The sequence below is a fragment of the Hydra vulgaris genome, chromosome 08, assembly GCF_038396675.1.
Source record: "Hydra vulgaris chromosome 08, alternate assembly HydraT2T_AEP".
Classification (NCBI taxonomy): domain Eukaryota; kingdom Metazoa; phylum Cnidaria; class Hydrozoa; order Anthoathecata; family Hydridae; genus Hydra; species Hydra vulgaris.
The window spans coordinates 22,337,696-22,409,784 of NC_088927.1; the positions used below are offsets into that span (position 1 = coordinate 22,337,696).

The 72,089-nt window shown below is 27.9% G+C and overlaps 1 protein-coding gene across 1 annotated transcript; it reads left to right on the forward strand.

The window, feature by feature from the left end:
* The first annotated feature begins 13,010 nt into the window (after nt 1-13,010).
* Nucleotides 13,011-44,216, forward strand: LOC136084229 (uncharacterized). Its single transcript, XM_065804325.1, has 3 exons — nt 13,011-15,221; nt 43,995-44,018; nt 44,177-44,216. The coding sequence occupies exons 1-3, from the start codon at nt 14,419-14,421 to the stop codon at nt 44,199-44,201; spliced, it is 852 nt and encodes a 283-aa protein (XP_065660397.1). The 5' UTR covers nt 13,011-14,418; the 3' UTR covers nt 44,202-44,216.
* Nucleotides 44,217-72,089: the final 27,873 nt, after the last annotated feature.

A 72,089-nucleotide genomic window follows, 5' to 3' on the forward strand; every position in this document is an offset into this window, starting at 1 on the left:
TTTTTCAGATTTTATAGCAATTTTAATGAGAACAACGAAGTCTTTTTTGTTAGGATCTCTAGTGGCTTTTTTTATTGAAGCTAATGCCAATGCTTCAGCAGAATGTTTAGCCAATTTGTCAACCTTAAACAAGATATTATTTAATATTTAAGCTTTTAAACTATTTTTTAAACTGGGTTGAATTTAATTGATTTATTATTACCTTAGATCTGCTTCTATCACCTAAATCTTCCCAGTTCTTGCGTTTTCTACCTGAACCTGCTGAAAAGTTTTTTTCGTCAACAGTAAGATCTTTGTTCAACCAAGTTCACTCGTGCTCTAAAAGTCTAGAGAAGATTCTTGAGTGTTTCCGCATCTTTGATTCGAATTTACATTTAAATGTTATTAGAGTTTTCTTTAGACTTATCATTTCAGGTTTGTCAATACTTTTATAGTATAGACCCTCCAGTCTACAAAATTCACGTAGAAGAGCTTCGAGTAAATTATCATGATTAATTCCTAACTCTTAAATTATAGGAACTAAATGCATTCTTTTCATGCTTAATGTAAGCAATGAACTATTATTAATTATTTTATATGCAGGTTTTAATTTTGAAACGCGCACTACGCCATCAAATATTGCATATTTTGGTTTTTGAGGTTTAATAATTAGCACAATCTGCTTGAGCATGAGTTTTTTTACTAATAGGAACTAAATGTATTATTTATGTAATGAATGTTAGCAATGAACTATTGTTTGCTACTTTATACGCAAGTTTTAATTAAAAACGGAAAAAAAAATACAAAAAAAAATGAAGTATTTAAAGGTCTTATTTTAATTGGGGTAAGTTGGGGCAAGTTAGGGCAAATAATCTTTATTTTTTCTGCTTTCATATATACCTATTAATGGGAAAATATTAAAATTACCATGGCGCCTAGTGGAATCTTTTAGTTTTTGAACTAAACCAAGGACGTAAAATAAGACGTAAAACCAAGAACGTAAAATATCTTATTTTACGTCCTTGGTGAAATTTAGCGTTGCGTAATTTATGGACGATCCCTTATTTAAAAGTTTTGATTAGGGATCAGCTAAAAAGTATATAAAGCCAAAAAATTATGGAGTATAATACTATTTTGATGGTTATCTAAATTCTATTGTTGTTGCGCACTCGGTTTAGAATGTTTAACGTGGTCGCTTTAAAACAGCTGTAAAACTCTAAATTTCTTTATTGTATCAATATTAAATAACTTTAACTTTTAATTATTTTTATAAGTATTTAATTTAGTAAAATGGTTTAATTTGAGTATAAAAAAAAAATTTTCAATTGTGTTCTTTTATAAATCATACTTTTTAAATTCCCTTATTGTTGTAAAAAAGTTAAGGTCCCCACGTGGAAAGTTCAAATCATCAGCTTGCTTTATTTTTTAATTTTTGTTATTTAAAATGCAAAACAAAACAACTTTACATTTTCATAGATTTTATATTCTATATATAAACATGTTGTATACTCATTTTCCTTGCACAAACTCAACTTAGTTTGAAAAAAACTTGAAATTTAAAACTAAAATAAAAATCACAATCATGACACATACCCAACAAATATCCCCCCATTTTTTAATGTTTTTAGAATTTTTGGCTTTTTTGAAAAAAAAATTTTTTGTTAAAGTGTATAATATCGTTAGATATGTTTGAATATAATCTTTATAATACTTCACAAGTATTTTGTATTTTAAAAATATAAAGAAATTAAAAAAAAATGCTCGCCATTAGTTGGACTCAAACCAATATTTTATTGTTCAGAAGCGCATTAACCACTCGGTCATACTGCACGTTGACGATTGAAATTTTAAAACTATATAAAAAATTTTTTCAATAAAAATTAATGCTGTAGATCAAAAAAAGGGAGAGGTTGACGCAATGCAATTTTCAAGCGAAAGTAAAACTGTAAAACTTGATATATGTTTTAGTATGTTTTAACATTAAATAATTTTAAGTTTACGTACGTTAGATATTTGCATACACTTTTGTTCATGTTTTCTTATAAAACAAAGCCGCTGCAATTCTTTCTCGCCATTAACTCGGTTGCAATGGCTGCCAAGAGTTCTGCGAAGGCTCGAAAGGGCACTACTACTACTACTACTACTACTACTACTACTACTACTACTACTACTACTACTACTACTACTACTACTACTACTACTACTACTACTACTACTACTACTACTACTACTACTACTACTACTACTACTACTACTACTACTACTACTACTGCTACTACTATTACTCCTACTACTACTGGCATTAAGTTCAATTTAAACGAAAAAATTTTAAACAAATATAATAATTTAAATATAAGTCCAACAAGTAATTAAATAAAGAAGTATCTGTTTATCTTTTTAATGCCAGAAGCCTTTGCTAATAAACTTCATGAATTTAATTTACATACAACGCATACGCATATTAAAGCTGGGTTGACAGAGGTAGTCAACCCAGCTTTAATATGCATATTGGAAACCTTTTTTAACAATAAACTAACCAATGACATTGTTTGTCCAAATGGCTATTCAGTTTAAAAAGTAAAGACCGTTTAAAAATTGTAGGAGGAGTCGCTATTTGTCTAAATGATATTAAGTCCGAACAAGTTGCGATTACTTAAAACAATAATGATATTGGTATTATTTGCGTTAAATTATTTTTTGGAGCCCACTAACTTTGTTTAATTACATGCTACCGTCCACCTTCTTATTCCAAAATTGATTTTGACTATCTTGTGTATATGATATCAATTATAAATGATTCGTACTCCTCAGTTTCTCAATTTATTATTGTGGGTAAATTTAACTTACCAAAAATTGACTGGCTAAACTACATTTCACCAAACAAAAAGTGTCATAGCTTATTTTTAACTCTAGTCAATAGTCTTGGTATGCATTAATTTTTTTACGAACCAACACGCGAATCCAATATTTTAGACCTTGTTCTTTCTAATAAAATTTCTCTTTAAGTAAAATTTCTGTTGAGTGCCCTTTTAGTACCAGCGACCATACTCAGTCCATTTTTCATTAAACCTTAATGATAAATCAGTACGAAAAGAAATCGGAATATTTTTATGATTTCATCAATGCTGATGTAGATAACCTTCTAATTTACTTTTCAAATATTAATTGGGACTACGAATTTTCTTATGTTATCAATATTGACGAATATTGGAACATTTTCTCTAATCATCTTTGGATTGGGATGGACTGTTTTGTTCCGGTAAGAAAAATACGTCATAGTAAAAAGAGACATTCTTACCCTAGATATATCAAGAAAATGTTAAGTCGTAAATTATTTTTATGGAAAAGATATTCCGTTACTAAAAACATTTAACATAAACAAGCTTACATCACATAACCTATCAAATGTAAACAAACCTTGTTTGCTTACCTTAAAAGAATCGAACTCAATTTAGTTGATGACAATAAACTCAGTAAGCTCATTAACTATGTTAATAATAAACTAAATATTCATTAAAGAAGCTACCCTATAAAGAACAAAAACAATCGTTTCAAGTTAACTTCTAGCAACAAAGAAACTGCTCAAGTTTTTAATAAACACTTTGGAAGTATATTTACGAAAAATAACAGCTATTCGCCAAATGTTACTAGTTTTATTAACAACTCGATAAACATAGAAGACGTTACTTTTTCTGTTGAGACGGTTTATTCAACTTAAATTGGTCTCAAACCCGGTACATCTTATGGTCCTGACAAAATACCGAACATTCTTCTGAAAAAGCTAACTCTTGTTTTATGTATTCCGCTTTCGTTTATATTTGATGCCAGCTTTAAGTTAAATAGTCTACCAATTTTTAAAAAAGGAGCGACATCCTTATAATACCTAAATAATTATTGACCAATTTCATTCACATGCACTTGTTGTCGTGCAATGGAAAGAATTTCTAACTCGGATATTATTAATAACTTAACTCTCCATAACTTAATAGCCAATAATCAACATAGTTTCCTCAAGAAACCCTCTACATGTACTAATCTCTTAGAATCTGTTCATGATTGGAGTATTGTACCAGACAAAAATCTAACAATAGATGTTGAATATATCAACTTTCAAAAGGCATTTGATTCTGTATCTCATCCTAAATTATGAGCCAAACTTGCTCTATTAACATAAGAGGTAATGTTAAAAATTAGATTTCTGCATTTCTTAACAATAGGAGTTAACAAGTTAAGGTTGGAATTTCATTATCAAGCCGAAGTCACATCGTTAGCGGAGTTCCTCACGGTTGCGTGTTAGGCCCAACATTATTTTTATTATATATCAATGATTTAAACGCTACTGTTAACAATCTTGATTGCTCTTTAAAGCTTTATACTGATGATATCAAGTTATACAGTTCATTTTGCAATGCGTACCATAACTACCACTTGGTTAATGCTCTTGATAACGTAGTACTTTGGTCAGAAACATGGCAACTACCTATTTATACCAGTAAGTGTTTTGTTCATAGTGTTAAACCTGCTTCATTGAGAAAATTCGTTAACTTTAACTATAAGTTAGGAGACCATATTTTAGCTTTTATTCCAAATGATCTTAGTGTGACTCTAGACTCTCAACTGAAATATAAAAAGGATATTTCAAACGTTGTACATGCAGCTAGTACCAGAGCATAACTTATTTTAAAATGCTTCTCACGATCCTAGTTAGGGCTTCTCAAACGGGATCCCGTTTTTCCGGGATCCCGGTAGTAAAATTGCATCCCGCAATCCCGGGATTTCGACCCAAATTTCCTGGGATTTTCGCTTAATTAAAAAACATAATATAGATGGCAATAAATTTTCGTTTAGGTTTATATATTAGCTAGATAGAATTAATTGATTTATTGGCCTTGATTTATTGATTTAATCGAAGTTTCAGGATCAGAAAGCAAATTGTAAGCAAATTGTTAAATTTTTTATAACAAATTTTTTATAATGCAGTATTTAATTCATTTTCCATTGCTATAATGTAAAATATCAAATTAGATAACCCTATCATGGCAAGTGAAAGTGGATTAAAAGCTTGGAAATATTTTACACGCGAAAAAAAAACAGAATCAGCTATTTGCAATAAATGCAAAGCAAAAATAATGTGTAAAGGATTCTCTACAAGTGGACTTCTTCGTCATTTAAAAAATATTCTCAAAGAAATTGAAATTGAAGTTAATAAGAAAAGACCACATGAAGAAAACACAGCTTTTAAATTAGGAAATGTCCAACGTAAAATCACTTCGTTTGTAAAAGAGAAATCTATTGAAGAAATTGTTTCAAAGATGGTTGCTGTCGATGGATTTACTATTAATAGCATTACAAAATCCGAATTTATAAGAAAAACTTTATCTGAAAAAGGTATGATATTACCTAAAAACCCTTCACATGTTATGAGTATGGTAAAAAGCCAATACCATTTAGCAAAACAAGTTGTGATTAAGGAAATGACTATGCTAATTTCAGATGGCGCAAGATTCTCTATTTCGATGGACGAATACACTTCGTTAAAAAACCGTCGCTATATGAATATAAATGTGCATTCCTTAACTAAGTTTTGGAACCTGGGCATGATTAGAATATTCGGTGCACTTCCTGCGGAAAAAATAGTTGATATGGTTGAAACTAAATTATCGGAATTTAATTTATCTACAAAGAACCATATAATTTCTAGTGTAACTGACGGTGCATCAGTTATGAAAAAATTTGGAAGATTAAGCGGTATTGAGCACCAATTATGTTATGCACATGGTCTGCATTTATCAGTTTGTGATGTTCTCTACAAAAAAGCTAGAATTTTAGATGCATCAGATAGTGAGCACAACGAATTTGATAGTCAAAATCTGGAAGAAGACAATAATAGTAAAGATGATGAGAGTGAGAACGAGAATGAAGAGATCGACAGCGAGTATGTAACTTTATTTGATTGTCAATCAAGTCAATACGGCGATTTATTTAATTTAAGAAACGTAGAATTCAATGATGAGCTACAAGATAATGTTAGTATTGCTCAAATAATTCAGAAAGTCCGAAAAATGGTGCGAATGTTTCGTAAATCATCACTTAAAAATGAAATTCTCCAAAATTACGTTAGAATTGAGTACAATAAAGAACTTAAGTTGATACTGGATGTAAAAACAAGGTGGAACAGCCTTCTTGCAATGCTCGAACGATTTATTGCCTTAAAAACTTGTATATTGAAAGCCTTAATGGACTTAAAATTGCGAACTCTTAATATTGACAACATTTCGGAGCAAGAATATTTACTAATTAACGTTGTAATAACGGCGTTGCAACCACTAAAAATTGGCATTAAAAGACTTGGCCGAAGAAACGCCACACTACTTGAAGCAGAGGGTGTATTATTATTCATACTGGGTGACTTGAGCAAGAATAAAAATAGTTTTTCTTCTAAAATGCTTCAATCTGTGCGACAGAGAGTAGTCGAACGACGGAATAAAAATTTAGTTGGTTTAGTAAAATATTTAAATAATTCGAAAAATTATCAATATCCATCGGAAATAGATTCGGTAATGACATTGCCTTCTAAATCTGCATTATATTCTACAGCTAAGAAATTATTTGCTAAACTTTTTATTTCGGATTCGGATACTGGCGCAAGAAGTACTTCTGCTGATATCGAAGAAATAGTTAATAGTAGTGATGATAAGGCTGGTGGTTTAATGTTGGAAGAGCCAATTCACTTAACTAGGTCTTCTAACCTCCAACAGAAATTGGATGATGCAATTTTGAATATAACGCGAATCGAGAGTGCAGAATACATTTCCTATGATGTTAAAAACATCATAAAAGAAATCAATATTTTCGAAATTACCGGAAAGCGCACCAGTAATTTGGACAAATTATTTAATGCTTTGATGACCATCCCATCGATTTCAGTTGAATCTGAAAGAGCTTTTTCTGCTGCTGGTCTATTTGTCACAAAAATGCGGTCATCATTAAGTGATAACTCTATTAATTATTTGTGCTTTTTAAAAAACTTTTTTAAAAATAATTAATTATAATAACTTTCATGAAGTTTGTTTTTATTTTGTTTATTTTATTTTCATAATTATTTTGTATTTTTTGTTTATGATCTTGAATTAAAACTGATTTTTGTGTTATTTTTATATTTATAAGATAATTTTTTCTTTTAATTTGTGCTTATAAAAAATTGCCGGGATCCCGGGATCCCGGGAATACAAAATTTTTTATCCCGGAATCCCGGGATTTGAAAATTGCGGGAAATGAGAAGCCCTAATCCTAGTATCTTAGTAAAAGCCTTCAATACATATATTAGGCCTATATTAGAATATTTAAAGGTAGTTGAGAACGTGCAAAAACGTTTCACAAAAAAGAATCCAGCACTTGACCAATTTAACCTACGATAACCGACTTTATTTGCTTGATTTGGAGTCGCTTGAGTTAAGGCGAGTAAAACATTATTTATTGACTTGCAACAAAATTCTGCATAACTTGGTCTTAATTGATAAATCTATGTTTTTTTTATTGACAACAAAATCAACACGCGAGGACATAAATATAAAATGCACAAACAACATCGTTGACTAGATATTCGCAAATTTAGTTTCTCTTACCGAGTTGTTAACATTTGGAATCAGTTGCCTTTTGATGTTGTTAATGCCGATAATATCAACATCTTTAAGAGTAAAATTAACTCAATCAATTTTGAAAAGTTATGTCGGCGTTGACTACATATCTTATTGTTTAGTTGTATATAAATTATTTATTCAATATTGTACGCTGTTATATAATTTATTTATTATGGGGTACGCTATTAGTGTCCATCAATATGGACCTGCGTGTCCGTTAGAACATGTATTATTTGTTCTAATAAATACAATTTAATCTAATCTAACTCAAATGCAAAGCACGTTTTGATAAAATGGTCAAAGATTTTGATTACATCATCGGTGCCGTAACTCATTGGATACGCGCGTACCTACAAGAATACATGTTTCTTACCAATTTAATTATTAAATTAATACAGATATGATGGGTTTTGTACCCTTAACTAAAAGAAACCTTGGCTATACAGTATTAAGGCTGTATGACCAAGATTTCATTAATTTATTGCCGTTTAACTAATAATACATTTTACAACATGGTTTTATTCTTGATAATGTGTATGAAATTGATTTATTTATTAAAAATACAAATAACCAATAAAAGTTATTTAGTTTTTTAAATTTTTTTAAGAAACTATGCTAGGGGAGAACCTTAATGAATGGGACAATTATTGAATGGGATAAAATCAAATTTGCTTAGAAGCATCAACGGTTGGCTATCCAAACTTCTGTGGTAAGAAGTGTTTGACACAACCATTCAACAGACCAAATCTTTATTTCTATTATGGTCTAAACATAATGGCATTGGGTGTTATTGTGTTTTGAAGAACAATGAGCAATTTTTAAAAACAATTTTCTGTGTCTGATTTTGCAGCGATTACTAAAGTTATGGAAAATGAAACTCCATTTTTAAACACCCAAATATCTCTACTTTTTAAATTTGTAAAGCATTTGCGGTTAGGTATTACTGTTTTTAGCATGTCCTGTCATTTGTGGATATAGGATTTCCAAACGGCCTGAGGCGAAAAAAGCAGAAAAATATATTTCGGCAACTTAGTTATGGTCACACATAACTTTATTTTTAAATACGTTTAAATTTAATGTTAGAATGTGGTTCTAAACAAGTGTGACCAATGCTTTAGCTACAATTCAATATTATGTTCAGAGTTAAGGGAGAACTAAATGTCTATTAAAATCTTTTCTTTAGTATTCTTTAAAGTTGTGTCGATCAATAGTTTATTAAATGAAATTAATTTTAAATATTTAATTAGATATGTTGATGTATGATATTTATAATATGTATAAATATGTATAAATGTTTAATTAGATATGTTGTTGATAACAGTGTATTAAAAAGATGGCGAATATTATATATATATATATATATATATATATATATATATATATACATATATATATATATATATATATATATATATTTATATATATATATATATATATATATATATTTATATATATATATATATATATATATATATATATATATATATATATATATATATATATATATATATATATATATATATATATACATACTTATAATTTCTGTTTGGTAGTTATTTATTGTATTTATATACATTTATGTATATCTACTCACACACACACACACACACGCACACACACACACACGCACACACATACACACACACACACACGCACACACACACACATACCGTCAACCGGGGTGACTTCGGACAGCGGGGTGTCTTTGAACTGAGCATAACTTATTATTCTTTTTCAGTTTCTTTTAGCGATGGTGCGAAGCTAAAAGAAACTGAAACTAAACTAAACTTTAAAGTGTTGTGTAGAACAAGCTCTAAAGGAGATATAAAATAAGCTATAGAGGATCACAGTAAAGGCATGAGTATTCGAAAAGCTGCTGATAAGCATAAAGTCAAAAAATCAACATTGCATGATCACATTAGAAAACCCACTTTAAAGAAGGTTGCAGGCCAGAAAATTATAAGCAAAGCAGATGAGGTACTCATTGCTCAAATGCTAGAAGCTGTTGCTGATTAGGGTTTTCCTATCGGAAGATTAGAAGTCAAAATGATGGCTTTTGATTTCCTCAAAAATTGTCGTGGGTAAAACAGTAGCAATTTGCAGATACCTGGAAATGACTGGTTAAATTCATTTATGAAACAAAGCAATATTTCTGGCAGAAATGCTTATAACATTAAACGATCGAGATTAAAGTTAGGAGTAGAAATAATGAATTATCATTGTAGTTTTATCATTAATTATATGTGTATTTGAAATAGTTTACCAGTAGTTGTTTTTTTTTGTTTATTTGTTATTTGAAATAAAAAAAATTTAATCAAGTAGCTTTTTTACATAGTTATACATTCATTTTAAAATCCTTGATGTTGAAATTTCAACTTTAAAAATCCCAAGCTTCAAGTGTCCGGAGTCACCCCATTTCCTGATTTTGATTTTTTGATTTTGAGACCGTTTATTTACGCTAATATCATATTGGGAAGCTGAAAGCCAAAATTTCTTCATGTTCTTTATAATTACAGTGGTACGATCCACAAAAATATTTCCATTTTGTATTGATTTTAATGAAACAGTTTAATATTTTCTTCGAAAATCGTCCGAAGTCACCCCGGTTGACGGTATGTATTTATATCATATACTATATGTATGTATATGTATCATACATATACATACATGTATATGTGTGTGTATATCTGTGTGTATTTTAATTATATATTTAATGTTTGTATTTAAATATTTGCATATTGCATATATTTGGTTTTTTGTGAAGTTTTAAATTTTATTTTAGATGAAACCAAACACAAAATTGATATGTAAAAACTCTTTAGATGTTGAAGATGCAGTCAAAAGTGTTCTTAAGGGTATGCCCATACGAGATGCTGAAATATATAGTTTATCAAAATCTGCATTTGGTAGAGCTGTTAAAATGGCAAGATGTCAAAAGCTGCCAGACTATAAACACATTGTAAACATTAGAAATAGAAAAATATTTCATGCGTCCGAGGAAAGTGCTATTGCAGATTATTTGCATACATCTTCAAATATGTGCTATGGTTTAACTAAATTACAAACTAGGCAGTTAACCTACAAGTACGGAATTGCATTAAATTCTAACAGTATTCCAGAGTCATGGCACCAAAATAAAATGGCTGGAAAGCAATGGTTGAAAAGTTTTTTGATACGACATACAAAATTATCACTACATTAGCCAGAAAAAGTTAGTCTTGCTCGTGCAACTGCATTTAATGAACATACGATGTAAATGTTTTTTGATAACTTGTTAGAAGTTCAATTAAAACATAAATTCAAACCAGAATGTATTTTTAATGCAGATGAGACAGGATTATTAGCAGTAACAGATCCTCCAAAAATTATTTTAACTCGTGAAACTAAGAGGGTATCACAAGCTGTTTCAGCAGAAAGAGGTTCATTGGTGACAATGTTAGCTTTTGTGAATGCTATGGGTAATACAGTTCCACCTGTCTTTATATTTCCAAGAGTAAACTACAAGGATTTTATGATAAGTGGAGCCCCAACAGGAAGCTTAGGGCTGTGTAGCAAAAGTGGTTGGATGACAAGTGAGAACTTTTTAGTTGCAATGAAGCACTTTGTTTCCCATGTTAAGCCATCTGTGGATCATCCAGTGCTGTTATTAATGGACAACCATGAAAGCTACATTTCATTTGAAACAATAAAATTTGCAAAAGAAAACTTTTTGATTTTATTAACATTTCCACCACACTGCAGTCATAAATTGCAGCCTTTGGATGTTTCGGTGTTTGGTCCTTTTAAATCTTATTTTAGATTGGCTCAGAATGAGTGGTTGGCCTCCAATCCAGGGAGAATTATGAACATATATAATTTACCTCAGCTAGCATGCAGAGCATATAATATGTCATTCATAATAAAAAATGCTTGCAGTGGATTTTCTAAATGTGGGATCTATTCACTTAATAGACAAATATTTGGGGAAAGTGATTTCATATCATCTAGTGTTAGTGACAGACCTCTTCCTGTCGAGCAACCAGAAAATAAACAACCAGATAATCAACAATCATATGAAAAAAATAAACAAGTTGATTCTTCAGAATCATCAGTCAAAATAGTTAGTCCAGAAACCATTCATCTGTACCCTAAAGCACCCCCAAGAAAAGATTCTAAAAGAAAAAGACAGCAGGGTAAAAGTACTATATTAACTAAAACTCCAGAAAAGACAGTAGATAAGAGGAAAATTTTTGAAACTGGTAAAATTAACACACAAAATCAAAAAAGAAAAATTGACCTCAATAGAGTGAAAGAAACAGAAAGCTCTGATGCAGATTTTTTAATTGTGTCATCTGTAAAAAATGCACCCGTAAACCATAAACAACAAAATACTTGCAAATTATGCAAATGCAACTGGAACAATTTCTTTGGGCCTGCTTGGATTCAGTGTTTTACTTGTCAATGGTGGATATGTGGTAATTGTAATAATAACACCAAGAAGCGTTATTATGAATGCGAACTATGTGAAGTTGACTGTTAATATCTTCTACACTTTCTTTGATTTATTGGTTTTTATTTCATGTACTTTGCAACAAGCAATAATTGTTGATTTTTGTAATTTGATTAAACGTAAATAAAATGAATTTTTTAAATATCTAATAAGATGCTTTGTTATTGAGTTTTTTGAAAGTAAACTAGATACTTTATATGGTATAAAGTTGTTTATTTATTTCTAATTTATAATTCAGCATAGGGATGCTGTAGGCAATGACACATTTGGAAACGTGTCATTACTGCGAATTATATCCAAGCATTTAAACAACGCTTTTTGTTTTACTAAAAACAATTATTCATGTTTTTAATTTATTTTTAATATACATATATTTTTTAATAAAATTATTTTAGGTTTGTCAATATATGCAGACATTCTGCCATATTTATAGCTTTTTCGGGTTCCCTAATCGTAGAAACTACCCTTACTGCTTGACTGCCTTGAAACTTACTTAGGACCTCTTTTCTTTTATTAAATTTTTAGATTTGTCCCATTCAATAATTTTTTTTTGTCCCATTCAATGAGTAGTTCTTAATGAATGGGACAAATGCCATGGTCCAATAAAACTCTTTTTTTACCAATACCCATATGCGGAATCAATTTTTTTGTTTTTGTTTATCATAGTACGAGAGTTAATAGTTATCAAAATATTTTCAAAGTAATTTTTAAACAAATTTATCAACCTCAAAAAATGCAGTTTTACGAAACTGTCCCTTTCATTAAGGTTCTCCCCTATATACTAAAAGGTAATGTTGGTAAAAAAAATAGTTATACTACTTTTTTATTTTTCATTAATATTACATTTCAATAAGTTATATTATTATTACATTTCAATATATTTTGCTATTTTTCTCAGGTCAACTGAAGATAAAAATTGTCCTTATAGCTCAGTATCTTTGGTATTAAATGACAGTTAGCATGCTTACTGACGTCAATTTTTTCTTAATAAAACGTGTTCTTATGAGCAATAGAAGTTTATTAAGTATCAAAAAAAAAAAAGTCTCTAAGTCTAGTTTTTTACTGACAGATAAAAAACTACAAAAACCAATTCAGTATAAGTTATTTTTCCTACTGTTTCTAAGAACACTTCAGATATAAATAAGTCTGGTAATTGTAATAAAACAGTTAATGCTGAAGTAAATATCTCAAAAGACTCCAACATCAGTGATAAAAACACTTTTGAATCTAATTTTCTACTGAAAGAAGACAATGTTGTTGACATTAGCTTATTAAACATCGTTAAAGTTAACATCTTGTTCAAAGTATGATGTTTCATCATACCATCTACATGATGAAAAATTAAAATCAGGAACAAATGATAATCAACTGTTATCTCTAACTAGGTCTCTAAATCTCTAATCAGGTCAGGTTATTCTGCTACTGTTGAAATATAACCAAGTACAACCTACTTTATGTCCTGCTGTCTAGTAGGATACGCTTTTTTAGGCAAAGGCTAGGAGAAGCCAACTCTGATTTGAGACACCACCTGCCTTGGGGCTCTTGGTTGAGAAAAGGATGTTTAACGCATACGGCTACTGTCTTGTAGAAGGCCTCCAAAGCAAAGACTTAAGGGGTAAACAGATTCTACCTGTTGACCAGCCTTACACCACTTCTTCATTTAGTAGGCTGGCATAGATATATTTATAATAGATTGTTATAACGAATGCTAGATCAACTTGACTCAATGCAACTCAGTTTAATGGTTCTGAGGCCGGCTGGTAGTCAGGTTTCCCGAACTCGGTGGTAGCTCTCAGAGATACTGATTCCATCAACAGCTGTAAACTATAAGAGATGAAAGTCAAAGTTTGACTAATCGTTTAAAAAAATACAAAGAAATACTGATGCTTACTATAACAAAATGGAATAAAATTGCACTTGCATTGGCTAAAATATTTGATATTGATGAAAAAAAGCCTAGAACATGTGGTGTTCAGAAGCATAGATATAATCAAATATGTGATAGCTTTTACTTGCTATAATACCAATCTTAACTTGTGAGTGTGAAAGTTCAATATCTACTCCTAGGTGAACAATAACTTTCACTAGTAGTACTATGTAAGAAAATGGATTGAATGGACTTGCTTAATTGGCCATCCTTTGTTTTTTATGACTTATGCGCATCTAGAATACAAGGTCTTCAATTGAAAGCAGACGCGTTTAAAGCTTAGAAAATTTTTAGCTGAAACTTTTTTTGTATTTTTGTTGTTATTTTTACTATTATTAAAAACTTTTTTCTTCTATTTTCTTGGTATCGTTCAAATTCTTGTTATGGATATAAATTGTATCGAAAAATTATTCTCTGAAATGCTTGAAAAGCAAAAAATCGACATCTTAAACGAAACTAGAAAATTATTAAAAGAGCACGAAAAAATATTTGCTTCCATAACAGCTGCAAACATGAAAATTATTACTGAACGACTTGATAAGAATGATAAAGATAATATTGATAACTCAAATAAAATAATCGCCATTACAAACGACCTTGAATTAACAAATAAATCCGTGACGTTGTTAGTAACTGAATTCAGTGAAATGCAGAAATTCATTCAAGCAAACGATGATATTATCTCAGGTAAATTAGAACTACTGAAGAAAAAAACAAAAGAAATTAATAACAAGATAAAAGATAATAGTGAGATCACAAAAATAAAGAGTAAACTTAGAGAAATAGAAGACCGCTCAAGAAGAAATAACTTGAGAATTGACGGATTAAAAGAAAGTGAAAACGAAAATTGGAATGAGACTGAATTAAAAGTGCAAAAATTCTTCGAAGATTTACTTGGATTGAAAAATATAAAAATTGAACGGGCCCATAGGACTGGGATTAGAGACTCGAAAAAGATTAAAACAGTTGTTATTAAACTTCTAAATTATAAAGATAAAGTTGCTATTTTAAAAAACGTCCAAAAATTAAAAGGAAAAAAAATCTACGTTAATGAAGATTACTGCGCAGAAACAATATTAATAAGAAAAGATCTAAAAGAGCGAATGAAAAAGGAACGAGAGCTTGGCAAGTTTGCAATAATATCTTACGATAAACTAATCGTTCGAGAGTGGATTCGAAAGGAATAGTAATTATTATTTTTTTATTTTTATTTATATTTGTTATCTTAAATTTATATTTTTAAAATGGAAACTAATCGATTATTTAGGAATAATTTTGATAATAGCGCTTTGAATAATATTGACATAAATAATCTTGAACCTTTCCTAATAAACAAATATATACCGCAAAAAAATCAATCAGATATAGATATTAAATTTTATAATGATGAGGAGGGATTATTAAATATAAGTCCTTATTACTATAGTTCAGATATCTCATGTATTACTGCTGACATAAATTTAACTGCATTATCTATCCTACACCTTAATATAAGGAGCCTCCAAAAAAATTTTGAGAATTTTAAGCAATTTTTATTCAGTGTCAAAATTAACTTTCAAATTATATGTCTAACCGAAACATGGTGCCGCGATAATGAAATTGTAAACAATTATAATTTTCAACTTAATAATTATAAAGTTTTGCATCAAATTAGAGACTCTGAAAAAACAGGCGGAGGATTATGCATTTTTATCCACAACTCCTTAGATTTCAAACTACGCAAAAATTATTTTGCTGTTACGCATGATTTTGAATTGTTATCAATAGAAGTTGTAAACAAAACTTGAAAGAACGCAGTTGTACACGTCATATACAGACCGCCTTCCGGTAATAAAAAAGCATTTAACAAACAAATTAAAAGCTTAATTATAAGCGAAAAATTATGTGGCAAATGCGTTTACTTCGTAGGCGATCTGAATTTAGATTTACTTGAATACAACAAAAACAAAGATGTCAGAACTTTTTTCAATATTATGTTTCAAAATGGATTTATTCCTACTATAAATAAACCTACTCGAATTGCAAAAGATACTGCTACTTCAATTGATCAAATTATAATTAATAATTTCAAAAACATAAAAATTAAAACTGGAATATTTACTACAGACATCATTTTCCGGTTTTTATAACAGCACAAAAATCGTTAAATCAACCTTCTAAAAAAGTAAAAACTAAAAAACGAGTAATTAAGGACGCTTCTCTTGTGACATTTATTAGCCTTTTATCGACAACAAACTGGGAATCCGTTTTGAAAACAAAAAATGTTAATGAAGCTTATGATAAATTTTATCATATATTTGAATGTCACTACAATAAAGCATTCCCAATAACAACTAAATTTATTAAAACAAAAACTCTACAAAATCCCTGGATAACACCCGGAATCATAAAATCTTCGAAAAAAAAGCAACGATTGCACCAGAAGTTCATTAAAAAAAGAACTTTTAAAAATGAAACAAACTATAAAAGCTATAATCGCCTTTTTGTGACGATTGTAAAGCGCTCAAAAAAATTTTACTATAGTAGCCAATTGCTAAAATACAAAAATGATATACAAAAAACTTGGAACATAATAAAAGAGGTTATAGGTAAAAAAGATATGAGTATTAGTCGTTTACCAAAAAAACTAATTATAAATGACTGTGAAATTATTAACGACACAATAATTGCTAATTCGTTTAACCATGCATTTGTAAGCAGAGGTCCAAGTTTAGCATCAAAAATAAATAAAAGTAAAACTTGCTTCAAATCATACCTAAACTCTAATAATAATATAATGGACAATAATATGCTAACAGAAACAGAATTTCTAGATGCCATGTACTTACTTAAACCAAATAAAGGTAATGGAGTTGATGATGTAAGCAGTAATGTAGTAATTAAATCAATGCCTTATTTAAAAATTCCGCTTTTGCATATATTTACGCTCTCTTTAAACCAAGGAATCTTTCCCGATAAACTTAAAATTGCAAGGGTAATACCTATACTAAAATCAGGAGATGAGACTAGTTTCTCCAATTACAGGCCTATTTCCATACTATCATGCTTTTCAAAGTTATTAGAACACATTATGTATAAAAGATTGTATTACTTTTTAGATTTAAACAATATTCTCTATAGTAAGCAATTTGGGTTTAAAAAGAGCCACTCTACTGATCAGGCTATTGTTCATCTTGTTCATGATATTTTTAAATCATTTGATGAAAATAAATATACATTAGGTGTATTTATTGATCTCAGTAAGGCTTTTGACACTGTCGATCATTACATTTTATTAACAAAATTAGAAAACTATGGTATTAAACATATAAGTATTGCGTGGTTTAAAAGCTATTTGTCAAATAGAAAACAATACATTTCTTATAATGAAGGTAAAACAACCAATATGAACATAACATGTGGGGTTCCTCAGGGATCTATATTAGGGCCACTCCTATTTCTCATTTTTATTAATGATTTAAGCAAAGCGAGTACTGAACTAGATACAATTTTATTTGCAGATGATACAAATCTATTTTATGCACATAATGATATAAATATTCTGTTTAATTCAGTAAACAAAGAGCTATTAAATCTTACTGAATGGTTTAATGCAAACAAATTATCTCTAAATGTAACCAAAACAAAATATACTTTTTTCCATCGTTTTCATGACCGAGATAAAATTCCCTTAAAGCTTCCAAAACTTTGTATTGCCAATCAGGACATAAAAAGAGAAACCACTTTAAAATTTCTCGGCGTGCTTCTTGATGAAAATGTGACGTGGAGAGATCACATACAATATCTCGAAAATACAATCTCAAGGAACATAGGCCTGCTATGCAGAGCTAAGCCTTTTTTAAATCCAACTTGCTTAAAGCTTTTATATTTCTCGTTCATTCATTGCCATCTTAATTATGCAAATATTGCTTGGTGCAGTACAAATAAAAATAAAATAAAAAAACTATTTAATAAACAAAAGCATGCAATCAGAATCATTTCCAATGTGGGCCGTTATACACACTCCCAAGCATTATTTGTTAATTTAAATATAATGAATGTTTATCAATTAAATGTCTATCAAGTTCTTATATTTATGTTCAAAATTAATAAAAATATATCTCTTAAAATATTTTACCCATTATTCAAAATAAATCAGAATAAATATCTCACCAGATTTTCAAATAACAGTTATATTCAACCCAAAAGTTATTTTGCGGCGACCGAATTTTCAATTTCTAATAGAGGGCCGAAATTATGGAATAAAATATTAACTAATGAACTTAAAACAATTTCTATGCTAAATGAGTTTAAGAATAAATTAAAGCAAAAACTACAGATGATCGACGTAGCGCTCAGCTTTTTCTGAAGTTTTAATGAGGTTTGAAAAAAAAAAAATGTATATATATGTATATGTGTATATGTATGTGTGTGTGTATGTATGTGTGTATATATGTATATATATATATATGTGTATATATATGTGTGTATATATATATATATATATATATATATATATATATATATATATATATATATATGTGTATGTGTGTGTGTATGTATGTATATATATATATATGTATATATAATTATGGTTTATAAGAATTATTCACATATTTAAAGGTACATGCTGGTGTAAAAGGAAAGCTTCAGGATTATGCGTATTTACTTGCTTGCTTTTTAGTAATATAGTTTCTTTGTACAAATTCTTTTTTTTCTTTTTTTAATTTTTCTTAACCAGCACAAAAACAAAAAGTTAAAGTAGGACTTTAGGACCGATGATTTTTATTCTATTAAGTCTTTAGAAAAACGTTTTATATTATATAGTGTTGCGTTTTTTAATTTTTATTGTCTTATATTTACGGTATAGACTAAGGGGCTTGGTGATAAGACCAATTATGTCTTCTTCTTGCCCCTGCTATTTGTATTTATATTATGCTTTACGACTTTAATAAATTTATATGGCAAAAAAAAAAAAAAGAAAAAAAAAAAAAAAAAAAAAAAAAAAAAGAAAGCATACTATCTACAAGTCTTTTTAATAAGTCATTAGGTAAAGCATTCCAACTAGCAAGAAGAATTTGGAACAGTTCATCTTGATTTGTTGCCCAACGATCTTGCAATTTTCTATTCAATATAGACCAAAGATTTTCTACTGGATTTAAATCGGGAGACTGTGCTGGCCAAGATATAACTGGTATCAATTTCGATTACAGATATCTTTTATTCGACTGTGCTGTATGTTTGGGATTGTTATCTTGTTGAAAAATGTAGTCATTATTAGGGAAAAGTTTTTCTATACTTGGTCCAAGTTGATAAACTAAGATTTTGTGGTACAAATGCTGGTTCCCTCCACCCGGTAAAGCTTTCCAACATTTTGGTGCACTAAAACAACCCCAAACATTAATCTTTTTGTCATGTTTAATGGTTGCCTTGCATGTTTGGGGATTGAACTTTTCCCCTATTAATTTCCAGCAGTGAGACGAATATTATGAAATAACACAAAAGGAGACTCATTTCTCCAAATAACTTTAGCCCATTACTCACGTGTTCAATCTTTGTGCTCAATGCACCACTTAAATCTTTTTTGCAGTTGATTTCACAAACAAAAGGTTTTTTCATATGCTTTCCAGCAAAAAACTCCCCTGATGCTTTTATTAGACAAGATATTGTCTATTTTGAGATATTAGTAAGGTTCGATTCTAGTTTTATCTCAGAACATGTGATTTTACAATCTTTTTTGACGGGATTAAGAATACAGCGATCTTCATTTTTTGATGTTTTAGGCTTTCTCCCAGATCCAACAGACTTTTCAGCTGTACCAGTGTGTTTATATTTCTTCACCAACCTACTAATAGTTGAGTTTCCTCGTTAAAATATAAACATGCTCCAATGTATAATCGAAGGTAAAAAAATTATAATTGCGAGCCCTCAGGAAGTATTGGAGACCAATGTTGTGGCAACTTTAAAACAATCGTTCCAACATTGGAATTTAAAGGAACAAAGATTAATATTTAGAGCTCTGATAGATGAGAACATTCCAAGAACAATGCAAGATTAAATTTGTTGTTGTTGTTGTTGGTTTTTTTTTGTTTTTTATAATACTTTTACCTATGCTTTATGTAATTATTTGGTGTTTAAAAGAAATTTTATTACTAGCGATGATAAAATTTTTCCAAAATTTGAAATATAATTGACGTCAAGAAAATTTGATAATTATTGGACATTTGCAACAACTAATTTTTTAACAAATAAAAAGTTTGAGTAAAAAGTCAATATGCTACTTTGTTGCTACATTGTTGGTTTGGTTAATTTAAAGATAGATGACTGTTGGTTCAATCTATCATTCAGATAAATAAGCTGCTTATTGGAATAACATAACCATCTGATGGTACACACAATTTACTTTGTTGATCATGTAGCCCAAGCAAAACCAAGTCATATCAAGGCGTTTTGGAGTCAAACAATGTTAAAACTAAACTGTTTTTTCAGATCACAAGGTAATTTGAAACTAAGCTGGTTTGATGAATCAGTATACAGAGATATTATTTTGCTTTTAAGCTAAAATATTTTCTAAAACTAAAATATTTTCAAAATTTTACACTTTTTTTACTACGTGTACATATTCATTAATATTAACAAAAAATAAACATGTTCTTTGTAATGATATATTTAAAAATAGTAATCGATTAAGTTATTATATTTTTATTTAATAACTGACTGGTAAAGTAGAAGATTAAAATTCTCACAACTTCTAATACTATACTAGAGTGTGAAATGGATAAAGGAAAAATGTATACAATAAACTAAAATTTGAACATATAATAAAAAAAACTTTATAAAAAACAATAAAAAAAAAAATAAAAACAAAAACTTAGAAAATTATGTGTGACAAATAGCCTAATGAAATCATATAGAAAACAAAAACTTCATCTGAAATTTTTTGAATCTAAATAAGAAAATGACAAAAAATTGTATAAAAATTAAGACACCTTAAAACAAGCTAAAATTATGTACTGTTCTAGTCAGCTAGATAAACAAAAAAATAATATTAACAGATATTGGTCTGTTATAAATGAAAAAAGCTAGAAAAGAAACAAAAGAAGCTTTCTTGCTTCCCACAAAAAGTAATTAATAACAACCAAATTACAACAAGTGAAGCGAATATATATCAAGAATTCAACAAACATTTTTTTACTATAGAATTTGTTTTAATTGTGGAGTCAGGAGCTCTTAATATTGCGTGTGGATTTCTGCAGTAATTAATTTTAGGACCAGTAATTTTTTTATATATAAGGGTACGAATAAAGCTTTTCATAAAATACTGTCAATTATTTATGCTGACAATACAAATATATTTTATAACCATTCCAATGAAAACATATTGCTTGATATAATAAACACCGAACTCAGAAGCTTTAACAAAAGCTTTTAATGGTTTAAAGCAAGTTAATTATCTTTGAGTTGTGATAAAACAAGCTTTACTCTCTTCCATATAACAATCATTTTTGGATACTTTAAATAGCTAACTTCCAGTTAAGGAGCAAACCACAAATATTTATATGTTTATACTTATATCAAATAAGGATTGTAAGCAAAAATTTGCAATGATTGGAGCCTGGGAACAAAAAAGGTGTAAAATTTTAGCTACACCTATCCTAAATGTGAGAGCAACAAATTAATAAAATATTACTTACTTTTCTTAACTCATTTTATATTCATTAATAAATATTAAATTTTATAAGTTAATCACTAAGCGTTCAATTTAGGGGAGTTCAAACTTTATATGGTCATAATTTTGAACGCTAATAGCTTATTGTATGAAATTTATTAATGAATAAGGGAAGTTGGGGTACAGGGGATTGAGGGGCACAGTGAATATGAGGCATTTTCTCAAAGATTAGAATTTTGTTCATCTTGATAATGTAATCATTTTATGTGCTCATATATCAGCAAACTTTATTTATAGTTGTTACCACATAATTTTTGACTACCGGTTTTTAGTTGGTCATTTTTGTTTTTAGCTACCTAAATCAAATAAATGATAAGAAAATTTAATAAAGTAAATTTTCTTACCATTCTTATTTTTATTATGGAGATCATGGTTGAAATAATTTTAAAAGGTGAAGTTTTTTATTTAAATTATTGATATTTAAGCTTCCTTTAGTTATTTAGCCTTTTTTTTAGCAACACTCATGTCCCAAGAAATTAGACTTAAACTTAATTTGTTATGGTAGGGCACAGTGAATCGGGATACAGTGAATAGGTTGATTCACTAAGCTTATTAATGAGCTTAAAGATTAAATTCATGCATTTTTAACAAACAAACTACATGAAAATGAATTTGATAGTTTTAAGTTATAAATAAAAATGTTGCCCAAACTATAGTGTACTGTGTACACTATATTTAATCCCTCAACCTCATAGTTATTTGGCTATGCCCCTATTCACAACCATTAATTCACAGCTGAATTCATTTAGTGAATAACGTAACACAACTCGCTTTAAACCTTTCTGTGAGCCATGAGATAATAAATATATGGGTTTTAGCGATTTCTTATCATGAAGGACATATATTTAAAATATTTCGCTTTGAAAAAAAAAAACACTCTTTAACTTTTGCTCAAATTAAAAAATGAAGAAACCCAATCCACTGTGCCCCAACTTCCCCTTTAAATTTAGTTAGTGTTTAATTAAAAAATTTTTTCTCAACTTGCTACTCTCACGTTTGGAGTAGGCTAATTTGACTTAATTTAAAACATATAAATATTTTATGTTTGCTCTATGTCTGGTTGTTAGCTTTCTGAAGTTTAAAAAATTCTGCATCCGCCCTTGATAACACAATCAATTATTCTTCCGTTAAACTTGCTGAACTGATGATCAGTTGAAGACGCTATTTTTAATAGATTTTCTTAAGTTGCTTGGATAATAACAGGCATTTATTATTGTTTTCTTGGTTAAAGCGATTATTGAATTAAGATCTTTAATGATACAAGTGATTTCATTATTAGTGAAAATATTTTTGATCATAAGTATTTTTTGAAACCTCCTTTATACGACTTTGAACATTGAGTTTGAAGTTAATTTAATTGCGCAGAATTTAAAGTAACAAACTATTAAATGACATAAAAAAATAATTTTATTAACTTTGTAGCTAATGATAAATTTAAAACTTTATGTGCTTAAAAAAGTGAAAAATCAAGATAAAAAATTTAAATTTTTTTCATGAAGTTGTCGCCTCTAAAACTCAAACTTCCATTTCCATCCAGATTTCTTTTTCAAAAGCACCTTTAATTAAAAATTCTTGTGTATTTACTTTCAAACTAAAGTGTTTGCCATTTAAATTTTGTTTAGTTTTAAACTAAAGTATTCGCCATTTAAATTTTGATTTGTAACTAGATTTATCACAAGAGTTTTTTAAAAAACTTTTTCTTTTTATAGGATTATTTATATTAAGTTAGTCTTAATAAATAAAAGAAACTTTTTATTTAAATAAAACATTTAATAATGCAATTAAAAATTTATATATACAAAATTATATTGTTTTGAAGCATAAATATTAATAAGAATTGTTATATATTTATTTATAAAGTTATTGTTTCGAAGAAGTTGCGGAAATTGATTGAGCATAATTCATTATTTCCATATGAATTCTACGGTTGCTGTTCATTTCAGGTTTAAAATAAATTACTATTATTTTGGGTGTAAACAATACTGTCATTAAAATTAAGTTTATTGTTAGAATCAAAATTGAGACAGCAGTGGTTCTCGATTTTATATCAATGCTACCATAATAAAGAGGAAAGTAACACATTAAAAATAAGAATGATATTCCTGTACTGTATGTAATAGAAATTGTCTCGTTATAGTAAGAGGGAAGATTTCGAGCATAATAACTTTGAATAGAACAAATCAGCAACATACAACCGATATATATAACCTGAAGGTTTAATTGAGAATCTCCAGTACATTGAAATGTTATAGTTTTTTTTTCGTAGTTTAAATATGAGATAACAACTGGCGGCGATTTAACAAGTAAAATGGTTGCCAACAGAATTTGCACGATTAAAATGAAACTCATTATCATTACATCAATTGATGTGGTAAATAACTTTTCTTTCTTTGAAAAACGAATGATATTTTTAAAAATATAAATATACTTTCTTGTTTTGATGTAAGTAATTGATGTTGCAGTAATAAGGAGTAAGCTAATTATAAAACTTCGCCAATAACAAAACAGCTCATTGTTGGAGACGTATAGAAGTGGAACAAAAAGTGAAGTTAACAAATAACATATTATTTGAGTCAATGAAAAGACAAAGTTTGATGATTTTACAACAGGTGTATTTTTATTCAATATAAATGTTGCCGCTATAATTAAACCGATCAAGGTAGAAACAGTAGCTATTAGAATAATTATGATGCCTTCAATGCAGTGAAAAGTTAAATCCACAGCATATGTTAATGAGCAAGCTGTGTTATTTTTACTCGAAGTATAACCCAATGGACATTTTTCACATTTGTTTATTCCGTAATTATTTTTAAAATAGTTTACTTGACAAATGGTGCAAATTCGACTTTGCATTTTTTCCTCATTTGTTGCAATAAGTAAAAAATTTTGTTCAAAGGCTGGTGGGCATATGATATTACATTTAGTTAGTTGTTGTTTTTTCGTATTGATAGCAGCATAACCAAATTGACTTTTCATTCGATAAACACACCCATAATAGTTTGGGAAATTACTATTACGGTTGGGCACAATGCAAAAAGTGTAGTGCTCATTATTTAAATATAATTCTTTATAAAATTTAAATTCAGATTTTATAAAGAAACTGTATTTTGGTCCTCTGTAGCCTAACTTTATCAAATAGATAATGTCATGTGGCGATACATTCTCTAGAGAGTTCAATACTTGGGGATAAAAGTTAAACTCCGTATTCATTTTTGAATAATTGCTTAAATATTTTAAAACATCTTGCAAAAACTTTTCAGATATGGTATTCCCAATCACCCTACCAAATGTTACATTATTTTTTGTGCATATTTGAAAAAATCTCAAAAAGCCATCAGCTGAGTTAAAAATTACAAAAACGTTTTTAACATACGGACCTAACTTTTTTGCAATAGCATTCATATAAGATGTATTTACGTAATGAACAGTATATTCGACATAACAAAACTCAGAGCTGTTTACATATTGCCTCATAGATGATAATATGTCATACTTTTCTATTTGATTTACATCCGAAGTAATAATTACAAAAATATATTGTGTAATATTAAAGTTCGCAACTATTTCAATAAATGAATCTTTATGCGAATTATAGTAATATCCTACCGAGTTACTACCGTAAGTCATTTTATAATTGTTGCTATTACAATCGAAAAGCAATACGTTATTATACGGTACAATAATATTTGATATTATAGATGTCAACTCTTCATTAACATCAGTAAGTAATGCCAGTTGACTCGTAATAAACTTTGATTGAAATGATTGATCAAGAATCAAGTGTAACATTATTTTTATCAACGTCGTATAATTATACGATGTGAATATCATAAGTGTTTCATCTTCGTAGGTTTCATTTATAAAAAGATTACTAACATCCACATATTCACTTAAAATTGATTTTTCAATAGTATTTTGAAGCCAATTAGAATTGGAGTCTTTTATTATTATAATTTTTGAATGCTTATCCAAAATTGAAACTGAAGAAGGGAGAAAAATTATTCCATAAACAAATTCTATATAGAAATTTAATAACATGCTGATGCTTTTGAAAATTATTTTTAAAAGATTGAAATAAATTACATAAACTTTTTCTCTATTTTAATCATATTGCAACACGTAAACAATAATTTATACTAAAAATTAAAATAGACTTTGATCACACTTGTCATTCTGATAAAATAATTTATGGTAGCTGTCAAATTCTCATGAAAAAATATTCTATTTAATTAAATATAACTTACGTTTCGTTTTTATTTACATTTGATTTTTTAATGTAAATAACTACTGAAACAAATATTTGTTTGTAATACTGCAGGTGGGTTTACTTGCTCACTAGTGTGATTTAAAAATTTATTTTTTATATCTTTGTTAATGAATTTTTTTTGAGCAGTTTATTGAAGAAGCTATTTGTTTTTACAAAACTTTATCACATGACAAAAAAAGTCTTTGTTGTTGACAATAACTTGATTAACAAAAAAGTTTTTTTAAAGTAGACGTAACTAACAACTATTATCTGGCCTAAATCTTTAAATTCCATAACGACCAGTTGTTTACATTATGTTGTCCCAGATATTTTTTATTTTTGAAAACGTCTATTCGCACTATGGCAATCCACTTTATTGGGTCTCAGTAGCACAACCAAACACAAAAAATCTGATCTCTGAGACGTTGTTTTGCAAGCTTACATTGGCCAGCAAACTTACATTGACCCAACGTAAGTTTTAATATTGGCAAATTTTTTTCGTTGGGTCAACATTTAACCAATGTTTTTTTTCACGAAATATTTCAATTCTGCAAATCGGTTTTTTGCAAATATTGTGCTATATTGGGCCAACATTTGGCCAGTATCGGCTCAATATTTTGGTATAAAACTCTATTCTTATACCAGAGTTGTTAGTCCTTCGCCTTGGTCTTGTCTCAGGGCCTTGCAAAGTTGGCAGATATTAGACATATGGTGGACAAAATTATTTTGTCAACCATATGTCTAATATCAAAAAATCACTTTGTATTAAGATATATTTACTTTTATTATAAATTTTAGCTGGTTGCTAATTCTAAAAATTATTTAACAAACTTTATAAAACTTTAAAAACGCGGATTTGCAATTTGCTAATTTTAAATCCTATAACTTCTTGAAATCGTGGAACTGAATAACAAACTCTCCTGGTTAAATAAACTTAAAAAAAAAATTGATGCAACAAACTTTAAAAATAAAAATGCCCACTTACTTCAGAAAAAATGAAAATTTATCACATATAATAGATTTGAAATATAAAGATAAATAAATAGAAATATATAGAAAATATAAATGAATATATGGATTTGAAAATCTATTATTGATATTATTATATGTTCACAACGTTTTGAAAAAGTCTGTAGATTATTTATCATCTTTATATATAAAAATGTATTTTTTTTATTTTTAATCTATTAGCCGCACATTCTGGATAAATAATATTACAACGCTTTCATAATAGTAAAGTCTACTGAATTCTAAAGGTACTATGCAAATAATCAACAAGCACTCTTCATTCGTCACTATTTTCATTTAAACTTACCTGTTTGTAAGCATTATATCCTGTAGCACCATCAAAACCAGTCTTGCATCAAAATATCAGTTTAGTTAATTCCTTAGCATTGTGATAGCACAGTAGTTTGTATACCACATAGCTTTTAAGGAGTGTGTTTTAGAAGATCTTTTAGCGGTATTTGTACTTAAAAGTCATCTATTTGAATGTTTTTGGGATAGTATTTAGCTTTTAAAGATCCTATACCATTATATAAAGGATATATGTGGCAACCATTTTTTCAGCATCATTTCTTAGAAGCTGGTATGTTGATTTTGATATATCACTATTAATAATGAATAACAAAGCTTCATCAGATGAATATATCTAATCAGGTTTAACTTTAAATAATATTTTAAATATTTTTACTTTATATTTTTTTCGTAAAGCTTTACTGTTAAATAGTTTAAATATATAAACTAATTCCGTAAGCTTATAAAACTTTAAAAGTTACTGTTTACTATAGCTATGCATAAAAAATGAAAATTTCACACTTTTAAAAAAAAAAAAATCTTTTCATTACACATCAAACCACACCTGAAATTTGTGGTTTAAAAGATACTATTATACTCAAAACAATTTTCAAATTTTTTAATGAGACTATAACAAATATATTTTAATATATGGTTTTGAATAAAACAAACATTTTTTTTAAGTTTTGTCCACCACCTGTGCAGTGGTAGGATTTGGCCGGCTCCCACAGGTTCGGTTGATCCATTTCCTAAAAGTTCTGTAGTTCGTTGAACCGATGGTAAATGATATTTGTAGTCATATTTATCTGATTATTTTATAAAAGTAACTTAATATTCTTTGTGAAATAAAGCGTTTTTTCATTCCCGTTCATTCATTATTTGACATCCAATAGTTATTTGATTAAATTAAATTACTTTTGTTTGGTTTAGAAGGTTTTGTATTTATTATTGTATAAAAACATGCTAATTGTGGTTTCCAGTTTGTAGACAGTGAAAATTATTCATAACACTACAGTTATGTATTTGTTGATTTTGCTTTTCCGTGACTTATGCAAACGTCTTCTTTATTTTTACTTGGAAATTTAACCATTAAGTAATAAGCTATAGTATTTAATTTTGCAGCAACCCTCAAAATTAATAAAATGAAAAGACAACAGTGTGTCTTTCCCAAATGAATCAAATCCATTACAATCGCAACCAATTCAACTTCAAGAAAGAAGCACATCAATAATTGAGACAATAACTGCTAACAACTTTAAGACAGAAAATAATCTTCCTGAATGCTGGTCTGTGCAACAATACCTGAACTCTAAGGACAATTATTATGGATTGACAATTTCAAATAAGTTGCAAATATTGTGAACAATATGATTTTACAAGCGAAAAAAGTATTCACACTTTAAAAGAGTAAAGAAGTTTCAAATTGAGGTATCAGGGAAAAATAAAAAAATGCAACAAGCTTCTCTAAGGAAGAAAATAAAAGAGCATTTTTCATCAAAAAAATTTGTATAGAGAACTTAAAACATCTTATGCAGGATTCCATATCAAAAGCAGTAGATACGATGAATACAAAATATTTAACGACTACTAATGTATTTAATACAGTTTACAGCCTGACCAAAAGATATAAAACATTTTCAGATATAGAAGATAAGATTGAGTTAGAAATGAAAAATGGACCAGACATGGGAATAGAATAATATTCTCCTAAAAGTGCTGTTAAAATATTAGAATTCATTGCAAAGTATGTTAGAAAAAAAATGTTTAATAAAATAATTGCAAAAAAAAATTGATAATCTGTTTGATTACACAAGTCAACAAAAAAAATTTTTTTTTCTGGTGCCGAGCAAACAATTTGTTTTTTGTATAGCATTTCTCATTTTGATTTCAAATATGCAACTCTTTTTTTACCATAAGGTCAAGTTGTAAAGATATTTAGGTTCAAATCTTAAGTATTTAGGGTAAAGTCCCTAATATTGTCGAAAAAAAAGTTATTCAAAAGTATGTCAACCTGGGTCTCAAAAGAAGCGTATTTTCATAGAGATTTTAAAAATGTTATTCATTTGTAATAAAAATAAGTATTTTGTGTATTTTTGGTTAATAACATTCTGTTGACTTTTTTTTAAGAGTCTTTAGCATTTTTTCACATAATTTTTTTGTTAATAAATTTTAAGGAAAAATATTTATGTTTTCTAAAATCTCTATGAAAATACGCTTCTTTTGAGACCCAGGTTGACATACTTTTGAATAACTTTTTTTTCGACAATATTAGGGACTTTACCCTAAATACTTAAGATTTGAACCTAAATATCTTTACAACTTGACCTGATGGTAAAAAAAGAGTTACATAATTGAAATCAAAATGAGAAATGCTATACAAAACTCAAATTGTTTGCTCGGCACCAGAAAAAAATTTTTTTTTGATGACCTGTGTTATTGACGAAGCATCTACAATATCTTACAAACCAGTCATAATACTTTGTTTAAAAATTGAGGAATTAGTAGCACCACCAACAATTTTTTAAGAACTTGTTGAATTAGAAAAGCAAGGTGCAGAAACAATATGCTCTTCAGTAATGGAAAGTTTAAATAATGTTGGATTTACAAATAACTATTTAGAAAAAAAATTGTTTGGATTCTGCATCGATGGCGCAAATCTTATGCTTGGAAGAAAATTTGGAGTAAGGATGAGGATTGGAAAACAGTTTCCAAACATAAATATATGACACTATTTAAACCATCGCCTCCAGCTTGTCTTAGATAATTCTATAAATAAATAATTCTAAAAAATTCTAAAAATTCTAAATTCTAAAAAAGATAATTCTATAAATAAATCAGCTAAATCATTTTAAAATTTTCATTGACAAGATTTACATTATTTTTCATCAGTCTAATAAGAACCAAATTGAACTTTCCAAAATATCCGAAGAATTTTAGATTGATTTTATAAAGATTGGTAGAGTTTTTGGATCCAGATAAGCTGCCTGTAGTCTAAGATTGGTTCAAGCTGTTTTGCGCGCCAATCCAGCACTACGTAAGTAATTTTATGCAAATCAAAAGTTCTTGTGCATAACTACCTGTCTTGAAAATATATATTTTTTGAATGATTTGGCATTAATGGTTGATATTTTAAACAAAATTTCACTTCTTCCAAATGCATTACATGCAAGGAAATTAGATATATTAAATACTGAAAAGCTGGTGATAAGATCTATTAAGGCATTTTAAATGCTTGAAAAAGAAAAGGGTCCATATGAAAAAAATATTGACCCATTAATTGCTTCGGAGGCCTTCTAAAATATAACTTTTGTAGAAAATCATCGATTCATCGGCCTTCATCGAACAGTCGCAAACATTTACTGAGATTTTTAAGTATCATATTGATATAAATCGATATAGAGATTTCATGGAAAAAGTTTTGAAAAATTCCCAGAATTATGCAATTTCTGACAGTGCTCAAAAAGCTAAAAAAATTGTCGCAACAATTGCTGTAAGTTCTGCAGAAGCGGAAAGAGGCTTCTCAAAAAGGAACTTAATATGCTCAGATTAGAGAAATCATTTAACTGTGTCTATATATCGAATTTAATGGCTATTAATCTATTCGGTCTATTTTTGAAAAAGTGGGATCCCGTTACTGACGTGAAAAGGTGGCTCAGAATTAATCACTCGGCCGATGATACACGGATAAAAGCGAAGCAAATTGCAATAAAGGACGCCAATCAAGAAGCAATATAAAATCATCTTAATACTTATCATTTATGTTTAATCTTAATTTATGTTTAATCTTATCGTAACATATTTAATAATCCGCTTTTGTAATTCTTTTTGTAACTTTTTATCTATGTATGAAATGATACGCACTAAAAAAAAAAAAGGTAGAAATTTCTACCTTAGGGTAGGATATGTGATATACCCTTAGTAAGGTATAATTTTCTACCTTTTAAGGTAGAAAATTATATTAAAAACAATTATTTGTCATACAATTTTCTAACTTAAAGGTATAATTTTCTACCTTATAAGGTAGAAAATTATACCTTACTAAGGGTATATCACATTTCCTACCTTAACTAAAAATTTCTACCTTTACTTTTTAGTGTGTACTAGTTATGTTATTTAAAAAAGTTAATTACTTCTTTTGGCAGGGCACACAGAACCGGTTGTTAAAGTATATATATATATATATATATATATATATATATATATATATATATATATATATATATATATATATATATATATATATTGCATCATCGTTATCAATATTTTAATCTTCATTAGCATAGTTTAATAGTTTATTGATTTATTTTTATTGGCATAAAAAGCTGCTTCCTTGTGTTAACTAATTTTATTTAATCGTATATTATTGTCAGTGGAGTTTTTTAAGTGTAAGTGTAAATACTTTAATACGCTTTCATTATTAAAAATAAAGTGATGAATTATTTAAACGTCTTTTTATAAATATAGCAAATGCATTTTGACAGGCGAAAATGATTTGAAGGTCAAGAAATATCAAACGTTAGCATTTTCAAATAAAAATGATTTAACATTTTGCTAATCTTAAACTTATTGTATATGAACAATATTATTATATGTGAAATATGTACTCTAATGAACTTTTATTAAAATGAAAATTATTTATTAATTTATACCTCGTTGCTGAACTGACGGAGATTTTAGTTTAAAATAGTCTACAATCTTATTACTTACATTCCTTTTTGAGGTAGGTCAACATCGACTCAAATATATCTCCCGGCAATATGAAGTCACCCCCTTAAAGTTAAATTATTGGATTTGTTTAAGCATTGATCATTATTAAAAACAAAAATGTAAAAAATAAACAAAATGAACTAATGTAAAATTAAAATGAGCAATAGTGAAGCAACAGTTAAACGCTGGTTCGAAAACGGCTGCATGCATGTCTTTGAATACCCATCATCGGTGTTATGACCGGACCAACATCGGCAAACAAGCATGGACCATGCCAAGTGTTGCTCACTGTTTATTGCATGGTCCATGTGTGAAATGATTCTTTTTCACAAATAAAATACTTTTTTTAACCTTTTTTTTTTTTCGGGATGGGGGTGTTACTCAAATGAACAATACACATTTGACCCTATTATGGTACAATTTATTAAAAGAAAACGGCATTTTAGAAGTTACTTAGAAGACAAAAATTAAAAGTACTAGATGATGTAGTTTTCTCGTATTCAATACAACGAGAAAATAAAAATACTTTTTTCTTGTAAACAAAATAATTTCTCTTTACTAAATTAAACTCTTCTTTTTACATAAATAAAAACTCTTTGCAATATAAGTACAAATAATACATTTTCTCTTCCATAAATCATTTTTTTACACAAAAATGTACTTAAATAATCGGATCACTAAAATCATCTTAATCCACAAAAATTTACGTTAAAAATCAAGGGATAAAAAATTTTCTAAAAATATTTTTTATCCCTTGAAGAGTTACAGCAACTTAAAGTTTGTTAGCTTTTAACTAAAAAATGAGGGCGGAAAAGTGCCGGAAATAGCAAAATTATTAGTGGGTTAATTATTGAGATATGATTCATGGTTACATAAAACGTTAATATTAGAGTGTGTGAAATGATTCTTTTTCACAAATAAAATACTTTTTTCACCTTTTTTTTTCTTCGGGATGGGGGGGGGAGTTACTTGAATGAACAATACACATTTGACCCAATTATGGGACAGAAGACATGTGTCCGTTTACTATTACCCTTATAAGGAGCTTGCAGTAATTTAGAAAAGCTAAAATATTGTCATACAAATCTATAATTTGAAAATTATAGATTTGTATGACAATAAAAAAGAGCATTGACAACTATAGCTCTAGAAAAAAAAACATAGAACCGTATTTTTTTTTTTTTTCAACATTAAGGTTTAACAATAAAATATGTAGGCATAAACTGCCTGTCAACCTAGTTATATAATACACGACAATTACAGAGTTTGTATAACTAATAGAAAATAAAATGTGGATTATTCGTAGAGGAGCCATTAGTTTTTTAGATGATTGTCTAGAGGCAGCTTAAACGTTTTTAGAGATAATGGTGATACAATGTGATTAGGAAGAGAGTTCCATTTATTTATTATTTTTAGAGAAAAAAAAGTTCATACGTAAATTTAATCGTGAAGATTGTTTTTTTAGTTTATATACATGACCACGAGTAATAAATTGACTATCTATTTCAAAAGACTTCTATCACTATTGATATTTTTCACCATTTATAGACGTTGATTAGGTCTGCACGAAGTAGCCTGTATTTTACAGTTGTGATATTTAACACAAACAATCTTTGTTTATAAGGTAGATCATATAATCAATTGATTCGTTTCATAGCTCTTCTTAACACATTTCTATTTGCTGTTTGTCTTTGAGAAGTCCAGGGTTATAGATTGATCCACAGTATTCTAAGTGAGGGCGGACTAGAGATGAAAATAGTTTTTTGAAGGATAATAAATCTGGATATGATGTAAATGTTCTTTTTATTATTCCTATTATTTGTGTGGCTTTGTTGACTTGAATAGTTGTGTTGACTTGAATAGTTGTGTTGACTAGAATAGTTGTGTTGACTTGATTAGTTGTGTTGACTTGAATAGTTATGTTGACTTGATTAGTTGTATTGACTTGAATAGTTGTGTGTTTGTAGAAATTTATTGAGTTTAATAATAAGTATAATAAGCTATTGAGTTTTCCTACAATTTCTTTTGGTTCCAGAAAGTCGTATTTCCTTGATAATTCAACCATTATCTCGAGAGCTTCGTTTTGAGTCTTTGTTAATTTATTACTCAACTCATGTAACTCGTTTTTACAAGTAGGCCCGTCGTCTCCAAGTTGCTAAATGATTTGATGTTTAGTTCGCGTAAAAAGAATTATTTTGAACGGTTAACTGATCATCCATTTGGTTATTTAATTTTTGACTTTGTCTTTTTACCATTCTTCCGTGTTGAAGAAACTACCCTCTGCTACCAATTATGATCCAATGGCGATCACAAATAATACCGAATATGTATTATAACTTATATTTTTAAAATCTTAACCGTTTTCATATTAACTATATCAATTATATGATATACTTTTATATCTCTGAAAAACAACAACAACAAAACTCTATTTGTACAAAAATTTCGTTCAATAACAAAAAACATTTAACAAACACTATTGTTAAAATAGTCTTCATGTAATTGCTATTATCATTATTTTTTTTTTAGGTTATTTAGGTGCTCCCAGAAGTCCTTACAGTCTTATCACGGAGCACCGCGGAGAGCATTTAATTAGAAGTTCACGCCTCCTTCCTTACCCATGTCGCCTATTGGGCTAGAGCCGGCGTCGAACCTCGGACATCTGGGTTCTGAGCCAGAACTCTAACCACTTCGCCACGGCTGCGTAAATTATTTATTATTTAATAAATTATATTATTCAGTTCGTTAAAGTCATATTGGCGCTATTCACTGGTTATATTACTGGCTATCGTGGTATTGGATTGTTGTTGTTTTCACGCCGATTCGGTTTTCTTACGATCACCTAGCATTTACCTAATAAAGCGTATCCTAAAAAGCATGCTAATCAAAAAAAATGAAGTAAATCAAGAACAACATACAAGGTTTAAGACTTGCTTTTGATGAAAATTTATTATGGAGAATCTTTATTTATCTCTTTAAAATCTAAAAGAAAATCTTCAATCAGGCGTGATCTTGTTTCAATTATGAGCCAAGGCCCGTCATTATGGCATCGATTTAAAAACGGTAGTTTACATGATTTAAAAAGCATTTTATCTTTTAAAAGAAAAGTAAAATTGCATCATCTCAATTCCTGACATTATAAGACTGCTACAAATTATATATTTACACTTTCAAAGAACTTATATATATTAATTAATTAAAGAACTTATATATATTAATTAAAAATTATTTAACATGTTGTAACGGGTTTAACTTTGTTTAACCATCAATTACCTTAATAGCCATTTGAAATTGAATTGTTTATTTAAATTTAAATATAAATGTTTATAAACTGTTAAATACATTCTTTAATTACAATACTTTTTATATATCGTATTTTGAAGCACAAATGTTAATAAGAATTTTAAAATATTATGATTATATAAGTAAACTTTACTTATTAAGAAGTTTGCTATTAAGAAGCTGCAGAAATTGATTGAGCATAATTCATCATTTCAATATGAACTCTGCGCTTGCTGTTCAATTCAGGTTTAAAATAGATTACTATTATTTTGGGTGTAAACAACACTGTCATTAAAATAAAGTTTGTTGTTAGAATCAAAATTGAGACAGCAGTGGTTCTCGATTTGATATCGTTGTTACCATAGTAAATAGGAAAGTAACAAGTTAATAATAAAAAAGATATTCCTGTACTGTATGTAATAGAAAGCGTCTCATTATAGTAAGAGGGAAGATTTCGAGCATAAAAACTTTGAATAGAACAAATCAGCAACATACAACCGATATATATAACTTGAGAGTTTAACTGAGAATCTCCTGTACATTGATATATTATAGCTCTTTTATCGTAGTTTAAATACGAGATAACAACTGGCGGCGATTTAACAAGTAAAATGGTTGCCAACAAAATTTGCACGATCAAAATGAAACTCATTATCATAACATCAATTGATGTAGAAAATATTTTTTCTTTCTTGGAAAAGCGAATCATACTTTTAAAAATATAAATATATTTTCTCGTTTTAATGTAAGTAATTGATGTTGAAGTAATAAGCAGGAAACTGGTTATAAAACTTCGCCAATAACAAAACAGCTCATTGTTGGAGACGTATAAAAGTGGAACAAGAAGCGAAGTTAACAAATAACATATTATTTGAGTCAATGACAAAATAATATTTGATGATTTTACAACAGGTGTATTTCTATTTAATATAAATGTTACTGCTATAATTAAACCGATCATGGTAGAAAAAGCAGCTATTAAAGTAATTATGATACCTTCAATGCTGTGAAAACTTAAATCCACACCAAATGTTAATACGCACGCTGTTTTGTTTTTATTCGTGGCATAACCTAACGGACATTTTTCACATTTGTTTATTCCGTAACTTGTTTTAAAGAAATTTCCTTGGCAGCTGGTGCAAATATGGCTCTGTATTTTTTCCTCATTTGTTATCACAAGTAAAAGTTTTTGTTCAAAAGCAGGTGGGCATATCATATAACATTTGGTTAGTTGTTGCTTTTTTGTATCAATAGCTTCATAATCAAATTGACTTTTTATTCGGAAAACAAATTTTATATAGAAAGAAGTTTTACTACTACGGTAAGGGGAAAGCCAATGAAAGTATAGTTTATTATCTATATTCGTTTCTTGGTGAACTTTAAAGTATATCATTATATAGGATTCCGACTCCGTATTTTGATAGACAAAATTTATCAACTTGATAATGTCATACGAGGACACACTCTCTAAGGAATTTAAAGCTTGAGAATAAAAGTAAAGTTCTGTACCCAATTTTGACTTTATAAAAAAATATTTGTAAATATTCCAAATAAACTCATCAGATAAGGTATTCCCAATCACTCTTCCAAACGTTACATTATTTTCTGTGCATATCTGAAAAAATCTCAAAAAGCCATTTGCAGAATTAAAAATTACAAATACATCATTAACATACGGACCTAACTTTTTTGCAATAGCAGTCATATAAGATGTATTTGCATAATGAACAGTATATTCGATAAAACAAAACTCAGTACTGTTTACATATTGTTTCATAGATGATAAAATATCATAATTTTCTATTTCATTTACATCTGAAGTAATAATTACAAAAATATATTTTGTTATATTGAAGTTCGCAACAATTTCAATAAAGGAATCTTTATGCGATTTATAATAATATCCTACCGAGTTACTGCCGTAAGTCATTTTATAATTGTTGCTATTACAATCGAAAAGCAAAATGTTGTTATACGGTACAATAATGTTTGACATTATAGATGTCAATTCTTCATTAACATCAGTAAGTAATGCCAGTTGACTCGTAATAAACTTTGATTGAAACGATTGATCAAGAATCAAATGTAACATTATTTCTATTAACATCGTATAATTATACGATGTGAATACCATAAGTTTTTCACTCTCGTAGGTTTCATTTTGAAAAAGATTGCTAACATTCACAGAACTATCTAAACCTGTTTTTTTAATATTATTTTGAAACCACTTCGAACTTGAATCTTTTATTATTATAATTTTTGATTCCTTATCCGAAAATGAAACTGAAGAAGGGAGAAAAACTATTCCATAGACGAGTCTTATATAACAATTTAATAACATCATACATCTGATGAAGCTTTCAACTATTATTTTTTAAAGATTGAAATAAATTACTCAAGATTTTTTTTTTATTCTTATTTATATTGCAAGTTGTAACAAATATTTTAAACAGAAAAATAAAATTGATTTTTATAACAGTTTTTATTTTAATTAAATTATTCATGAGAATTATTATAATAATAATATAGACTGTGAAAATAACAAATGAGCACAATAACAGAAGATGTTGTGCAATAACAGCTATAAATGTTTTTATTATTGCACTGTTTACTTTTTAATGTATATAATTTTTATTTAGTGTTATTTTTTATTTAGTGTTATTAATTAATAATTTTTGCAATAATTTGATTTATCAAGTTTTATTTTTGAACTGATCAATTGTTATTGATTCTATTCTATATATCGGTTAACAACTCCAAGCAACTACAACTCACATGAAAAATTATTTAACTTGGCTCTTACAGTATTCCTTTATTTATTTTTGTTTTTGACCACAAAAAATGTAAGGTTTTAATTAAGCTTTATATATTGTATGTATTATAAAAAATATGTTGCTTTATATATTGTATGTATTATAAAAAGTATGTATTATAAAAAGTAAGGTTTTAATTAAGCTCTATATATTGAGTCGTTTATCCAACTAGTCTCCTCATAACCTTTTTGTATTTTATATTGAAAAACTAAATCTCCTTGTAAACGACGCTCTTATATTGTTGTTTCTTTCATTAACTGTAATCTTCTTTCATATGACATTTAATTTAAAGCTGGTGCTAGTTTTATTGCTCTTTTTTGTACTTTATATAAAGACGCCATGCGTGAATAGCAAACTCAAGATGTGATCTCAAGAAAAACTCAAGAAAATTCAATTGTAATCAAATAAAACTTAAATTGTATTTTCCTTTATCTATGCTTTTTCCAAGTAAACATTTGTTAAAAAAACAAATGTTTGTTTGTAATATTGCAGGTGCGTTCACTTGCTTCCAAGAGTGATTTTTTGAATTTTTTTTTTAGATAGTCTTTTTATTTCTCTATTGTTAAGTTTTTAATTCTATTTTTGAGGAACTTATTTATTTGTAAAAAGAAGACTTTTATCTCAAGTCAAAAAATATACACCCCGATATATACAACGGTATGTTGCCCGATATATACTACGGTATATAGCCCGATATATACAACGGTTTGTTGTGCTTTGATAAAAAAAAATAAAAAATAGTTATTTGTATTACTTAAAATAAATAGTTCAGTTGTTATAGTTCTCCAGTCAGCTTTTATATAAATTATAATTAATACTGATTTTTTACAACTACATCATATAAAGAAATATTAGCTTCAACATTAAAAAAAAAAAAATCTAAAACATAAATCTGAAAAGTTATTATACTTAATGAAACTTAATGGAACAAAAAAAAATTTTGTGCAATAGTTGTACTAATATACTGGTATACATTTAGAGGGCTGTCTATTATTTACGTCAAGAAAAATGGGGGTAGGAGGGGTCTGAATTTTTCTAGACTTTTTTGACATGGGGGAGGGGGGAGGTTAAAACACGTTGACGTCAACAATGTTACTTTTTTTAATACGTGTAAATACTTAAAAAAGGAAAACAAGGTAGCGTTCGCAGTCCTGTAATACAGGACTGCAAATTTTTTAGTATTTTAGTAAAGCTACCTATATTCTTACTTTTTAAAAATTACACTTTAAAAAGAATCAACATGATATGTTTACTTGTACCAAGCTAGCATGCATACGTTGACCAACGTTGGAAGCATTGGACAATTTTTATATTTAAGCGCCGACGTTGAGCCAACGCACTATGCGTCGCTCTAATGCAGTAGTCGGGAACCTGCGGCTCTTTTGTTGAAGAAATGTGGCTCTCATATAGATTTAAAATATTAAAAATTTTAATTTATTTTTATTTTTACTTTTGTATTTTCTAGAGAAAATTTTTACAAAAATGAATAAGAAAATTATTTATTCCCCCCTCCCCCATATATTTATGCACTATTATATTTTCTAGATTTTCATATATTTTTATGTACTAGTCTTTTATGAGTCTATTTTATCCAATTTTTTTTAAAAAAAAGGAGAAAACCAATCAATTTTGAAATTTTTTTGCACATATTTTGATGTACTATATGCCTATTTGCCAATTTTTTCAAAAATGAAAAAGAAACATATCGTTGATGCGATGGTGCTTCGAATGCAAAGTGCAAAAGCAAAAATATATTTGAACAATTGTTCGAGTTTATATTATATATAACAAACTTGTTTTAATTATAATTTATTTTGACTTTCAATTATTCAAATACATTTTGTAATTGTAATTTAATTTTAGCTTTTTTGATATATTAAGACTGGTAAGCTGATTATTATTTATTTTAGCTTTCCTGATGTAAGATTCAATGAATACTAATTCAGTTATATATATATATATATTTTTTTAACGCATTCAAATTGGTAGATCATAATGAGCGCCAAAAAAAGAAAAGTTGGGGATGAACACAGGAGATTTAATAAATTATGGAGTGAAAAATATGCAGTTATAGAAAGTAATCCTCTATGTTTAATATTTTCTGTGAAACTTCAGAATAATAAATCAAGCAATGTTAAACGAAATTTTGAAGGAAAACATAAAGAATTTGCCCAAAAATATCCCGAAAGTAAATGCAGAAAAAAAGCTATTAATGAATTGCAAAGAAAACAATTAATTCAACAAAATTGCTTTTCAAATTATATTCATTCCAGATCGACCACAACTGAAGCAAGCTCCGCATTATCATTGCAAATTGCAAAAGCTAGTAAACCATTTGCAGATGGTGAGTTTTTGAAGGATTGCATGTATACTGTTTCTGGAATTCTATATAATGACTTTAAAAACAAAGATTTAATACTATCAAAGATTAAAGATATACCACTCTCGGCTAGAACCGTAAAGGAACGAATTTTGAATATTGCAGAAGAGGTTTCAAACATGAAAACAGAAGATATTAATACGACAAAATTTTTGTCCCTGGCTATTGATGAATCTGTAGATGTCACTGATCTCAATGCTGCGTAGTGGTCAAATACTTAACAGCTTCCGGTGTTCGAGAGGAACTTCCTGAATTGTTGCCTGTGAAGGGACAAACGAAAGGGGAAGATATCGCAGAATCAGTTTTGAAATGTTTGGAAACAAAAAATATAAACATTGAGCGTATAGTATCCGTTGCAACTGATGGAACACCTGCTATGATTGCAAAAAACAAAGGCTTTATCAAACTATTTTCCGGTCATATTTCTCATGAAATTATTTCATTTCATTGTATCTTACATCAGGAAGCTTGGTTGCAAAATTTTTAGGAGCAATACCAAAGCTGAAAAATATAATGGAAGTCATTGTGCCCATAGTAAATTTCATCTGAGCAAAATCGTTAAATCACAGAATCTTTACAACATTGTTAGAAGAAATGAATTTTATACATAAAGAACTAGTTACATTCACAGCTGTACGTTGGTTGTCAAGAGGAAAAATTTTAAAACGATTTTCTGAATGCTTAAGTGAAATAACTAAACTTTTAGCTGTTAAAAATTATAATGAAGAACATTTCAAGCTATTAAAGAATTCAGAATGGCTGCAGAATTTTTACTTTTTGCTTGATATGACAGAACATTTTAATAAACTTAATCAGAAGATGCAAGGAAAAAGAAATATATCTACCCAGCTACTGAAAGAACTGATTACTTTTGAACAAAAGTTACAGTTATTTTTAGACAATATTTCAGGAGACCAATTTATATATTTTAATAATTTACGAAACTTCAGGATGAAAATAATTTAAGAAGCAGAAAAGGTTGATCGTAAACAATTTTTTGAGATAACAACTACAATTGTTCACCAATTTGCAAGCGGATTTTATGATTTCAGGAAATATCAGGAAACATTAAAGTTTGTAATGCCATTAAAATGCAATTTGACATTAATGGATTTAAATGCATTTCCTGAAATTAATATTGCAGACTTACACTTGTCGAGATTCAGAATAAAAGTATCTGGGCTGATAAATTTGAAGCAATGCTTGCATATATTGCCATCTATGAAGAAAACATGAAAGATACGCCACAGGATATCATATTCCAATGCTGGACTTCACTGCCATATACTTATATAAACTCCAAAAACTTGCTTTTGGTCTATTAACCATTTTTAGTTCAACGTATAATTGTGAACAATTTTTTTCATCGATGAATTTTATTAAAAATAAATGCCGAAGTAGGTTAACAGATGAAAGTACGCAGGCTCTACAACAGTTGCATTCAACGAAATATCAGCTAAATTTAACCAAATTATCAAAAAAAGTTCAAATCCAGAAATCATATTAAACTTCATTTCACCAATAATAATTGTTATTAACTATAGATTTTTCTTTATAATATAATATATGAATTTCATTTTATGATTTCAGGTTAATAAAAAAAAAATTTAAAATTTTGTATTTTTGTGGCTCTTCATTACTATTTTGAATTTTTTTCAGCCGTTATGGCTCTTAGGTTAAAAAAGGTTCCTGACCCATGCTTTAATACAAGCATTAATACAAGCTGAAGCATTCAATATTTTGAACTGATATTTTAAAGGCATCGAATTTTCGTTTTATATTTCTACATTTAAAAGAAAAATATCCAGTTTTTTATAAAAAAACAGTTTACTGTATTTTTTCCGGTTCATCTGGTCTAATTCCTGACTAATCCGGAAAATTACATTAGTTTGGATATTTTTATTAAAAAAATAGTAGGCGCCAATTTTTTATAGAATTTTACAAACTATATCATTACCGCAGTTTAATAACAAACAAGATATTTGAATATAAACTTATTAAAATTATATACAAATCTGCTAAGATCTGATTCTTCGCTTTTTGCTTTCTTACAAAGTCTCTCAATGTTCTAATAGATGTTTTTAATAACTTTTGGGTGTGAAAATGGTTTTTTTTAAATACAACGCAGAATAGCTTATCAGAAGGTACGCGGAAATTGCCATTTTATGGAACCGATTTTTGTGCTAAAATTCTGTGTCACGTTTTTTAAAGTCTGCATTTAGTCAGTGAGGATGAAGCGTGTTTTCTTGTGTTTCTTTTTAGAATTATGTGTTAACATAGATTTTTTTTTAAAAACTAGAATAAATAAACTTTATTATGATGTGTCTTTTGATTAAAGTTTTTAATTTTTTATGTGGATTTATTGGCTTTCAAAACTTAGTTGTACTTCTTGCACTTAGTACATATTGAAGATATGCTCTTTTTTTTTTCTAACATATTCTTTATTTTAGGTTTACACCTTTTTCTATGCAAGAGCCAAATTTCATTGATTTAATTTTTTCAGCACTAACCCTATTTTTTGCAACACTTTTGGTACCTAAATTTCATTTTTCCGTCTTGAATTATGCGGAAGGAGGGGGGTGGGGCGAAACGCAAAAAAAATGTGTTTGGATAAATATAACATTTTAAGACAAATTGATTATATTTAGTCAAACAAATTTTGATATAAAATGAATGAAAAGTTTGCACGTTAGAGGAAAGGTAATATCAGCTAGTTAGTTTGTCTATTACTTTAATTTTTATTAAGTGATCTATAAATAAAGTCATTAAAGTTTTTTAAGTCTTTATATTAATTTGTTTCTTTAGATGCAAAAATGCTTCAAAAGATAAGTTAGTATTTTTATGTTTAGCTATTTTTTTAGTGTTTCAGCACTTTGATATATTTACTTAATGTGTCTTTTATTTCTGTTTCTTACAGACAATAGTTTTTTTTAACTGTTTCATATTGTTGCGAACAAGGTTGTTTGTTTTATTTTTATTAGTATTGGTGTTTTTATATAGATCAAATAGAAAAAACATTGATTAAGGAAAATTTACTTTTAATTATACCACTTATTAATTTGATAAAAAACAACATAGCGAAGTGTTGGAATAAATAACGTTGTCATCTTTTTGATTTTTCGACAATTTAAAAATTTTTTACGTTGACTGCATGGTGTGTAAATGCTTATATAAATAGTTACAATATTTTAGCTTTACTTGTAATTTTTTATTTTATTTAAATCATTTTTAAATAATGTCGTGGAACTCAGTAAGTGATATAAGTTATAATGACTTTACTTAGTTATAATATTTAGATATTTGCTTGTTTTTTTGAAACTTTTAACAAATTATTAAGATAAAAACTTTAATAATATATAAATTTAATTCATTATTAAAAAAATATTCTCTGCCTTTTTTCTCTTTTTAATATGTAATGAACTCGATATCCAGCATTGGCAAGACTGTTAATTATACTTTTTATATTGGATAATTAGTTATATAGATTTAGAAACTATCAAAACTATATTTTGTTTTTTAACCTTTAGTTGTGCCTTCCACTACTACCACTGGTAAGTTTGTAAGTAATAACTTTTATAAATTTATGCATTACTTCTTTTTTGTTGTAATATTTAGTGACCTCAACATCTAGTTATGGTAAGAGTATATATTTTGATATTTTGGTTTAATGATCTCATAAGTTTAAATATCGTGGACCATTTTTTTTTAGTTGTGCCTCTTCCTGCTACCACTGATAAGTTAGTAAGTTCTTGTGTTTTGATTTAATGATAAGTTTTATAGGAATTAAATTTTTTTTTTTTTTGTAATCTTTAGTTGTATCTAGCCCTGCTAACACTGGTAAAGTTACATATTGTAACTTTAAAAAATGTTCACAAACTTATTTTGGCATAAATCAAATATTTCAGCAAGTTTCAGCTTGGTGCTAATATTGTAGCGGAAGAGTTGATAGCTTATAATCTCTGTTTGAATATGTGATCAAGTATCATAATATTACTTGTGTGATTTAAATATTACTTATATATTTAAACGTTTTTATAAATAAAGTTTAGTTACAACAATGCATAAAAGTATTAAAGCATTCAAAAAATTAATATACAAAAAATAAAGCGCAAAAAAATAGAGTAAAATAAAAATAATTTATTTACTTGATCATCTCTTGATTGATCCCATACATTATGTGGTGGAACATGCCCTGTCCATATAATGTAATCAACCTTCAAACAAAAAAGTGGTGTGACTTGCAAAATAAGTTTAGCAAGTTTTGTGTTTTAAAAAATCTGCATGTGGTGTGTCTTGCAAAATTGGTACCTTAAGTGATGTGACTTGCAATTTTTTTGATAGATGGCTCTGGCTTACTTTCTTGTTGTGTCTATTGTTGACAATGATTATTATTTCGTTTCATTGATGGAATTGCAAATTTTAATCATTCACTAAAAGCCAGGACTAAGTCATTAAAACTTTGTTTGTTATAATATTTTTATTTGAAATTTTTTTTCAGGTTCGAGGGAGTTTAAATGCCCTTTACTCTTGGAGGGATATATATGATGGCCTTTACTCTTGCTCACCAAGAAAAAAGGGCATTATATATATATTTTATTATATATTTGGTAAATTTTATTATATATTTGGTAATTTTATTATATATTTGGTAAATTTTATTATATATTTGGTAAATTTTCTCTCTTCGTAAATAATCACATTTAAAATATTTTGTATGTTTGTTTGTATAAAAATTACCAATTTCACAAAAAAGATGCGCTTCTATAGAAAAAATATGCCTTTTGGGTTGGTAAAGATGGTGGTTTGGCACCCCCTCTACCCCTCTGGATACGCCCGATGGGTAGACACTGTCAAATATTTTTAGCCCACTGTTATTATTATTATTAATGCCTAAAACCTGGTATCTTTTGATACCAGGTTTTAGGCATTTGGATAAGAATTGACAAAGTTATAACAATTTTAGAGAAGAAAAACTATATTTTGACCACAGTTTCTATTATTTTTGTTTGTGAAAAATTTGATTGAGATTTCACATGAATAATAAATAAAACACAAATAACTTATTTACATAAAAATTTAAAATTTAAATTTAAACAACGTCATTAAAAATCATTGCAATATTCAGTTAAGCACTAATTTGGACGTCTTCCATGTTTAAAACTGTTGCGTGATGCGTGGTCGTATGTTGTACAGCACGTGTACAATCACCTCCCTTTATTTTATTTTTTACCGCAGTAACAATTCTTTCTAAATACTGCATTCGTTCTTCCATAATCCCAGCACCGAATATAGATGGAATGCGAATAAGATTTTTAACGTTTATTTTTATTTTGAACCACATAGCTTCCACTGGGTTTATTATTTGGCTGTAGGGTTCTAATCGTAACAACTGAACCGGTGAATTTTTAAACACCCTTTCCAAAAGAGCGTGACATGGAGTAGTATCTGTTACGACGACCAAATCCTCTCAACGATTCCCGGATGAAACCCACTGGTTAAACAAAGCCAACATCCACTCGTTACAAGAATCTGCTTTAATTGATCCTCTGCGAGTTTCCATCATAACAACATTTATTGTTGATATAGCTGCAATCAAATGTATGTTTGCATCTTTTAAAGAAGATATTTTCATTATTGCTCTTTTCCCCTGTTTGGCACGTCATTGCGTTTTTTTATAAAAAGATTAAAATTTGTTTCATCCAACCAAACTATCTGATGACCATTTGTGATGTGTTCGTTGGTGTTTCTAACATATTCAGCTCTTTTTTTTCCCTCTCATTACTATTCATTGTAGTAAGCTTTTTGTGCACTTTTTTAAAAGAAAATAGTCTGCTTTCGAGGTAATTGGCAATTGTGGTTGTGCTGACGCTAATATTAAAATGTCTTAATATCCTTGTTTTAATGACCAGCTTGATCATCTGTTAATTTTTTTGGTTTAAAACCACCTTTTCCAATAAAATTTAAATTTCCGCTGCGGACCCAATTGTATGCTGTCTTATATTTGACACCTAAAGTTTGTGCCAGAGTCACCCAATCGTCGTTTCGCTCAACACATTCAATTACTTTTCTTCTATCGTTCGATCAAGATAAAACATAATGTTTTCTTTCAACTTGTTCAGTTGTATGTATTTCATGTCTACAAATTGGACAAAGTGGTTCTGGTTGTTCCAGAAGTGGTTGTAAACAAATTTGGTGAAATAAATGCTTGCACGGATGCAATTTAATAACAGACTTTCTACTCGTAATGTATTGGCAAATAACTTAACTATCTTTCAATTCCATTACTTTGTTACTGTATTGCTGGTGAATACAAATGCTAAATTTGATATTATTAACTTATTAAAATGCTTGTCCAAGAAGATCTTTTATAATGACCTTTAAGCTTACATTGAATTCGCAATTACAAATAATGTATTCTTATTTACATATCACGATTTCCTAATTACAACTTTTGTTTTTCAAATTACATATTGCGATTTTTTATTTACATGTTGGGTTTCTCAATTACATTTTAAAATTTCTTAATTACATGTTGTGTTTCTTAATTACATATTGCGACTTCTAAATTACATGTTGTATTTCTCAATTACATCTTACTTTTCTTAATTACAACTTTCACGTTCTCAATTACATCTTACTTTTCTTAATTACAACTTTCACGTTCTCAATTACATCTTGAAAAGGTGTATTAACAATAGCATAAAATTCAAAAAAATACTCAATAGAGGTACAAATCAAGTGTCACAAACAAATAATTAGCTGAATACCTAGTGTTTTCTGCCAAGAAACCTACACGTGCATGACTAACTCGTGCAGTTTTGCTTTCCTTATTTCTAGCTTCAATACCACTCTTAGACAAAGAACCTGATTGGAGGAAATCAGGCTAAAATACCTAATAAAAGAAGCACCACGAGTTATCATTATATGTACAGATTGTGACACTCTAAAAACGACGTTTAGATTTTAAACACTAAATAAACGCAAACGTTGTAATTGTGTTTAATTTTCACCTTTTTTCTTAATTTGTGTGTTTATTTTCTTAACGCGTATAGATTTTAAACATAAATTAAAAAAAAAAAAATTTTTAACCAAATTTGTGTTTAGAAACTAAACATGTTTAGAAATAATTAGTTTATGCAAAATATTTTTGTAACAGATAATTGGCCATCCATATATTACGTACCCAGTAATTTGCTTACGACTGGGTTGTTTATTTATTTTTTTTTAGGGGTGGGGGGGGGCAACAAATGCTTGTATGCAAATGCAAAAAATTGAGATGGCAGTACTCGTTCACTTGCCCATAAATAAAAGGTAAACGCCGTTTACGTTCATGGCCTGTTAATGTTATAAAGGTTGAACTGCGCAAAAAAGAAAAAGCAATCACGTTTGTGAAAAATTTAATCTTTTAAAGTTTAACGTTTTGTATCACCAATTCATAAAATCCGTTCAAATACAATGAACGGATTTTATGAATTTCAAATACACCGTAAGGATGCAATAACCAATGTTCAAATAAAACCAAACTCTAATATCAATCCAAGCATAATTACTGGTGTCTTCAAAGGGTTTCTTTGTATAGCAAAAAAAATATGCTCCCAAAAAAACATCTTTTACAAGAAATTGATTTCCTCATAGATACATTTTTAGAAAACGGCTATAACAAAAGTAATCTTATCAAAATAACCAAAAACTATTTAAACTGCGTTTCAAAAAATACTACATCTAAACAATTAAATAAGCAGTTTGTTAAACTACCTTGGATACCTATTATTGGCCCTAAACTCCGAAGAGAGCTTAAAAACAAAACATCAGAGTTATATTCACTTCACCTCCCAATTTAAATAACATACTATGCAACAACAAAACAAACTAACACCGAACTCGAATCCGGGTGTTTACGAGCTTAAATGCTCATGCGGAAGTATATATATTGGTGAAATCAAAAAGAAAATCATTTCAAGAAGTGCGGAACACCAAAGAGCCTGTAAAAATCAAAAATGGTCGAGTTCAGGAGCCACGGAACATTTTAGAACATCCCGTGGTACTTTTGATTGGCTGAATCCTAAAACCTTGGCAGTCATTCTAGAATACAGGATAAGAAAAGTTAGAGAATCCCTGGAGAAAAATAAAGCAAGAAATCGATAGGAGGTAGGTATTGGGCAAACTGTTCTAAATAGAGATAACGGGGATAGTGTGAAAACAAAAACTTGGGAACAAATTTTGACAAAAAATTAACTGACGTCACTATCATATTATTTGATCGGTTTTTATATTTATGCTTTTTAATGCCTTCTTTTTTAAACGGTTGGTTTTATGTTGTTTTGTAACGTTTTTTTCATTACCTGATGACGCTGACCACAATAGGTCAACGAAATATTGTAAATATGTTATTATATCTAAAATATATTTAAAAAAAAAATTGTTATACGCTGCCTTTTTTATTAAAAATCAATTTTTATATATATATATATATATATATATATATATATATATATATATATATATATATATATATATATATATATATATATATACATATATATACATATACATATACATATAATTATTTTTAAATATAAAACCATGTTTTTATTCTTGACATGTTTCGTAAAATTTATTTACATTTTCAAAAGATTATTTTACAATAAAACTCTGAAATAAATATTAAAAAATAGAAGTCTTTACAGAGAAATATTAACGGACAAAAGTTATACATAATAAACTTTAATTAAAATGAAACATCTGGTATAGTATGTAAACTTATCCTCTTTCTTATAATAATTTACAATATTTCTAGGGGTTATATATACCCTCGTTATTCAAGTAATATAAAAAACCGTTAAAAAAACAAACAAATAATAAAACTTCAATGCAATGTGTTCTTGCGTCTTAAAAAAGAAAAATAAGGTTTCCAAAACGACGATGTGACGTAATCACCGTGGTCTTTATTCAAACCGCCTTCACCCGGAGAACACTGGTGAAACTGTATTTCCAAGGACTCTCTCACTTTTCTTTTAAAATAGTCTTCCTCTATTTTAACAGAGTTGTTATTATTCCAGCCAAAGGCACCATGGCAATTTCTGGAATGCCCCGCTACGGCCGAATTTTTCCATTTTCCCTCAAAAGTATGTTTTTGATGTTGGCAAATGCGAGTTGAAACCTTGAGTTTTGTTTCACCTACATAGAGCTTTCCACACGAACACTCCAGTTTGTAGACTCCTGGGTAAGAGTTGTTGGGAAGTCGAGGCTTGTTTTTTTGAGTTATTAATTGTTGAAGGTTTTTAGGTGATTTAAAAACTGGAGTATAGCCTACACTTTTAAATATCTGTTTTAATTGATTACTTAATTTTGGTACCCATGGTAGAAAAATATAATTTGGTTCTAGTTTATTGATGTTATTGTTGTTGTTTTGTTGATTATTTTGCTTATTGTTTTTTATTTTTTTGACAATGTTTTGAAGTATTTTTTTGTTATAACCATTTTCTGTAAACATTTCTGTTAGAAACTTTAGTTCATGATTTATGTGTTCTTTACTGCATAATGCAAAAGCTCTTTGGATAAAACCTTTAAATACACCATAAATTATTTTTGGATCGTGACAAGAATGCGGCTTTATTTGCACATTAGTAATTGCATCTTTGCGATAGATATTAAAAAGATATGTTATAACCCCTAGAAATATTGTAAATTATTGTAAGAAAGAGGATAAGTTTACATACTATACCAGATGTTTCATTTTAATTAAATTTTATAAAGCTTATCTAAGATGTTAACTTTTAAAAAATACATATTAAACCGATACATTTATAACAAAATAACTCGGTAAATTACCAATCAAAATAATCAAATATCAAAAAAATAAACTAACAGTAAAATTAAATAGATAAGTTGATACATGGCCTTCATTATAGAAGGCCTCGACACCGTGCGCGATTTTTTTTGACTGAAGGCCGATTTAAAAAAAATATGGCGGTTTAGTAAAATTGAAAAATGTTGTATAGCTTTGCTAAGACGAAATATATAATTAGTAAACATTCTACTTGCATTTTTTTGATGCCTTATTATAAAATTAGATTTTTGACGTTAAATTAACAACTTTTTTATAAGCTTAAATTGTTTATTAAAATGAATAAAAACCTTTTTAAATCAAAATTTTATATATATAATATATAAGAAATAATAAGTAATGAGAAAAATACACCAATAAAAAACCAAATTATTTTTTTACTAAACATGAAAAAATTTTTTTACATAAGCTTGATTTCTTTTAGTTTGGTTTCTTTATTACTTTTGGGAGTGTGAAGTAATGCAAAGTTCTTTAAAAAAATGTTTGCTAATGTTTGGCATTGTTTCTTTGCAATAGAAAAACTGTACAACTCTGCAATAAATGCAAACTGGTGGATAAGAAATGTTCGGCAAACTCTTTTATCTAATAAAGAAAAAAATATGTAGCAAAATAAGGACCACTGAGATAGAGTATCTGATAGAATAGTTAATCCTCCTCTATTTAAAGTATTCAAAAAAGTTCCATATTTTTCATAATATGTAGTTGCATCTTCATCATTTTCTTCAGTAGAACACTTTTGAACATAACCAGCAATATAGACAATAGCATATAAAATGTCTATATTTATATATATATATATATATATATATATATATATATATATATATATATATATATATATATATATATATATAACGCTATTTGATCGCAAAGCAGACAGTATTAAAAAGTTGACCTAAAGCAGACACTTGAAATCTTGGTTCTAAAAACAAAATATTAATAAAGTTTCTAGTAAAAACATATTATTTTTGCTTTAGAAAACAAATTCCGTTATTAAACTTACTTAAAATACAAAAAAAGTAAATAAAAAATTTAATGTCTGCTTTACGTAATATGAAGGATAATTTTCATACTATAGGTCTGCTTTACGTAAAATTTTACGCTATCTTAACGTAAAACGTACTTTTATTCAGTGAAGCGTTTTCTTATATTTTAGATCTCATTAATGGTATCTCGCTCGTGATTTTAATGCATTTGTAAAATTGTTTAATCAAATCACGAAGTTTTAAAGCTGCATATAAATAAATAGTTAAAAATAAGTCACTAATTTTTCCTTTACAGTTCGTGCAAAAATTTATTTAAAAGTTTTGTAACTATTATGTAAATGCTACAAATTAAAAAGGTTTTATTTCTATATTTTATTAATATTCGAATTTACAAAAGCCATTTAAAACAAAGATTCTTTTAAATAGTTTGATATTTAATAACATAAAATATAGCTACTAACTAATTAAAAATAATCACCGTCCTAGGGAGTTTTAAATTTAATCATGTAATATTTCAATATAATTAGGTCAGACCGTCATCAGACATAATACAAGTATTAAAAAGAAGATTTTGTAATTAAGATATGTACCCGTAAGAACTCGTTCCTATTTTAATGAGAAATCGTTCCTGTTTCTAGAAAATAGTTCCTGATGAAATAGTTCCAGTTTTTGAGAAAACGGTCCGATTTTTCAAGTGGATAATTAGTAGAGCCCTAATAGGAACGACTTTATTTTGGTACCAATATATATTTCGGTACTATTGTGTATATTTTGGTATATTGTGGTATATTTCAAATTTTACGCAAACAGCTAAGCCGGTTTAGCTATTTGTTTACAACTTACGTTAATAAATAGCAAAGCTTGAAAATATGATATTTAATTTCAAAACATCATAAGTGTAGTTTTTATGTACTGGAACTATTTTAAAACGAATGTCTATTAATAACTTTATTTTATATTGATCAATATTTATTTGGAAAAGTTAAATTTTAATTTATTCAAAATGAAAATGTAGGTTTATTTAATAGAGAATTTCCAACATGCAAAACTGTCGAGAATGATGTTGTTAGTTCTTTGAAATAATTATAACGTTTTTATGATCATAAAAGTTTCATATGATACTTGTAAAGGAAAAACACTAGTTTGCATATCAATAAAATACAGGGGCGGACTGGGGCCTTGACGAGGCAAGGGAAAAATTTGAATAAGAAGGGCATAATTTAGAAGATAGGGCTCGTCGGGAGAAGCAATTGTTGTCAACTATCTTGCAGGACAAGGCGAGGGCTAAGAATTTCCCGTTTCTCTCAAGTGTTCAGCCGGCTTATGATTAAAAAAATGATGTTTTAATGAACATTTGGAAACTCAAACCAATCGCTTAGTATCATAAACTTAATATATTTATAAAACAATAAAAAAAATTGTTACAAATGATTTAACTTTTTATTTGAACTCTTAATGCTTTATTCAAGTTTTATTACATCAATAAAGGAAGGAGGCGTGAACTTCCATCCAGATGCTCTTTCGCGGTGCTGTGTGATAAGTCCGCAAGGAATTCTTGGGGAACACAAAATAAACAAATAAAAAAACAAAAAGAAAAGAGGCGTGTACTTCTTATTAAATGCTCAATTGCGGTGCTCTAAGTTGATATAGGTGACAGCAAATCCTGGAAGGACTTCTTAAAACAAACAAAAAAAATTTATACTACATATGCGCTGGTTTTTATATAAATTTAGATAATTTTAAGTAAAAATTTCACGATCATTGGAAACACAATTTAACAACCTTCCTTATTTCTTCAAAATTTGAAAGAACAATGCCATGATTTATCTACGTCAATTCCGTTCTGTTGGTAATAATTCTTTAATTAACCAGAATAAATTCGATGGAATAGACACATTTAAATTTAAATTAAGAGGGGTTAGGGGTAACAAAAAATGACTAAAGTTCATCACCAAATTAAAAAAAAAAAATTAAAAAAAAAGATATTTAAATCTTATTTAAGAAAAAATTTTATTTTAGCTTTTTGAGTTTCAAAAGTTTTTCTTTTGTTTTATATTTCATGTGATATTTATATTGTGATAAAAGTTTAAAACTTTTTAGTTAGGTACATAAACTAATGTGTTTTCATTTGATGCATGCATGCATTACTGCTGAAATATAAAAAATTATATTAAACTATCTGCTAGCCTACCAGTGAGCTTGCAATGAGCTAGTTATAGCATCAAGTTTAGTGTAATTAGAACTCTTTTAGTATAACTGGTTTATTTGAAAATAGCGTGACGTCACGTTAACTTAACTAAGCCAACAACGGTAAATATGCAATTATCAAATTAGAAAAAACATCGTGGAGTGTAGGTAGAGCACGATATTTTCGGACAGTGGGGCATTGCGGCACAGTTATACATGAAGCTTTATATCTCAGCTGATAATTTCTTTTTTTACAATTTGTTTAAAAAGATTTAAAAATTTTTTGATAAAAAATTTTAAACTTTTTTTTTCATTATGAAAATGAACAAAAAGTTATTACGAACTTTTCTTTAAATACCAAAATGCCTTTAAAGTAAACGCATTAGCGAGTTCGCGAAAAACTAAATTTTTGTATTTTCTTATACGATACAGTGACAAAAAGTATCTTGTACAAATGGTAATTTGTTTTACAAATAAAAAGTGAAAGTTTCTTTAACATTATATTTTTTTATCCTCTTTTAGAATCTGGTTTTAAAAATGTATCTAGTATTGAACTTTTTGAATACAATTATTTATATTTAAGTGATTTTTGTGCGTCTGCTGTTAAAAAATAACTGTTATATTTTAAATATCATAATATAAGATATTTTAAATACTATAATATAAAATACTGTTATAAAAATATATTTTGGAATTGAGTAGCGCAACAATTGTTTCTTGACTTTCTTATTTCATATTTTATTGCTGCGCTGTATCGGTTTAGAATATTATTTGATGTATTAGGATTTATTATTTTTGGTAATGAATAACTCCATTATTTTTAATTTTCATTCTCTATAGCTTTAAAGCATAAACCAGCTTTTGTTTATGATCATCTACAATGTTTATGAACATCTACTTTGTTTATTGATACAATATTTTTGTTTAAAAAAAAAAGAAAAAATACTAATTGTGTATATTCGTCGTTCTTTTAACAATTGGTTGAACTCGTGCAGGCAATCGGAAGCTTTCGATAACTATTTAAAAAATAAATTTTCCTTGTATAATATACCTTGTTTAATCTCTTTTGTATAATATGCATTTTTTACGCTGCATTCTTCTGACTGTAAAAATAATTTAAATAAAGTGAAAAAAACTATAATTTTTCAAAAGAAAAAAAAGTCTGAAATTTTTCTTTATTAAAAAACATACATACATATTTTTTCAGTTTACATGTCGTTTAATATAAATTTGGACTCAGCAGATTTTACTTAACCATATAATAATTGAAACATAAATACAATATAAAATAATACACGATGAAAATAAAATCTAAAAAATATTATCTCAAAAATAATTTTGTATACAATGAGTGACGGCTCCAGGGAAGTTGCATAAAACCCGAGCAGAATATTTAAGTCCTTCAATATCAAAGAAATCGAGAACCTAATTTTTATAAAAATATATTTTTGTATCACCATCCTTCCTAAAAATATTTCTGTATCCGTCACTCTATACTACCCGTTAAAAAAATATTTCAACATTGAAGTTTTGCGCCATGGACTCTCTCACAAGTAAAAAAATAGTTTCACCTAACGCAAAACTTAAATAAATTTTTTGTTATATAAAATAATTTGATTAATTTTTGAAAATATTGAAAAAACATAATCTTTAGATTATGTTTTCCTATAGAAAAATGGAAGAACTTAAACTACCAATTTTAAAAATCAATTGAGGTTCAAATAAAAATTGACCGTCTTCCAAACTTTACTGAATTAATTTTAAATATATTATTTGAATAAGTTCAATTCAAATGTCCTCTATTCAGCTCTATTTTTTCAAACTTGGTAATAAATTTTCGTAATCGTTGTCGAAAAAGCGACAACGTCGATGATTTCCAAATTAAAACACTATTTGAGGTATCAGAAGTATTAGGCTGTATATTAATATAGACTAAAAGATTTGTTTAATTGACAGTATGTCTGAGCTGCTCAGTGACGGATACAGGAATTTTGTTGGGGAAGAGAGAGGGGTACTGAAACATTTTTGTATTTTGTATCCCATTTGCGTCAAAAAAAAAGTCCTCCATTTCTAATATATTTTAGGACTTTCAGATTCTGGTATTGAGGGGGAGAGGATGCATCATCCCCTAACTCATCACACCCCTTCACTTTATGGATCCGTCACTGGAGCTGCTCTAACTTCGTTCTATAAACTTCTTCGTGTTTCTTCGACTAACCTCCAACTTTAATAGCGGTTGCTTTCAACTTTATAAAAGGTTAAAAAAAAATTCGAAAATATTCGAAAAGCAAAATCTTTGTAATTGGAATGAATGAAAAATAAAAAGCTATAAAAGTCATTCAATATATTCGATCAGTTTCATGATAAAATTCAACCTAAAATGGAAATATACATATGTAAAATATAACTTTTTTCTTTTCTGTTTTATATAATTATTTTACAAATATTTACACACATAATTAAAATAAATAAATTAAATACCTTACCTAAGTAAATTTTGGTTTATTGAATAAGTATATAAAAGTATATTTTAAAATCATGCAAGTGCGTTAAAAAAAAACGTAAAGCGGTGTTCGGAAGAAATGCTAAAAAATATATAAATAATCAATGAAAGATTTTACTTTTTGTTTCATAAAAGGTCATAATTTAAAAAAAAAAAGCTATATAAGTTATTTAGTATATTCAATGTTCATTATGTTCAATTAATTAGTTTTATGTTAAAATTCAACGTAAAACGGACATATATTTATATAAAATATACCTTGTGTTTTTTCTTTTTTCTTTTTATAAAAATATTCAAAAAATATTTACACACATAAATAAAATAAATTAATTAACTAAATGAATACGCAGACTTTTTTTTCACGTAAAAATAATTTTCGGTTTATTGAATAAGTATAGATAAGTATATATAAAAATTAAGTGCGTTAAAAACAAACGTAAAACAGTCTTTGATGGAAAGCCAAATAAAAACGATCTTATCTTTTCTCTTAATTTTAAAAAGTTTATTATAACAAAGTTAAATAACAAAAACAAAGCACAATATTTCGTATTGTTTTCTTATAATAAATTTGCATATATAATTGCAAACAATAAGAGTACTTTACTCAAAAAGTAATGAGTAAAAAATTAACTTAAAGCGGACATTAATGAAAAAGTAAAATTATGAATAGAAATGCTAATAAACGAAAGTTTAGGGTCTTAATAACTTAAATGCTAACACTAATAATAACAATACTAATAACAATATTAATAAATAATTTGCTAACTTAAAAGTTTTCATGTCAAAAATGTTTTAGAGAAACAGTAAAAACAGTTCTGTTTTCTTTGTTCAAAATTGATTGTATATGTTGTATAAGATATACACTTTACAAAATATTGGATTATTTTTTTATATAAGGTACCACTAAACATATATATCAAATAAATAGTATTTATAAACAATTGTAACTTAGATATAAAAGAAGAATTTCAAGCAAACTATGAAAAACAAGATTTTTATAAATGTCTGTTTTAGGACACGTTTTTACTATTAGGAGATATACACTGATAAAAAAAGAAAGTGAAAAGTTTGAAGAGTCAATCAACCAATCGCTTTTTTTTTTAATTCTATTTACTTTATAAACAATTTTAAAACTTATAGTCTAAGTTTTAATAACTTAAACCAAGTAAATTAGCTAAAACTTAATCGCAAAACGCAAAGCGGACAGCAAATTGTCCGCTTTACGAAACGGTCCGTTTTAGGATGGATTTTTTATACATATATGTCCGCTTTAGGCTGATTTACAAACATATATATATATATATATATATATATATATATATATATATATATATATATATATATATATATATATATATATATATACCAGGTGTGGATCCAGGAATTTGTAACATATAATAATAATATAATATATAATTTTAGAGTAACAAAGCCAAGAAAAATTATCTAACCATTTAAAATATATATATATATATATATATATATATATATATATATATATATATATATATATATATATATATATATATATATATATATATATATATAAATATATATATATATATACCAGGTGTGGATCCAAGAATTTGTAACTGTATGGCCAAATCTGGGTTTGCGGACGGCGCGAAGAGCTAATTTTTTTATAATGAGTAATAGGGGGGAGGGGGGGAGGGGTAAATTGCTTTAAACAACAAATAAAAAGGTCCTCTTAAAAATGTCAAAACTATATCTAACTATAGTCAAAACTATATATAACTATATCGACTATATCTAAAATTGTCAAATACAATTCGATATAGGCCAGGTGAGGAAGGAGGGATGGATGGTGGATTACCTATCCCCTTTCCCTGGTAAAGATAAGTTATTTTACTTTTGGTTTTTTCTGTATATAAGGAATCAAAGACAGGTCTCAGAGATCATTCATATTATATACAAAGACTTAGAAAAATAAAATACTTTAATCTTACCAAGTAGAAATAACTTTCCGTTTAAATAAAAAAAAAAAATTTGATTTTGATACCTCTTGTTAGAAATTAACTCTCTAAACAATTGTGTAATTCAAAAACGCATTCATTTTTAAAATCATTACAAATAAAATATTAAAATGCATTATAGGTAAAAAAATTTCATATATGAGAAATCGACATGTAAACCAGATATTTCACTTTTTACCTGTAATATTTAGTACGTGTTTGTTTGACACTACTCTGCTGATGCAAAGTTATTCTAAATAATCAAGTCAATCTTGGCAAAGGTTATTTTGTATTGTTTTTAGTTATCCATTTTATAGAAAAGTTGTTTAAGTGTTGCCGTAGCTATTTAGTTCATAAATTAGACATAATACTTGTCTAAATCACTTAACGAAGTGCAACAACGAAAAGGTAAGCAAAAGGACTTTGCACTCCAGCAGTAAACTGTCGTGTTGCCTAAGGTTAGTCCTCCATTTCTAGATTTTTTTATTTTTCTTGATAGGCAGTTTAATTAAAGTATTAGTTATCTAAGGTTAAGGCCCTCCATTTTTGAATATTTTTTTTAGTAATAATTAAAGTAATAAATTATAGTAATAACTAAAACAGTAACAACATGAAATGCTTTAAACATTAAGAATTAATAGAAACACCAAATGAAATGTGAGTTTCGCAGTTGAAATATAATGTGAATTTATATAAAACAATGATTAGTAAAAATTTGCTAATAAAAAATGATTTTCACATGTTTAAAAATTTGCTAATAAAAAATGATTTTCACATGTTTAAAACAAAGAGTAGATATATTTCACTGTTAAGAAACTGTTTACATTTAAAAAATATTTTTAAAGCAGTAGTTAAATCTTTTACTTGCCACTTTAAAATTTTTATTTGAATAAAAACTCTAATTTTCCGTATCCTTTGGATGAAATATTTAAATAACTCTGTTAATATCAGGAACTGATTTACCTGAGTTGTTGAAATTAACGGTCAGAACTATCTAAACCAAATTCTTTTAAAGTTTCAAGAATGTTGCTAGCTATGTTTAAACCACTTGTTTCTGTTTTGCATTCAAAAAAGCGTGAAAAACTTCCTGAATATAACTGTTCAAGTCAACATAACATATGGCAATAGAGAGTTGTTCTACCGTTGCACAGTCTAAAGCCTCATCTGCAATAATGGAGAAATACTTACTTTTTTAAATATCATTTAATAAAATCTCTGCAATTGCATTTCCACAACACTCAATTTACTCGTTTTGAACGGTCTTCGAAATATTTGTGGAGTTTTTTGGGATAGAAAGAAGGTGCTTCTTTAAAATTAATTCACCTGCATCATCTCTAAAGTTTAAAAGCTCAATAAAATTACCCAGCCCTGTAATTTTGGAAGATTTTCCAATTTTTCCTTGAAATTTTCAATCGTCTCTATAACCTTGTAGAGGCATATAATTTTGACCCAAAAATATTACAGTCTTTAACAATTGATTTAGGCTTTTTTTTTTCCTTCTATACGCTGCTTCCTTGAAATATCTAGAGAAAATTCAATAGGAAAAGTGTTATTTCTAATTCCAGATAAAAGCATATTACAACAATGCATGAACTTGATGTGTAATCCGTCAACAGTTTTCTCATGATCGTTGAAAATTTTTACAGCATTATGCTAGGTATTGAATGGTTTTTTAAACAATTTACATAATGCATATTTGTTTGGTAAACTTGTACCAAAAAGTGTACATTAAAGACAATATGCACCATCTTCAATTTTTTGAGTAACAAAGCCAAGAAAAATCATTTAACCATTTAAAAAAAATATATATATATACATATATATATGTATATATATATATATATATATATATATATATATATATATATATATATATATATATATATATATATATATATATATATATATATATATATATATATACATGCAGTATTAACTAGTCAAAGTGACTAAAGTGTGAAATAAAGATATAGGAAATGCAAAATAAAAGACTAAATTTAATAACTTAAAACTTGGGTAACCATTGGCATGAGTAATCAAAAATAAATTTCATAACAATATAAAAAATAAGAAGAATGATAGGAAAAAGTGATTAGCACTAAAACTAACTAAAAGCTAACAGTTATAAAATTAAATATTTTTCTGCTTTTACCTGTAAAAGGCAATTAAAAGCATTTATCTGGAACTTAGACATTGTTAATTAGAGCTAACAGTTCATTAACCTTTGTTCCTGATTTTAATTTTTCACCATGTAGATAGTATGATGAAACATCATAATTTGAATAAGATGCTAACTGATTTGTATTTAATAAACTAACGTCAACAACGTTGTTTTTCTATAGTTGAACTTTACAATAAGAAGTGTTTTTGTTGTTGGTGTCTTTTGAGAAAATTATATCAGTTTTAACTGTTTTATTACAAACACCAGACTTATCTATATCTGAAGTGTTCTTAGAAACCGTAGGAAAGAATAATTTAGATTACATTGGTTTTTGTATTTTGTTATCTCTTGGTGGAAAACTAAACTTTTATTTTTTTTTGATACAAAGTAAACTTGTATTGCTCCTAAAAACAGCCGGTCGTTTTTATGGAAGATCTTTAACCATGGTTAATTTTGTTAACAAAGTTAACAAATCATTTTGTGGCATTGCAGTGCCACAAAATGTTTTGGCTTAAAACATCAAATACTTTTAGCCAATTTCAGGATAGATAGATTCAAAAGGTTGCTTTATAGCATGAGATAATGCTATTAGTCAAATGAAAGATGAAAATGTTTTATCAGAGCAATTTAAATACGCTTTAAAAGAAGTTTAGAAGTTGTGTGAACATTAATTGTTGAAAAACTGTCATAGCATTCAAACGAAACAGTAATAAAAAACAAATTAGAAAGCTGAGAACATTCAGATCTATGTTGATTAAAATAACTTTAAAAATAATCATACCTTGTGTAAAAATTTATGTTTTCAAGTAACTCAATTGACGTCAGTAATCTTAGATTTTTTGAAGCATGCTTAGTATCATTTGAAATCAAAGATACTGAGCTAAAAAGACAATTTCCATCTTCAGTTGACCTGAAAAAAATAGTAAAGTATATTGTAATGTAATAATAAGTATAATAAACTAAAATGTAATATTAATAACAAACAAAAAAAATAGTACAACTATAATATTTTTTTTTTTACCAATATTACCTTTTAGTATATACCATAATTTCTTATAAAAAAACTAAATCACTTTTATAGGTTATTAGTATGTTTAATAAATAATTCAATTTCATACAAATTATCAAGAATATAAATCTGTTGTAAAATGTGTTAATAATTAGTTAAACAGCAATAAATAAAGTTAAAATCTAATACAGATCTAACATCTAGGTCCATTTTGTGGTATTACAAAGTTAAAGAAATTCGCCGTAGATTCAACGGAGAACGTTCAGCAGCAAAGTGGCGCAGTGTTAGAGTTCTGGCTCAGAACCCAGAAGTCCCGGGTTCGATCCTGGCTCTAGCCCAATAAGCGACATTGGTAAGGAAGGAGGCGTGAACTTCTAGTTAAATGCTCTCCCGCGGTGCTCCGTGATAAGACCGTAAGGACTTCTGGGAGCACCTAAAAAATAAAAATAAAAATTCCGTTAAATGAGATACAGAACTTTCTTTGTAAAGTTCACGGTTTCCGTATTCCATTTTTTTTCATAAAAATTAACGGAGAAAGTCAGCAGCAAAGAGACTGCATTTTCTTCGTAAAATTGACGGTTTCCGTATTTCAATTTTTCCGTTTAAATTAACGGAAAAACTCCGTTAGCTCAGCAAGTAGTTATCTTAAATATTAACTCATTTTCTCAAAACTTATCTCATTTTCCATAGTTTACGCGAAAGCCAAAGTTCAATAAATGCATTTTATATGTTGTTATAAAAATGTAGTTCGACTATTAAGAAACTACTCATATTTTAAATGATTAAAAATTATAAAAAATAGACATCTAACCCAACATAAAAAAACTTAGTAGTTTTGAGTACTTTTTCCACTTACAAAACATTTTAGAAAATCTATTCTAATCATATAGACCATATGAAAAATGTGCAAAGTCTAAAATATATCAATTTCTGTTGATGCTCATCTATGAGTAGCTCAGTTTTTACAAGTTTTCTTATATTCAATTTATTTGGACTTAGCGCATTTTCCAGATGAACTCCTTATATGTTGATGAAATAATTATTATAGTAAATTATAATAAATGTAAACAAATCGTATTATATTATACTACTTATTATATATATTATTTAATATTTATGATAACAAATAATATTTTATTATGACAAATTGTACTATATTATAATAGTTATTACATATAATATACTATAATAGTTATAAAAAATATAAACAAAAGGTCTTTTGTTCTATTGATGCTCTGTCTATTCAAATAGCGCTAGTTCGTTTACAAAACTCAAAGTTTTTGGGTGAGGTCCAACATTTCCTTTTTCAGGATTCATTTTTGCGATGCATCTACATAATAATTAGATCAGAGTAATAAATCATTATTTACAGTAAAAAAAAAAGAAAGAAAAAGAGGTAATGTTGAAAATATTTAAAAATTGTATGTAGAACGACCATGTAGAGCGTACAGTTGCAGATAATCAGGATACAATTATATAGAAGAAAGCCTATGTTAGAAGTAGATAAAGTTAGAGAATACATTGCAGGTAATATGAAAAAAGCTATGGAATTTTTATAAACAAGTATGAAACTATACCATTACTAATGACCCTTATCATTTTACTTTCGTGTTTTAGCAAAAGAGGAGCATTTTTGTGGAGTAAATCCATGATTTCAGCTGGCAGCATTTTCAGGAAACTTTGAAAACATCTATCCAATTGTCCAACATAGCACCAACATGTTCAATATCATGTTCTCTTGATAGGAACCCTTGTTACGTAATTTGTAAAAATATGTGTAAAGTTTTACATAATTTACGTAAATTATGTAAAACTTTACACATATCAATGGTTTATACGTGAATATATATATATATATATATATATATATATATATATATATATATATATATATATATATATATATATATATATATATATATATATATATATATGTATAGAGTATTAGAGAAAAAGTTAGAAGAAGTCGAGTTAGAAAGTTGGCATAGACACACATTGCTATATATATATATATATATATATATATATATATATATATATATATATATATATATATATATATATATATATATATATATATATATATATATATATATATATATATATATATATATATATGTATATATAAATATAGCACTTTGGTCCCAGTAAATCAAATATAAATATATTAAAATTTCTTACTTAAAATTATAAACGTGAATAATTTCTGCTCGTAAAAAAGAAAAATGGCGCTCTGTAAATTAGAGACTATACTAAAGTATACTAAAATATACGGTTAAAGTCCGGTTTAATAATATACAGTTAAAAATATAGGGTTAAATAACCGAGATTTCTTTTAATTAATGGTACAAAATCCATCATGTCTGTATTAAATTGGTAAGAATTCTGTATTCTTGGAAACATTAAATTTATCTCTGAAAACTCTTTAATGAGTCTAGTTTTGTAATTTAAAACAATAGGCCTATGCTTTGCTCCTATTGCATAAGCAACTAACTTTTAGTTAAATATGGATTTAAATTTTATTATATTTAAAAATCAAGTAACTAAAGTCACGTTTCTAAAGAAATATGGAAAACGATACTAATGATGATATCACGGTAGCGAATAAAAAACCCTAATTTGTTAGCTTCTATTTAACAGTACATTTTTTTAAGTCAGACACGTTACAACCAACTGTGTGGCCAAGTTTTATTTTCACGGTTAAAAGATCTATATTTTATTATTTATTTGAGAGCATTTATTGATAGAATAATACGTCAGTAACGTGTAATAGGAACCGTTGTGGACATGGCAAGAATCTTTATGACCAAATTTCGTAAATTACGGCAGACACAATTAAGTTTTGAAGGATGTTCCTTTAGAAAAAAAATCCAAAGCTAAATTGGCTGCCATTAAATTTTTTCTCTATGGCCATAAGCGGATAAGGGTCATTCAAAAAGTACGTCACGCAGAGTTTATTAGTATTGACTCTCTTTTGCAGAGATTTTTAAAATAATATAGGGATATGTTTACCGCAAAGTTTTAAAATTAAAATTTAGCGTTATATATGTTTATCAATAACCACTAAGACGAAAAAAATATACGCAAGTCTTAAAATTGAAGACCTGAGATCAAGAACGTCCTAAGTCCAAAATAATCGAAAATTGAGATAATGTGCAATAATGTTGATAGACATGTTACGCATATTGTCTTATAATAACTTTTCATAAAATTAATGTTGGAAGCAGTGAAATTAGCACTTTAAGAACAATAACGTAAACAAAACACAAACATAAACAAAACAGCTTTCTGATTCTATTAATACGGTTTTCTTGATTAGCGACGCTTGCCCTGGACAAAAGTGCAATATAACCATGGTTTAGTTTTTGTATACATTGGTAAAGTTAGGACGCTTTCAACGAATTGTGCAGTATTTTCCAATTCATTATCAAAGTCATTTTCAACCTTTCTTTAAGAAGACGATTATGGCTAATAAAGAAAAATTCGCAGTGAGTAGTTATTTTTATTTTGAATATTCCAATTTGCACAAAGATGTGGTTGCAGTTTCATTGGACACGGAGAGTTCTGTTTTTAAATGTTTTGTTATTGAAAAACCTAATGTCAATCCCTCATTGCCAACTGTCTCGATGTACACTGCCAGTTTGCCAATTAAATCTGCCAAATTTAAAGATTTGCAAAAACTAAACAAGTTTATTGATGATGAAGCTAAATCGTTTTATCAGAGATGATTAATATGTTTTGTAGACATTTATTTCTTATTTTTCGTTTCTCCTTGACATACGAGATCAAGAGCGTCTTAAGCACCGCATTGTTTATTAGCCTTCACTGAACAAGTTTCAATGGTTTATCCTCTAAAAATACTTATCTTTTGTCTCTCTAGACTCACTTAATTTAAATTAGTAATTTCCATTTGTATACTTTTTTTAATAACTTAAAAAAATAAACTATTTTTTGTTTTTTTAATCTCCTGAAAAATGTTTATTTTTTGACTTGGGACGTTCTTGATCTCAGGCTTTCAATTGATTATATTCATTTTTAATAACATATATTCAAAAATATTTCCATAATTAATTCTAAAAGTTCTAAAAGATCTTTGATGAACATTAAATGAGTTTTCTAATAAATCAATCTGACTTTAAACTAAGTGGCGATGGCCACAATGGCCACCCCTTAGATCCATGCCTGTAATTATATATATATATATACTTATATACACATTTTTTCTTTTTTTTTGTAGTTATGCTCAGCTCAGCAAACGAAAGATTCTAGTTCAGAGAATACTATCGCGTCGTATAAAGAGGAGCATTTGGACATTCAAGTATATCTGAAGAGAAGTAAAGACATAAAATTCGTCTGGAAAATGACTACAAAAGACGGAAAGAACGATATTATGATTAAAAAATGTGTATAGTTTGTATGAACATTTTAACGTAATTATAAATATTATGATAAATTCTGATTTTTTTCTTTGTTACAAAGTTGCTTCTTTGATCAACATTATTGTTTGATCTTTATTTATCGGTATCAAAGTTTATGCAAACTTATTAGGAGAAAACATTTAAATAATGCAACAGTTTTAAGAAACGTTACAAAGAAATAGTTGCACTTGTTTACCTTTTAAATCAAAAACAAAGTTTTTGCAAACAAAAAATAAATTAAAACATTTAAATATTGCGTAAGGCGAACAGTAAAATGTAGCCCTGGCCAAACGTCGAATGCCGACGTTGGGCCAACGTTGAGCCAATTTTGAGCCAATGCTCGTGCCGACTATTAAATCGACGGTGGGTCTACGTCGGTTAACGACCATCGGCCAAAAAATATTTTGACGTCGGCCCGACGTTGGCCCAACGTATGCGTGCTTGCTGGGTAACACTGTTATGTTTTTAAAGCTGATGTTGATTTTTCTGATGTGCAAACAAAAATAATTCATGTAAGTACATAGTCTACATTATATTACTTAAACGTTTGTATCTAGGGTATAACCTGCAACTCGCTAACCTTATGTGGTTCTTTCGATGTCAAGATGCGGCTTTTTAGCTTCATGCACAGATATTATTCAAACATTAAAATAAAGATGTTGGTAGCTCTTTAAAAACTGAAAAACTTTGTAAATTGTAACTTTTTGCTTTTTTGTCTTAAAAGGTTGCCGACCCCTTGATTAAACCATTTTATCAATGCGTTTTTTTTATACTAGACTCTTTTAGAAAAAAAGTCTAAAAATTGAAAACACGATTATTTTAACACAATTAATTTTACTGATTAATATTATATTGAAATTCTACCATAGACTAATACATAAAATTAATAAATATTATGAAAGTATTTATTTTACTACATCAGGAGAAGTAAATAGCATGCCAATAATATTTTTCAAAGATTTGTGGCTATTAAAATAGCCGTTTTAATAAGTTCAAGCTATGCCAGGATTTCTTCTTTAATGTCCTTGTTCCAAAGTTGAGGTTTTCTTTTTAATTGCTGTTCTTAATGCATTCGATTTTGTTTGACTTTATGAAATTTTGAAAGTTTACAACTTATCTTTTACAAAGGAGAATGTACGAACTCTAATATAAAGAGTTAGAAGATCTCCTAATAAATTAAGAGCTATTTCCTTTTGAATTTTATCAGATGAACTATACAAAATTTTTGAAAAGTTAACTTGCGCAAAAGAGTCTTCTATTAGAGTATCAACTATTTCTGTGCAATTGATAATATGGGATGATTTTTTTACCCAAAGAAATAAAATGATATTCAGCAGCAGTAAAGATAAAAATGCCCTCTTTATTTATTTTCCATAAACCACCCCTATCATGCAAGTTAACATGTTTATGCTCTGGTAAAGAAATTGTTTTTTCTGTACATTTACCAGCAAGTAGAAATGATAAACACTGCTTATGGTAGAAAGTAGACACTTTAGAACTAAACCTAATTCTACGATAAAAGGTACCAAAAACATACCCACTAAGATAAGTGATAATCGATTTCAGTAAACTGGTGGGATTCATATTTAAATGTAAAATATATCATTTTTAATAGAGGCACCAGCCAGATGGGCCAACACAAGATTTGCAACTTTAAAACTTAAAAGAAGAGCAAAGTTTTGGGTAATATTTTTAAAAGGACTTGGTGTTTCAGAAAATATTTTGTAGAAAGCAGAGTAAATATTTTCAGCAGTTCCATCAAATGAATTGATTATATTTTTTTATTAGAGAATAAGCTGGATTGACTTCCTCTATACAAGCGATTTTAAAATTTTTAAACTTGGTTCTTATTTTAAGAGGGTAGCATTTATTTTTGGCTAGCTTTTCTGCACTCTGATCTAAATAATTTTGTAAAAAATAGTACGAATAATAACCTCTGGTTTCTCTTACTCTTTATTACATTGTTTATCAATAACTTTGTTCTTATGTTTGGCATTGAGATGACGGTTTGTCTCCAACAAATCTGCCTTAATAGCATTAAGAAACCATAGATGACGGCCCACGTTTCCAGACTAGTTAAATACTATAAATACTAATAAAAACACAGTGTGGCTTAAGACAATTTTTTTTTTCTATTTAATTTTTTTAATAAATTCTTTAACAAAAAATTTGAAAACAAAGATATTATTGAGAAATTTTTTTTTAATCACACTAGGGAGCAAGTGAACCCACCTGCAGTATTACAATTAAAAATTTGCTTTTTAATAACAATTTGCTTCAAAAAAACAAATATAAATGAAAATAAAACCCTAATTTTATTTGATTAAAATTGATTTTTTGAAAATTTTTATCAAAAAACATTTTATCAGAATGAAATGTTCAATCAAAAAATACTTTGTTTTTCAGTTTTAAATATTGATTACATGTTGCAATATAAATAAGAATTGAGTAAAATCTTGAGTAATTCATTTCAATTTTTAAAAATAATTGTTGAAAGTTATCATAATGTTATTAAATTTTCATATAGAATTCGTCTATGGAATACTTTTTCTCCCTTCTTCAGTTTCATTTTTGGATAAGGAATCAAAAATTATAATAATAAAAGATTCAAATTCTAATTGGTTTCAAAATAATATCAGAATAACTGATTTTAGTGACTATGTGGATGTTAGCAATCTTTTTCAAAATGAAACCTACGAAAGTAAAAAACTTATGGCATTCACATCATATAATTATACGACGTTGATAGAAATAATGTTATACTTGATTCTTGATCAATCGTTTCAATCAAAATTTATTACGAGTCAACTGGCATTACTTACTGATGTTAATGAAGAATTGACATCTATAATGTCAAACATTATTGTACCGTATAATAACGTATTGCTTTTCGATTGTAATAGCAACAATTATAAAATGACTTATGGTAGTAACTCGGTAGGATATTATTATAATTCTCATAAAGATTCATTTATTGAGATTGTGGTCAACTTTAACATTACAAAATATATTTTTGTAATTATTGCTTCAGATGTAGATGAAATAGAAAATTATGACATTTTGTCATCTATGAAACAATATGTAAACAGTACTGAGTTTTGTTTTGTCGAATATACTGTTTACTATGTAAACACATCTTATATGAATGCTATTGCAAGAAAGTTAGGTCCGTATGTTAATGATATTTTTGTAATTTTTAAATCAGCAGATGACTTTTTGAGGTTTTTTCAAATATGCTCAGAAAACAATGTAACATTTGGTAGGGTGATTGGAAATACCATATCTCATAAATTTATGGATGATATTTTAACGTATTTATGGAGTCTCTCAAAAATGGATACAGAGTTCTATTTTTATACTCAAGATTTGAACTCCTTAGAGAAAGTATCATCCGATTACATTACCTATTTCATAAGCTTAGTCTACACGGTATCAATGTACGAAGATTTTTTAATAAATTACTTTGAACATTTTAAAGAATTTAATTTTAGTAATAAAATGTTCTTTTATTCAATTTTCCCCATCCGTTATAGTAACCTCCCTGGCTATTATAGGGTAATTTTTCAAATGGAAAGTCAGTTTGATTATGAAGCTTTTGTTACAAAAAAGGAATTACTAACCAAATGTAACATCATTTGCCCACCCGCTTTCGAACAAAAACTTTTACTCGTGACATCAAATGGAAAAAAAATGCAAAGTCGTGTTTGCACCAGCTGCCAAGAAAATTTCTTTAAAACAAGTTATGGAACAAATAAATGTGAAAAATGTCCTTTAGGTTATACTTCGAATAAAAACAACACAGCTTGCATATTAACATTTGATATAGATTTAACTTTTCACTGCATTGAAGGTATCATAATTACTTTAATAGCTACTATTTCCACCTTAATCGGTTTATTTATAACAGTAACATTTATATTGAATAGAAACTCACCTGTTGTAAAATCATCAAACTTTATTTTTTCATTGATTCAAATAATATGTTACTTGTTAATTTCGCTTCTTGTGCCACCTCTATACATCTCCAACATTGAGTTAACTTGTTACTGTCGAAGTTTTATAATCAGCTTTCTGCTTATTACTGCAACATCAATTACTTACATCAAAACTAGAAAATATATTTATATTTTTAAAAGTATGATTCGTTTTTCCAAGAAAGAAAAATTATTTTCTACATCAATTGATATTATGATGATAAGTTTCATTTTGATCGCGCAAATTTTGTTGGCAACCATTTTACTTGTTAAGTCGCCGCCAACTGTTATCTCATATTTAAACTACGAAAAAGAAACTATAACATTTCAATGTACTGGAGATTCTCAATTAAACCCTCAAGTTATATATATTGGTTGTATGTTGCTGATTTGTTCTATTCAAAGTTTTTATGCTCGAAACCTTCCCTCTTACTATAACGAGACACTTTCTATTACATACAGTACAGGAACATCATTTTTATTATTAATTTGTTACTTTCCTCTTTATTATGGTAGCATTGATATCAAATCCAGAACAACTGCTGTCTCAATTTTGATTCAAACAGTAAACCTAATTTTAATGACAGTATTGTTTACACCTAAAATAATTGTAATTTATTTTAAACCTGAAATGAACAGTAAGCGTAGTATTCATATGGAAATGATGAATTATGCTCAATCAACTTCTGCAACCTCTTCATAACAAATATTTAACAGTTCTTCTTATTATTAATGCTATAAAACAACATTTTTTGTATGTTTGTTTAATTGCATTTCTAACATAATTTTTAAAGTAATTTTTTTACAGATTAAATAACTTGTATCAGCATTGAAGATATTTATTTAACAATTGTAAATGCCATGAAAATAATATCAAATGCGTCGTGTTTTTCAGATAACCTTGAATAATCTATTCAATTTAAATTTGCTTTACATTGAAACTAAAAGGTATTTTATAAAACTTAGTAAGCTTAGCGATACCTTAAAATAGAAATTTTCCCGTTTCTTCAAAAAATCCGAACACCCGAGTTAAATGAAATAGAAATTTCATATAATCACGTCATCTCACTGTTTCAGTAATCACTTTTTTTACTATTCCTGGAATTTTAACTGAGCTGTTCAAAGTTCTTTACAAATTTCAGGATAAACGGAACTTTGATATTGAGCGACATATCATTTCCTCCGATTTCTTCATTCATTACAACGCGACGGATTTGGTCAAGAAAATTATTTTTAAAACTAATTATTTGTGGTTCTTCCATTTTTTTTCAATAAAGCTTTTGTAACCGACTGACAATCTCTTTTCCTTTTTAAGTCGTACATTCGTAGCGTCTAATCGTAGTTGTATTCGTTGAGAACAGCTGTTATACTTTTAACAACAGTATCTGCTTTTCCGACTGGTAAACCAAGTCCATAAAACTTAACTTTTCTGTGTTTATTTTTCAATCCTAACACTTGAAATTCTTAGTGAATAATAGGTTTACCATAAAAGTACAGTGAGCAGCTTTCTAAGTTTAGTATTTTCTTCATGTTCGTTAAGTTTATGAGCTTCTTTCATAGTTGATCTGTATATCTGAGACTGAGAAGGCGTATGAGTGTCAATCCTGTTTCGAGATAACTGTAGACTGCTTTGCTGGTTGATTAAGTTAAAGATGTTCCTAATTTGGTTTCAATTTTGGTTTTGCTGTAGTTCTTGATGTCATTTGTGGTTTTCTTTTCTGAATCTTTAGACTCTTGATACTTTTTCTCAGACTCGAATTCGAAAGCTGACGTTGTTGCTTTTGTTGAAGTAGGTTTCACGAATATTTGTTTTCTTTTGAATTGATGGATTAATTTTGAATTAGAAGCCTTTCCAGTTGTATACCCAAACTGTCCTTTGTTTTTGATCTGAAGTTAATTCAATTTTTTATCCTCGCTGCAGAGTCATTAACCGTCTTTTTTTGTGATGTCAAAAACCTCATTCCATAGATCGTTTTTCTTGGTTGTACACATTTATCGTACGTCTTCAGGACTTGATGTAGTTTTGCCTGTATGATTTGATTACTGCGGATAATTTAGTTTTTTTTGCCATAAACCTTTTACTTTTTTTTCAATTTGCTTCATTCATTCTTGTCTCTTTTATAGATTCTCTCAAGAGAAGATAAGAGAAGATAAGATCAGGAAGAGATAGAAACCAGCATTTTGCATTTTGAGTTGTATCGTGCTATTATTTTCCAGTTATTGTTTTTCAAGTGAAACCAGGGGCGAATCTAGCATTTTATCTGGGTGATGCAAAATTTTTTCATAGAACACTACCCCTCCAACCTCCCTAGGGTATAAGTATAGTTAATTTAAAAAGTGGAGGGACAGAAAAAGGCGCATTAAGGGCGGGGAGGACATGCCCCAGGCGGCTTATTTTTAGGAGTGACGCCACTATTCATTTCATTGAATGATACTAAATTTGTTTTGTATTGCCTTTGTAATACCTATTTTTAACAGAAGTTTTACAAATGTTGCTTTGTCTATTTCGTTCATAAATTAGACATGTAGTTTTAAGCCAAGATTACTTCGCAAGGTGCACTTTC

Bases quoted from the DNA above. Each gene is read 5' to 3' on its own strand.
- LOC136084229 (XM_065804325.1), top strand. From the start codon at position 14,419: ATGGATATAAATTGTATCGAAAAATTATTCTCTGAAATGCTTGAAAAG. The intron at 15,222-43,994 runs GTAATTATTATT...TTTAACCTTTAG, and splicing joins GAGTGGATTCGAAAGGAATA to TTGTGCCTTCCACTACTACC. The intron at 44,019-44,176 runs GTAAGTTTGTAA...ATTTTTTTTTAG, and splicing joins GCCTTCCACTACTACCACTG to TTGTGCCTCTTCCTGCTACC.